Below are 70,149 nucleotides of genomic sequence, written 5' to 3'. Positions count from 1 at the left end.
CTATCTTCCAATGAGCCTGGCATTTGGGAAACTCAGAGCTGCCAACGTAACAGGACTGAGTGGGCCTCACACCTCCTGCTTCTTTGACACCACCTGACAGGAAAGGAAATTAAAGGAAACAATCGGTTTTCTGTTTTTTATCCTGGAACCAGAGCCATTCTGGACAATTCCATCCTGGTTTTTCCACTCTAAAGCAGGCTGATTTTACAGTATAATTCACATCAGAGGTAGCTTTCAAGAAATCCCAGGAGACAGGGGCTTAGGACAAAACGGGGCAAGCCTCTCTCTCATTTCTCCTAGAAACAGGTAGAGACTTGTAGTTTTGCATGTATTTTGAGAGTGGGTGGATTTTTCTAGCAAGAATATTGAAATTGGAGGTAGGCTGGGCGAAAGATGTTGAATGATGGATGCTGAATTGTGGAATTATGATAAAGCTCCAATATCTCTTAAAGTTATAAAGAGTAACTGAGATAACTTCTGTAAAGTGACAACACGGGCAGTGCTTCAAAGCTGTCAGTTCCTGTGAGGGACACTGCAGTTGACTACAAAATGTCCAGTTTCCCATTCTGTATTGTTAAGAGAACCTTGATACATATTTTTGTCCAGACAACAATGTGCCCACTTAAAAAGAAATGACATCTCCAGACTCTCCTACAGATAGAGGCAGCTTTTTGACCCAGTTCTAGGCAACAAAATGAAAGGAGAAATCACTGACTGGAGTTTTCAGAAAGACCATATATATATTTTTTTCTGACAAAAAAAGGAATGACTCAGCCAGCCCATATCTTTTGCCCTTCAACCGTCTTCCTTCCTGGAATTCAGAGAGGGAGTCCACTGCTGGACTAGCCATCTCACCATGATGAGGTAAACATGAGAATGAAAGCTATTTGCTGGAAGCAGAAAGTTGTTGGAGAATATTGAAGCAGAAAGACAGAAGGAGCCTGGACCACTCGTGATGCAATGGAGCTGCTATAACCGCCTGAACTGCCCCTATTAGGGCACACAGGCTAACCTGATTGACTGCTCCTAGTATTAACACTTTGTCAATAAGCTTATCTGAACGATTCATGTTCATTGGGAAACCATTTAAATAATTATTAGTTCATCACACAGTTTTCTTAGAAAAAGTAAAAAAATAAATGTGCAAATATCAATGACTTAAAATCTTTTAAAAGGAGATATGTTTCTATTTAGTCTTCACCAAAATGCACACATTTTTTGCACTGTTTTAATTACTTAACAGATACAATATTGATTCTGTATTTTTTACTTAACTTGATAAACATTACCACTTATCAGAGTTTCTGTTATTTATTTATTTATTTTTTTAGGTGCTTCAAAATGATTCTCATTAGTGAATGTCTCAAATTGACATAAGGCAAAACACTGCCTTTATTTTGTTTTGTATGTAAAGGTCACTAAATATATGTGTAAAGGCAATGTAAAGTAATTTGGAGGGATACTTAATTCCAGCTTGCCTGAGAGTGCCATATAGTTTTCTTGTTAGGAATTTCTTAAAAGTAAGTATAGATTGTGACAAAATAATGTTATGTGCTTCCTGATGAGATATAATAATAAGTATATATCACTTATGTGATGTGCCAAACAGGATACCTTGAATCTAGCTGTGAGGGAACTATCAGATACATCCGACTTGTGGGACATATCACTCTGTCACGTGATAAAAAAAAGAAAGTGGAGGGGGGAGCATAGGCAGAGAAACTGTTCTAGATTAAAGAGATTAAAGAGTAATGACAACTAAATGCAATGTGTGATCCTTGACTGGATTTAAAAATCCCATTTTAAGGGTATTATTGGAAAAATTGAGGAATTTTGAATACATCCTGCATATTAGATAACACTATCTAATGTTTAATAATAATAGTAACATTCTTTAGAGTAAAGATGGTATTGTGGTTATGAAGGAGAATGCCCTTTTTAGGCCTCAATAACTGAAGTATTTAGGAGTGAAGCATGATAATGTCTGCAACTTTCTTTCAATTGAGTAAGAAAAAAATCTTATCAATTAGTGAATCTAGGTAAAGGATATATGGGTGTGTATTCAACTTTCCTGTAGGTTTGAAAGTTTCTAAAACAGAAATTTGGGGGAAATTTATGGAAAATAACTTTGATAAACTTTGAGAAATACAGTAAAATATTATCTGTGAGAGCAATTTCATTTTAGCTGAGCTTTCAACATCTGGTGCTTTTCTTAATGATTAGAATGTATTGCTACTTGAAAAACTTTATTTTCTTAAAGATCTTCAAATATATTTTTGTGTTCTACACTATCGAATATTTGTTCATCTACAAATAAAATTAAGAAAATGAAAGATCCTTCCTCCCAAAAAAGTATGGTAGGTATTTATTTTTATTCCTATAAGCACATCTTTTTACCACTACTTTTTCTACTAAGTCAGGGGTCATCAAACTACTGCTTACAGACCAAAATTGGCCCACTGTCTGTTTTTGTATGGCCTGAGTGAAGAATGGTTCTTATATTTTAAAATGATTGGAAAAAAACAAAAGAATAATAGAATTTCATGACATGTGAACATTATATGAAATTCAAATTTCAGTGTTTATAAATAAAGCTTTACTGGAACACAGCCATGTTCATTCATTTACATATTGTCTGTGGGTGCTCTTGTCCTACAATGGCAGAACACCAATTAAGCAAAATGTTATTCCCTCAAAAAAGAATTTTATTCTTCCCCTCAGATGACCTGTATTACAAAAAATTGTATTCAATTATTATATTTTGAATAATAAGATAATTATATTTTATCAATAAAAATGTGTGGAAATTTGTTTTTTCTCTTGTTATATATACGTACATTCATAATCTTCTCAATTTTGCTTCATGATCCACAGAGTCTAAAATATTTACTGTTGTCCTTTTACAGAGAAAGTTTTCCCACCCTCCTTCTAGGTCATAGTTTTCCTAAGGAACAAAAATATATTCTAAAACTCATTTTCCCATGTTACCTGAAAGAGATGTTCCATCAATCAATTTGCTAATATTTGAAATCCTTGTCAGATGCTAACTGGTTTAATTTTACAGTTATCTCAAGTAAAATTTACAGATTAATTTCATTGGCCCACCAAGGAGTTTATAACTCCAAAAGAAAATTTTTTTACATAAAGTATGACATTTTTACTTATAGAGAATCTCTAGTCCTACATCCATTGTGATATTTTCACTATACATGTGACTATTCACTTATAATACTCCCTCCTATTTGCCACTTCCTAACTTAGCGTAGTTTATGGCAGGAAACCATGCCAGTCCTTATGTCCTTCAATCACATTACTAAAATTTTTGTTAGATCAAATGATTTAATTTGGTCCTATTCAATTTAATTTCTCCATTTTATTGTTTAGAGTCCTAGCATTAGGAAAGCACCATTTCTAAGTTCTGACAACTTTTCTGTCTCTGTCCAAGTCTGTCAACTAACCAAGCAGGTCAATTTAACTACAGAGAATCAGATGACCGTAATGCCTAGGTACACCTCAAGATCAGGAGAAAAAGATCTTTCATAAAATGTTTGCTGCTTCAGAGCAAACAAAGTGTGTGCAGAAAGTGGTTCCCAAACCACGAAGTTTCTGAGGTAACTGGATAAGACTGAGTTGAATGCGTCTCTGTGCTGCTGGGGTAGAAAAGTCTGGGAACTTAAGAATTAAAATCATGATCCTGGCCCTCACTTGGCTCAGAGGCTGAGCTCAAACTTTGATTCCAAAAGAAATTCTGGTTTTTGCTTCCAGTAGGAACAAGCAGGGTTTGGAAGTTATTAATAAACGTATTTCCCCCCTGAAGATGGTGGACAAGCTCCTTTTTGAGGGATAAAGAAGAGGAACGTGGGAAGCAGGAACCTCCACTGAGAGGTAAAGATAAAGAGGGCGGAAGTGAGAATGGGAGGAGCGAAGGGAAGTACTAAGATGGTTAAATACCCAAGCAGAGAAGGGAGTGTTTGAACACTAGAGGGATTCATTGATATGAATTGTTTTCATGTTCCCAGGGGGCTCAGTCTGGGGAATGTAAATCCGACCATGCCCCTTTACCCACTCCCAACAAGAAGCCCCCAGACAGCCTCACCCAAGGCAGGCGCCTCACGGCCCTCCCGCGGGTTGGGTCTTCGCCTGACAACCGGCCGGAAGCGGAAGTCGCGCGCGGGACCGTTGCTAGCGCGCCTGCGTGGACGAGAAGTGGAAGCCCGCTGGGTCTCTGCGGTAACGGCCGTGCGTTGACCAGCTGGCTGCCTGCGAAAGCGCTGGTCATGGCGCCAACGTCCGGGTCCCGCTATCCCGAGGACACCCCGGGATCTCGGAGACGGCGACGCAGCTCGTCCGGGAGCCCGCCGTCCGCGCAGGCCAGGCGCTCCCCTTGGAGCGGCCGTTCCGGCTCCCACTCCCGCGGCCGCGAGGGCCTCAGGCCTCGGTGGGGCGGGACGGGCGTGGACACCCCTCACCGCCTTAGCCGCTCGGGGTCTCGAGAGCGGCTCTCCGGGCTCCGCAACTACTTCTTCTCATCCTCATCTTCGACCTACTGTGGCGGGTACCGCCACCATCACCACCACTACGCGGGCGACCGGCAGTGGGCGGAGGACTGCGAGAAGGATAAAGAGGAGAGCTATCGGCAGAGGCGGCTGAGGGAGCGAGAAAGGATTGGGGAGGTGGGAGCTCCTGAGGTGTGGGGGCTGTCTCCCAAGTTTCCTGAGCCTGATTCTGATGAGCGCAGCCCAGTTGAGGATGAAGAAGTAAAGACTCAGGAGAGCAGCATTTCAGATTCCAGCTTGGAACAAAAAAAGAAAAAGAAGACCATTCGTTCAAAAAACAAGAAAAAAAGAAAGAAAAAGTCCAAAAGAAAACATAGGAAATATTCCGATAATAGTGACAGTGATTCAGACTCTGACACTAACTCTGGCTCCATTGATGATAAAAAGAGAGCCAAGAAAGCCAAGAAGAAAGAAAAGAAAAAGAAACATAGAGCAAAAAAAACCAAGAAAAGGAAGAATAAGAAGACTAAAAAAGATTCCAGTGATTCAAGCTGTAAGGATTCAGAAGGAGAGTTTCCAGACCATATATGGATTAAGCAGTCAAAGATTGCCGATACCACGGCTCTAATAGGTCCAGAAGCACCTGTAATACACACCTCTCAAGATGAGAAACCTTTGAACTATGGCCATGCTCTGCTCCCGGGTGAAGGTGCAGCTATGGCTGAGTATGTAAAAGCTGGAAAGCGTATCCCACGAAGAGGTGAAATTGGGCTGACAAGTGAAGAGATTGCTTCATTTGAATGCTCCGGTTATGTTATGAGTGGTAGCAGGCATCGCAGAATGGAGGCTGTGCGACTGCGCAAAGAGAACCAAATCTACAGTGCTGATGAGAAGAGAGCCCTTGCATCCTTTAACCAGGAGGAGAGACGAAAGAGAGAGAATAAGATTCTAGCGAGTTTCCGAGAGATGGTGTACAGAAAGACAAAAGGGAAAGATAACAACTAAGGACTTTTTGTTCTACAGCAGGACTTTTAACAACAACAATTTTATATGAGCAAAATAGTATTAAAACACTTTATGTTGCTACTGTGCCTATGCTGTAAGTCCCTCAAGAAAAAGCTGCTTTTTAAGTTTTCTTTTGCAAGTTATTTTTCGTTATTTTTAACTTAAAGAAGTAATATGTGCACATGGTTTAAAAAATATTCAAACACTACAGTAAGTCAGTAAAATGAGTCTTTCACCCCAGTCCCTACTCCTTCTCCCCAAAGAAATCTCTTTTTGGTGTCTTCTATGTCTGCCCATAAGTTCTGTGTATATACAGGCATGCATTTTGCAGAATTAGCTCCAATAGGTTTGGAGCTGTTAACCTGAAGGTTTTTTTCCTGTTGCCCTGACTTTTCTCTCTCTTGGGGGGCTTCGTTCCTCATGGAGCCATTCATTTGCCCCAGGGAGGACCAGAACAACCCCAGAACAAAGAATTCAATTGAATATATCCTGGTTGCAGTTAACAGACTGAGTTAAAAAATAGAGATGTACTGGCTTGTGTAACTGAAGAGTCCAGCAGGAGGATGGGATTCCTGCATGGCTTTAATAGGACTTTGGCTTCTTTCTTCTGTATAGTTCATTTTCCTCCTCAGTCTGGTTTCCCTTAACAAAAGGGCTGCCAGATTTCCTGAGTTTGGTTATATATTTCCTGATCCACCTTTGAAGAGAGAAAGAACATTTCTGTCCTGATAGTCCGAACAAGAATCCTGAGATTCACCCTAATTGGATTAGCTTAAGTCACATGCCTATCCTCAAAACAGGTGCTGTTGCCAGGGAAATAGAATGGCCTACTCCTGGAGCTGTAGGTATGGTCAGTTTATGGGCTACACAGGGAAGGAGGGGATACCTGAATGGAAATCAGGGTAATGTTGGGAAGGGAGGATAGGCAACCAACAGATGCCCGCTGCAGTTTTGAATGATTTTTTAAAAACAGAATAGAGAGTACATGTGCTGAAGGCCAAAGTTTTCTTCAAGAAAAGTTTGGTTTTGACTATTAGAAGCCAAATGCCTGAGTGAAGGTGACATAGGGTTTCTCCATAAAAATAGACATAAAAGAGAAAAGATGAAGATCCAGGGTGCTTCAGCCTTCCAAAGAGTAGATAAGGTGCCACCTAAACTAGGAGAAAGAAAAAATGAGAAGGTCTAAATGAGGATGCAGTTGGTAAAGCTCATGAAAAGGAGACCAGATCATGAAGGACCGTGTGGATGGGAGAGTTGGTATTGAGAGACTGGCTAGCACCAGAGCTGGCAAAGACTTTAGAGAGAGCTCCACTCATTGTCTATGATAAAGCCTTTGTTGTCATTCAGTGACATCTGCCTGAACCCTGAGACTTCATTTTGACCCTAACCAAACTACCTATTTTGAATAACCCTCTTTTCAAGGCTCAAGACCCTGGTAAACCTCACAGAACTGAAGGTGAGGTGGTGGGGTTCTAGAATCTGGCAGGGCAGTGTGATGTTGAAGGGTAATTTCATTCGAATGTGTGACTTGATTGACATGGACCATACAAGTTTGAGACTTCCCACAAAGAGGGTTGGAGAACACTGGTGAAAGCCACCTTGTTGCATATGTATATTTCCAATTTTAGAAACAAACCATACCACATTATATGCATGGATCTACACCTTTTTTTTTCACCTAACCATACATCTTGGAGATGTTTTATATCAATGCATATAAATCTACCTCATTTTTTAAACAACTTTGTAGTATTCTATTGAATGGAAGGACCATATTTTATTGGATGTTTAAAATATTTCCTATATTTTGCTTTTACACAACAGTGTAGTGAAAATCTTTGTGGATGTGTGAGTATTGTCTGAAGCATATCCATATAGAAGTAGAATTGTTGGGTCAAAAAGAATCCTTTGGGTCATCTAAAAATGGCTACCTCAAAGTGGAGTTATTGGATCAAAAGGAAAATAAATTTATTAGGTGTTTTCTGTATGGTAGGCATTATGGCAGGTACTGGGGTTAAACCAACAAACAAGTTAGGCTTGATCCCTGCCATCATGGAATTTTACATTCTACTGGGGTAGACAGACCTTAAAGAGTTGACAAATACCTAGAAATTGCAGCATGCTATGAAGAAAATAAGGGGCTAGAGGCAGTAATGGGGGGCAATTTTGAGAGAGTTTTCAGGGAAAGTCTAAGAATAATCACATTTGAGCTCTATGGGTTTTAAAATTTTAATAGATACTGCAACATTGCCTTCCAAATAAGATGTACCAGTTTATACACTCACCTATGTCATTGATGACATTGTACTTCTAAGCCTTTTGATCTTTGCCAATCTGATAGGTGAAAAATGGCATTTCATTTTTTATTTTATTTTTATTTCTTTAAGTAAGAGTAAAGTTAAGCGTCTTTTCATATATGTATAAGTTTTTTGTAATTCCTTGTGTGTATGTGTGAACTACTCACATTATAGCCTTTGTCCATTTTCCTACCTGGTTTTTGGTCTTTTTCTTATTGATCACAAGAACTCTTAAAATAATAAATTGGCTCTTTATCACATATCTTGTAGATACTTTTCCCTCTTACTTGCCTTTTGAATTGCTTTTCTGGGAACACTTGATCATAATGCCGTTTAAGGCCTAAAAAATTCCCTAACACTAGCCATATAATCAAATATCTTTGTTTCTTTGTTTTTCTGACTTGGGAAAAAGATGCAGCTGAGAAACTGTGGCTTCTGAGTAAGCCAAAATAAGATTGGTGGGCTTCCTTTCCAAACTGATAAAATACACATAATGCAACACATAGTAAGTTTAATGCCTACAGCAGAGTTCTTGTGACAGCATTTTGTGCTGTCATTATACTTAACAAGTTATGCTGCGCTTAGAGAGGAACCTGGCCAGTAAATCTGCCTTAAAAGAGATTTTGAGATTTGGAACTTGTTTGCAGATTATTTTGTCTTGGAGGAGCTAATAAAAGGAGAACAATTTTTTTTACACTGATTTTGTCCAGAGTATGTGGTTATGGGTTGTGGAATAGAAGTAAAACAGTACAAAAGTTTTGTCTCATGTTTAGGGTTCAAGAAACCATGAGATAACTGTATTATTAAACTCTGCTCCAGGAGGAAGTTGAACAGATCAAACAGCTTGCTTTAACTGGTGGAGTTACCCTGAGTTGTATTCAGTGCTGAGAAATAGCCCAAGAAAGCAAACTAGTGAGACCACTGACGATTAATTCACAATTGATAAATTTTACGAAACATCTTAACTTTCTCATGGACCATTATTTTATGACTTCATGGAATTATCTAAAATAGTGTTTCACAAAATATGAAAACTCCACCACTGGCATAAAGGGTGCAAATGGGTATTTCATGGCAGTTTTTTTTTTTTTTTGAAGTTCTCTAGCACAACGGAGGGTATTTCTTATCCATAGCTATCAGCAACTCAGGGAGTAAGAAATTATAGGTTTGGAAAATTGCTGTCTTTTTATTCTTCATCTGACAAATTCAGCTGGATTTTTATGAGAATACTTGTAAAATATCACCATCAAGCATGAGGGAAGCTTTTTGTTTGGAAAGTATTTATTTTTGCCCTATAAAGGAAGTATCCATCTATTCCTATCTTATTAAGAGTTTCCCCTTTTAATCAGAAATGCATGTTAAATTTTATTAAATGACTTTTTAGCATTTCTGGAGATCATATGATTTTTCCTTATTAGCCCATTAATATGATGACTTAAAGTTATAGATTTCCTAAGATTAAACTACGGGTTAAGTTTATTGGCTTCATTTGTAGGTCTTTGATTGTTTAGAACAATCACTGGCCACACAATTTTCTATTTCAAAATTCAGAACAATGAATGAGATCTTGCTGTATTGGTGAAAGCAGAGAGAAGAGCAGAAAGCCTCATTACAGAAAGATAAGAACTTATGCTTGTCAACCTTTAAAATAAAACAGCTAGTTATTTCACCAATAAAATCAGTTTATTCAAGAATAGCCAAAGAATTGCAATTCAGGTTGTCCCTGCTATGGCAGGCCATAGGCAAATCCAACAAACAAGGGAGAGGAACGTTATTTTATAGAGAAAAAGAAGGAAATTGGGAGGGGTCGTTTTCAAAGAAATCCATCAGAGAAAAGTGAGAGTTCAGGGTGGTAATGATTTCTCATTGGCTGAGTTGCTGGGGTAGTCAATTTCTGTTTGGGATGTAACGCACATTTCTTCTTGTAATTGATAATTCTTTTCTGTTCACTTGTCTCTATTGGGGTCTGTAATTGACTATCTGTCCTTTAATTGACCTAACCAGTACTGCATGGAAGCTCCTCCTTCTGGCCTTCCAATTCCATTTTAAATGAAGTTACCCTTTATTGATTTTCACATGCTACAGCATGGGAGCATGATTTGCAATACAATAGTGCTTCTACTGATCATATAGAAAAAGCAGCTTTTATTTTGAATATCCTATGAATTGACCTGATGGAAATATACAGACCACCATTTTGTTTATAAAAATAAGGATAGTCCTGGAAAATAAGAATCTGAACTTTGAAATTTGATTTTGTTATTAGCAATATGTAGTCTCTCTTGGTATAAATTGTATTTTGATTTATTCTCACTTTATCTATTCCTACCCCTTGCAGAAGAGAAAAACAGACTACTTTAATTAAAAATGCACACCTTAATTTTTTAAAAACTCTTCTTCGTTAAGCTATATTAAAGATTTTGATTTTCATGGTATATCCAATGCAACGTATATCAGCAATAATCTCAGCCTTGATAATATGAGAGACATTTAAGAAGCCAGCCATAGTAGGGAGTTTGAAAGGGAGAGTAAATGAATTGAGATATATTTACTTCCTTGCCCCCCCACCCCAGAAGATTATCCGTGAGCTAACATCTGTGCCAATCTTCCTCCACTCTGTATGTGGGTTTCAACTGCAACATGGCTGAGTGGTATGGGTCTGCACCTGAGATCCGAACCCGAACCGCGGCCACTGAAGCAGAGCACACCAAACTTAACCACTATGCTACAGGGCAGGCCCCTTACTTCTTTTTTAAATTACGTTTTATGCTTATCTCTTATATAATTTTTGAAAAAATATATGCCCTTTAAAAAAATAGAAAAAATCAGATATACAATTTTTCCCTTCAAGAAAGAACATTAACTTTCAATTAGTAAAATATTTGCATTGTCTGGATTTGTTAGCCTAAGGAAAGATTTTAAGGTAAATATGTTTAACTTTTAAAATATATTTTCAAGCTTCTGACACCCAAGGAGGAAATGATAACCCTTCTTGTGATACTGAAACTTTTTTCTGTTATTATTCAATGCTTGAAACACTGAATAAATTACATATGTCATAAAACAATGGTTAGTATGATATTTAATGGTGTTTCAAAAGTATCAACTGATTAAACAGAAAAGTTCAGATTTTTAAAAGGATTTATTTTATTCAAACACTATAACAACACAGGTTATGATAAGTTGGGTAAGAGATGGAATATTTCTGTTTTCTTCTGTAGAATTTCTCTTGGTAAAGTGATATCTGATGCTCGTCCGTCGTCCCCATCCACCCCGTTCCCCCTCCCCCCCTCACCCCTCCAAACCTACATTCATTGTAAAGTTTGTTGATTATTCTCTCCAGCAGTAACAGACTTAATTTTTACTACCTTAAACCTGTCAGTCCAAATATATGTTCATTTTTCAACTTAATCTTCAAGATACTTTGACATTTATTTATCTATTTATTTATTTATTTATTGAGGACGATTAGCCCTGAGCTAACTACTGCCAATCCTCCTCTTTTTGCTGAGGAAGACTGGCCCTGAGCAAACATCCATGCCCATCTTCCTCCACTTTATACGTGGGATGCCTACCACACAGCATGGCTTTTGCCAAGCGGTGCCATGTCCACACCTGGGATCCGAACTGGCGAACCGCGGGCCACCGAGAAGCAGAACGTGGGAACGTAACCGCTGTGCCACCTGGCCGGCCCTGACATTTGTTTTTGCCATGTTTTGTCAACTGAAATAAAGAGTCTAGGTGATATTAGTGAAGGAGATTCTTCAATAATCAGAGTGAGGAGTTGGAACCTGGGGAAAATAGTTCAATGTATTGCTCTGATGTAACTGCTCGGAGGTGTTTGAGTTGAAGTGCAGCTTATCTCTCTTTCGCAAAACAGTGTACCTGTAGGGAACAGGAAAAGAAAGAACAACTTACAAGTAGATTTCAAAAAAAAAAACAAAAAAACAGGGATGGAGTACATGTGGGCTTTTCTCTAGATCATACACTGAAGATAACATAAACAAGAATTTCTTGGTGATACATGAAACAAGCTCAGACATGCTGACGTTATCTATGTGTGGAGGGAGTCAAGGACGAGGGTCCTGAATTATTCCCTCAGTCTCTAAGAAGTGCCGCTGGGAATGTGAGAGCGAGGCCCGCCTTTGTCTTGACCTGTTGTGGATCTGTCCACTGGCATCTTCAGTCATGAGGTGTGGGGTTGCAAGATCATTTTGACACAGGCTGAAGATGGCCCGCACGGCTGCTTCACAGTACAGCACGGATTTTATTGTAGTGACTTAAAAACCCATGTAGTTTGCTTGCTACATTCACCTATTAGACAAGGGAGAGGGGTCCCACGAATCTGAACACAGTTTGATGACTTTTTAAATTCGGGCGAGACGGTAAAGTATGTGTCTGTGTTGTAATTACGTGCGTGAGGAAAGTGGAAATGCCAACTGTCTGTGATAACACTAAACTGAGCTGGCCTTTTTTTTACATGAATAAAAGAAACTTCGGCTTACAAATGAAAAAACTAAGCTCAAGCAGCACGCCCGTCCCAGCCTCAGGACCCAGAGAACGCTTGGTGCCCCGGCTGAGTCGGGCCGCCTCTGAGAGGCAGAAGCAGGAGACCATGGAGCCGCGGTCCTCCGGCGTTCCTAGAGCGGAGAGCACAGTGCGCTGCGGAGCGAGAGCTCCCCCTCGGCGATCTATGACGGTGCTCGAGAGCGCTGGCTCCTGCTGCGGGTCCTGGGCAGGGTGAGTGGTGACTGTGCTCCGGCTTGGGGAGGAATTGCGGCCAAGGCGCTGGGAGCGGCTCATTCCCTGGGGGCACAGAGAAATCTTCTGCGACAGATGGGCCCTAGGGACTGGGGGCGGGGTCCGGGGTGGGAGGTGTCAATCCTGGGGCCTATGAGAGGGATGAAGCTGTGCACCTAGTAAACTGGGCAGACCTGCTGCTGCATATTTTCCATCCATTTGGCACAGTTTTAAACATGTATTAAAGGTAAGCCTTAGAAGGTAATATTTGAGCAGAAACCTGAAAAGACCCATGTGGCTTTTAGGGGCACGAGACTTTTAGTGGGAGGGAACAGCCAGTGCAAAGCCGGAAAGCCACAGCTTGCTTGACATATTCGAGGACTAGCAGGGAGATCAGAGTCATCGGAGGACAGTGGACAAGGGTGAAGTTTGTAGAGGATGATACTAGAGAAAGTGTGTCTGTGTAGGGAGAGGTGTATAGACGAAGTGGGCATTGTATTGTGTAAAGAATTTGGTCATTACTTAGCGTGAAAAGAGTTTTTGGAGGATGTTGAGCCGAGGAAAATCATGATCTGACATGTTTTAAAGCATCTATAGCTGGAAACTCATGAGGAGAATAGACTGTAGCGGCGGGTAAGAATGGAGTCAGAGAAACTTAAAAGTTCAGAGACTATTTCAGGTAATTTGGGTAGGAGATAAGGATACCTTGGACTAGAATTATGGTGGAAGTGGTGAGTAGTGGTCAGATTAATGATCTGCTTTGAAGGTAGAGCCAACAGGATTTGCTCTTGGATCAGACCTGGGTTGTGAGAGTAAAAGAGAAGACAGTTGAATCCAAGATTTTCGCTTGTGGCTGCAAGAGGTATTGGAGGAAAGATTTAAGGTTCAGCTTTGAGACCTTGTGTAAGTTATTTAACTCTCCATGGTTCAGTTTCCTTCTCCGTACAATGGAGTTAGTAATAGCATCTTCTTGATAGGGTTGTGTGAAGATTAAATGCATTAATACATGTAAAGTACAAAGGACAGTTGTGCTGGTTTATTGTTTTATTATGCTGAGACATGAAGTGTATATGGGCATTAATGGAAAGAAAATTGGAGGGTTGAAGAGTGTTCCAGGCAGAAGGAATAAGAAGTGGAAGGACCCAGGAGCAGGAAAGAGCATTGCAAGTTTGAGGAATGGAAAGTTCATTAGATTATAAGAAAATTTTAAACCATATTAAATGTTTTGGACGTGATCCTAAGGATAATGATGAGCCATTAAATGCAATATAGGCAGCAGAGATGTAATCATCTTTCCTCTTTAGAAAGATCATTGCCTGCAGTGTGGAAAATAGATTGGTGAGTCAGAAAGACCAATGGCAGTAGTCTGGATAGGAGAAGATGGTGGCAGAGGGGAGGAAGAGGAGTGGATAGATTTGAGAGATAGTCAGGCAGAATCAATAGAACTTGATTGATCTAATGCATGAGATATGAAAAGAGGCTGGAAGGGTCAGTTTATTAAATTATTTATTATATATTATGTTTGATATATTTAATCACGTCATAGAAATGAGCCATCACTAATTCAACAACCTACACCATATACCTGTATTAGTCGGAGTACTCCAGAGAGGCAGAAGCAATAGAAGATATATAGACTTGGACACATAGAGATATAGATTTATTATAAAGAATTGACTCATGGTATTACGGAAGCTGGCAAGTCCCAAGATCTGCAAGGTGAGTGGGCAACCTGGTGACCCAGGAGAGCCGATGGTTTAGTTCTATTCCGCGGCCAAAGGCCTGAGAACCAGGAGATCCAATAGTGTAGTTACAATCAGAAGGCCAGCTGGCTTGAGACCCAGGAAGAGCCGATGTTTCCATTCAAATCTGAAGGCAGGAAAAAAGCCGATGTCCCAGTTTGAAGGCTGTCAGGCAGGGAGAATTCTCTCTTACTTGGGGGAGAGTCAGCCTTTTTGTTCTATTCAGACCTTCACCTGATTGGATGAAGTCTACCACATTATAGAGGGCAGCCTGCTCTACTCTGTCTACTGATTTAAATGTTAATCTCATCCAAAAACAAACTCACAGAAACCCCCAGAATAATGTTTGACCAAATATCTGGGTACCCCATGGCCCAGTCAAATTGTCACATAAAATTAACCATCATAATACCAAACTTATTTTCTGGCTAATAGTCATCACTTTCTTGGAGTTTTTCACCTCTATTAGGAATAGTAAGATTTGGCTTTTTAAATTTTAGGTCCCTTTTTGACAGAGAACAATATTTCTCAGCTGAGAGTGTTACTATGTACACATCCAGGAATATATAACAGTAAGCTGTATTTGGAGCCTAGCCAGCCAGGCACAGCCACTAATTGCAGGACTCCCCCCATGCATATTGATTCAAAGGCGTGTGTCAGCATTTGGCTGATGTCATTTCACTGATCTTTAGAGTCACTCAGGAGTAGTCAACGTCAAGAAAGCTAAGTCCCCACATACCAACGGCCTGCTCCAAAAGATGATGATAGAATTCTCTGAGTTCATTTTGGCATGTTGGGTTTGAGAGGCTTCTGTAAGGTATCCAGGTAGCAGATAGCCAAGAGGAAACAGATCTGGCACTCTTGAGATGTCTGGACTGGAAAATAAGGAAATCATTGGCATAAAGATAGTAACTGAAGTTACAAACATACCTGTCCTCTACATTACCCCTTCCTCGCTTCTGTCATATTTCTCTTATTCCATTCAATGTCTTATTCTTTGAAGGAGTAATTTTTGCTCATGCTTGCCATTTTCTCATTTTCCTATGGCAGGCTGACTCTTCTTCCTATCCCACTACCAGAATTGCCTTCACAGAGGTCACAAAGACCTTCTTATTTTTTAATTAAGTGCATATGTCAGGTCTGAGATTAATCCATCTTCCTATAGCATTTCATGCTCTTGAGAAACGCCTCTTTATAATTCCAATTATAAAGCAGTGAATTTCTATTCTTACAATTATTATCTCATTTACCTCAAAATATTTCTGTGAATTAGGTACTGTCTTCATTTTACAAATGAATAAACTAAGGCTCCAAGAGGATAAGTAACTTGTCCCGGGCCACACTGCTTCTAACTGACAGGGCTAGATTGGAACCCAGGCCTGTCGGAGGCCCAGGCTCTTTCGACCACTCCACACTTACAGAAATAGATCTCCTTGGCCTTCTGGATACCACTGTCTTTGTTCTTCTACCTCTCCCCTTGTCTCTTCTCACTTCTCTTCCCACATGTAGGTGTTTCCCAGGGATCCAGCCTCACATAGCCTTTTCCCAGCCATAACTAACTACTACCCTGAATGTGCCAGGCTTTCCAACAGCTCTGTGCCCAGGTTCTCTCTCTGTCTAAAAAACCCTTTCTCTATTTTCTTGCCTGACTAACTTTCACTTGTCTTTAAGACTCAGAGGGACTCACCTCCAGGAAGCCTTTACTGACCTGCTGTTGGAATTAGGTGCCTTACCATTGTGCTCTGCTAGCGTCCTGTGCATACCTTCAGCATGGCCCTTAACACTGAACAGTAATTGATTATTCCCTGAGGATTTCTTGAGAAGCAGAGAGCTGTAGAGGCCAGGGAGCTGTCTTCTGTCTCTGTCTCTCTGCAACTAAGAGAGTCTGGCACATGGTAGACAATCAGTTGATGAGATGAGTTATGAATATCCTTATATTCTTTTAGGTAATTCTGATACTGGCTTTAATGAACTTGTAAGCAGTTTTACTTATTTTGTATTTTCCCCTCCGCAAACATTTTAAGAATTTTCAAATCTACAGAAAAGTTGGAAGAATAGTACAATTAATGCTATACACCCTCATGCAGCAGCAGTTGTGAACTCTCTGCTACATTTGCCTGCTTTCTCTCTCTCTCCCCCACAAACCCACACACACACTTTTTCTACTGAAGCATTTTAAAGTAAGTTTTAGCACCATCTCCTGATAAAAGGATATTCTCTTACATGACCACAAAACTGTTATCCCACCTGAGAAAATTCTCTCTCAGGATCTTCAAACTTTGTCTCTAAAGGGCCAGAGAGTAAATGTTTTCAGCCTTGCAGGTGATATGATCTCTGTGGCAACTACTGAGACCTGCCAGTGTCGTGCAAAAGCAGATGTGAGCAATACCTAGACAAATGGGTGGAGCTGTATTCCAGTAAAGCTTTATGGACAAAAACAGGCTTTGGGCTCTGTTTGGTTTGCCGGGCTGTGGTTTGCCTATACATCATTCATATGATGATTTCTGAATCCTTCAAAAAATATTTCTATCTTTTTTTTTTTTAACTCAGGAGCCAATTTCACACCTTGCATTTCACTATCTCTAGAACAATACCTTCCTCACACCTTCTTTTTATTTTTGTGAAATTGATTGTTTTGAAGATTCCATGCCTGTTTAGATGAGCTGCATTCTGGATTTATCTGAAAGTTTATTCATTATTAGATTCATCTTAAACATTTTTAGTAAAAATGCTACATAGGTGTGAAAGCACAAGGTTGGTTGTCTTACTGTTGGTGTTGTTAGGCTTGATCATTTGATTAAGTTTGTGACTGCCAGATATCTCCATCTTTTCCTTTGGAATTAATAAGCCATCAGTGTGGTGATTCTTTGAGATGATGAGAATGTCCTCTCACCCCACTCCTTTCACCTAGTGCTTTCACTCCTTTGAGGTCCTTGATTGAATTAGTTATTTCGTCAGGGGCTGCAACATGGTAATTTTCCAAATCTGTTATTCCTGCCATCTTAGCTGATAATCTTCTGTAAAGAGAATTTTCTTATTTTGTATGTGTGTTCTTTTTTTAGGAGTGGTTGTTTTGGAGAGAAAAAAATGGATAGTAATTATTGGAAATGTCTAAATCCAATAAAGGGGTATTGCTGTTGTTGTTCTTGTTATCAGTACTACTATCACTACTGTTTCTGTGATTCTTGTTATTACATTTTCAGGAATAGCCCTGAGGAGACAGTCAAAAGAAAGTTCTTCCACACAGAGAGCAGTGTGAAGCTGGGGATGGCAGCAGCCTCGGTGAGTGCTCATTCCCCGGCTCCTCTGAATCTGAAGAAGGAGGGGCTTCGGGTGGTGAAGCAGCATCACCACTCTGCTTGGCAACAGGGATTCCAGCTGCAAGGAAACAGCACAGGCCCTGGACAGGAGCCGCTGTGCAAACAGTTCAGGCAGTTGCGCTATGAAGAGACCACAGGACCTCGAGAAGCCCTGAGCCGACTCCGGGAACTTTGCCACCAGTGGCTACAGCCTGAGACCCACAGCAAGGAGCAGATCCTGGAGCTGCTGGTGCTGGAGCAGTTCCTGACCATCCTGCCCGAGGAGCTCCAGGCCCGAGTGTGGGAGCATCACCCAGAGAGTGGGGAGGACGTGGTCACTGTACTGGAGGATCTGCAGCCAGCGCTTGGAGAAAGAGGACAGCAGGTGGTAAGGGTCAGGTGTGCTCTTTTGCAGGAAAGCGGGAATTGAGACCTCTGGCCAGAGAGGTGGATGTGAGCTCTGCAGCGGGAGGAGAATTTCTACGCTTTGGTTCCGTTTCATTCCAGCCTGGCTGTTCGTTGCTGTAGGTCTTCCCTCAGCCTTACCTGTTTTCTGCTGGGAGGAAGCGGAATCTGCTCCAGACCCCCCAGCCTCTTTCCTAACATTGCAGTGTTTTTCTGAACAGCAGTTTCCTCCTAAACCCACATGTACCTAATTGTCTCTAGCACCCAGACCGGCCAAAGGAACAGAAAATGCTTGTGGAGGAGACAGCCCCTCCGAAAGCAGTGCAGGAGCAGCAGGTCCAGCTTGAGCATGAAGTTACAAAGCCCGAAAAGGAGAAGGGTAAGAAGTAGACTGCCCCTTCTGGCAGGTGGGATGTGGTGGGTTTCGTAGTTTGCTCCTCGGGCCCTGCTCAGCACCGTTGGCATTTTGTTTTTGGTATTTGTTTTGAGTCAGGTTTATTGAGGTATAATTTACATACAGCAAAATTCACTCTTTGTAAGTGTACAGGTCAATGGGTTTTCACAAAGGTGAAATAATTACAATAATTTAATCACCATCACAATCAAGATATGAAAGTCTTCATCCCCCCAAACATTTCCCTTGTACCCCATCCCTGTATTTTTGTTGTTGTTCAATTACAACTGAAGCCTTCTGCTGTGCGGACCTTCACCGTGCTATTCTCCCCATTACTGTAGGGGTGGATAAAAAAAGAAGTGCTAGCTTCTCACCCAAAGCAAAGGATTCCAGCCACATGCCTCATTACTCATTTTTTCTTATTGCTGTCAAATTACTGTAAATGGCTACTGTCTGATTTCTTTTCTTTTCTTTTTTTTTTTTGAGGAAGATTAGCCCTGACTAATTACTGCCAGTCCTCCTCTTTTTGCTGAGGAAGCCTGGCCCTGAGCTCACATCCGTGCCCATCTTCCTCTACTTTATATGTGGGACACCTACCACAGCATGACGTGCCAAGCGGTGCCATGTCCGCACCCAGGACCCGAACCGACGAACCCCGGGCTGCTGAGAAGCAGAACATGCGAACTTAACTGCTGCGCCACTGGGCTGGCCCCTGTCTTATTTCTAAATGTCACCTGGATTATTTTTTTGCTCTACTATATTTTCTTTGACACTGAAATCTCTCTAATTTCTGTCCCTTTCATTTTTATTTTCCTTTTTCTGGTTTGACACAGCCTGCTTCTCTCTTTTTGTTTTAATATCTGTCATCTTGGTGCTTCCACTGAAGTTAAGTTACCTCCTATTCATTCTCCATCATTTAAACACAAATTCATTAATGTTGCTCCCCTCCTTAAAACGCTTCAGTGAGATGAGTAATGTTATTCTTTCAACATGTTTTTTTTGATGTTTGAAAAAGTCCGTAATAAAAAGTAAAAAATAAAGATAAGAAAAAACCACCACCTTCAGTGATTTCCAATAGCCATTAACAAAGGCCTCAAGTGGCTGTTCTGGCATCTGCTGACCTCTCAGCCTCATGTCCACGAGCATAATGAACTTGTTCCAGTTTGCTTGAGATTTTAGCATTGACAGTTCCACATCCTGGGAAACTCCTCATTCCCAGACAAATTGGGATAGTCAGTCACCCTTTGTCCACTTGCTCACACTGTGTCTTCCCATCATGCCAGGCTACATTCCATTTCCCATTTGCTCCTTGCTGTTTCTTCTGAGCCTCTCCTGCCTTGTTTCTTCTGTCTGGAATACTTTTTCCTTTAGTCTCCCTGACTAATTCCTGCTCGTCCTTCAGGACCAAGCTTAGGCATCACTTTCTCTGTCCTTCCCTACGTCCCCCACGTCTAGGCTCATTTCCCCACCTGTGCTCCTAGAGCTCCAAGGTCTCTTCTGTCATAGAACTGACCACCTTGTGTTATAGGTGCTGGTTTACATCTCTTTCTCTCCTGCCAGACTGAAAGGCCAGGGGCTTGGTATGTTTCCTGAGTCTGCTACAGTCCCTGGCCTAGAGCAGCCCCTCAATAAATGTCTATTTGATGAAGGCTGATTTTGATTCTAAAGCCTTCCTTTACCTACTATCTACTTTCCCTGTTCAATTTCTGAGTCTGCTTCAAAGGGTCTCTTCTGGAAGCTTTCTCAGTAAAGTAACTGAAAGAGAAGGGCCTGCCTTTTCTGAATAGCCTTGCAGAAATGAATTTACGCCATGTAATCAATGATGAGTGTATATTTTAAATATGAAAAGTAAATTTAGTGACAGTAGATTCTTGAAATTGTTCTTTACCCTCTGGATCTGTTGAAAATGTTATTTTGTATTCAAAGTTCACTTGTTTTTTGGTTTTAGGACCTTTCCCCTAATTTTAGTTGTATATGTTATTATATCATTGCTGGAAAAGAATCTCTCCTATTCTCTTCCTTTAATTCTCCTCCCCTCCCCCATGTAGGCGACTTCATTCTCTTGCAAAGGGCCTTTACACACAGTACATTGTCTACTTGTTTAATCTTCCCACCCCCTGCATGTGACTGTACTTTCTCTGACGTCTCCTTATCACTCCCTTTACTTTCACTTTCATTTTCGGCTCGCATCTACTCTCACTTTTTCAGTGACCTGCTGCCTTTATCTTACTCACACTGATTAACTCTCATTTATTATTAGTGCTGCTTAGGATCTCTCTCTTCTGTCTTCTCTATCCACCTCCCCTTTTACTCTCTCATTCTGACTTTGCATCCCCATCCCCACTCACGCCCCTGGCCTTAGAAGACTTATCCTATCTGCCCATCCCTCTCACCCTTCTGCCCGTGTGTCTGAGCTTAGGTTTTATTCAGCAAACATTGTTTGGTGTCTCTTATGTACCAGACATATGAGCATTGAGATATAATAGCTCTGTTGAACCACACAGGAAAGCAGTTACTGCTGTCCAAGGAGATCATGAAAGGCCAGGACATCTTCGTGAACTTCATGTTAGCCTCAAGGTCTTGTGGGCCAGTGGTTTTGATTTATTGGTGAGGATACTGAGCCCAGAGGCTTTAAAATTACCTTTCTAAGATTACACAGGTAATCAGTGATAAAATTGGCACCATGTCTACATTTCTTTGTTTCCAGTTTATTTCTTCAATTCCGGTGCTATCCCTTTCTTATTGGCCCCAGGGTCCTCAATTGACCTAGCTTTTTTATTTTCCATGTGACAAACCATTTTCAAGAATATGCAGGTTTTCCCTGCTATCCAAAAGCAGAGCGTTCCTGTGAAACCTTTCGTAAGCTGAATGGTGTAAAGTGAAGAAGCAATTACCATTAATTTATATGGGAAAAATTTTCAAGTGTTCCCAGACTCACAAAATTACCTAGCAAAATAAATTGAGATAAAGTACAGATGCTCACAGACAGTTCAAAGCCATGGCGGCTTGATGCTGAGATGCCGAGTGTAGTTCCTGGGGAAGGAGCATGGTGGCGCCACTCTCGCTGCTTGGGGTGTGTGCTACCTCAGTTAACAGCTTGCTGCAGCACATGCTGAATGCTATTTTCGCTTTCCGCCTTTTTTTGTAAAAGTAAAAATCTTCAGATTTCTTTCGGTTAGTGAAAGCCCATATTAATGTAGGTCTTTCTTAAAAGCCAAGTGGCGTAAAGCGAACTTTTGGATGGCAGGGGAAACCTGTATAGGTTAGGACAGTTTGCTTGCTTGCTAACTTGTGTGTGTGTATTTGTGTGTGTGTGTGTGGACGCACGCGCGTGTGTATATCACATGATAAAATTCAGATATTGAAAATAAGTCACCTCCCACTGCAATCCCCTGTCCTTCCCCAAAGGCAACTACTGTTAACAATATCTTATGTATCATTCTGTATACATTCTATGCAAACACAAGCATCCACAACATTTCCACTTTGCACACATGGCTTGATTTAAATTTTTTCCTCCTAATTGCAGATTCCATTCCCCAAGCACCAAAAAACAAGTAATTGGTGGTATATATTTAATGTTTCAGGTGAGGAGACAAGGATGGAGAATGGGAAGCTGGTTGTAGAGACAGAACCTTGTGGAGGAGTGGAATCATCTAGGAAGATATCTGAACCCCCAGAGGCTCATTATGAGGGCTCTGACTTGGAAAGGCAGCAGGCCAAGCCCAAGAAGAAGACCGCCTCTACACGCTCAGACTGTGGGGAGGGCTTCATCCAGCGCTCAGACCTGACTAAACATGAAGGTACGCACATGGGAGAAAAGCTCTGTGAATCTCAAGTGTGTCAGAATTCTAGTGTTAGTGGACATCAGAAAATCCGTTCTAGAGAGAAAGGTCATCAGTGTCACGAGTGTGGGAAAGCCTTTCAGAGAAGTTCACACCTTGTCAGACATCAGAAAATCCATCTTGGCGAGAAGCCTTATCAGTGCAAGGAGTGTGGAAAAGTCTTTAGCCAGAACGCAGGCCTTTTGGAACATCTCAGAATCCATACTGGAGAGAAACCTTATCTCTGTATCCACTGTGGAAAGAACTTTAGGCGCAGCTCTCACCTTAATCGACACCAGAGAATTCACAGTCAGGAGGAGCCCTGTGAGTGCAAGGAGTGTGGGAAAACCTTTAGTCAGGCCCTTCTCCTCACCCACCATCAGAGAATCCACAGCCACTCCAAAAGCCACCAGTGTAACGAGTGTGGGAAAGCCTTTAGTTTGACCTCAGACCTTATTCGACATCACAGGATTCACACTGGAGAAAAACCTTTCAAGTGTAGTATATGCCAGAAAGCCTTCCGACTAAACTCACACCTCGCTCAGCACGTGAGAATCCACAACGAAGAAAAACCCTATGAGTGTGATGAATGTGGAGAAGCCTTCAGACAGAGGTCAGGTCTTTTTCAACATCAGAGATATCACCACAAAGAAAAACTGGCTTCCTGATGTGTCCTCTCCTTATAGAACATCAGAGACAGCACAGTAACAAGCAAACAGCACTTTAGGAAAAGTCACTCTAGCCACCTCTGGCAGAGAACTCTTGGGGGCCAAGTTGGAGGCCATCTGCCTCCACTTTTCTTTGTTTTCCTTGAAGTCAGCTTTGGACCACAATAATTTGATCCTAGATGGTACTGTGGGATCAAAGTAAAACAGCATCTTTACTGCAGGACTTCTCAGAGCTTTGAACATAGTAAATGCATAATTACGCATCTCCACGTAGTAGAGAGCCTTGTGATTAAGTAAGGGCTTTGAAGTCAGCGGCAAATCAAGTGTCCACAGATTTACAGGCTTCAGCAGAAAAAGAGCAGGTTGAGATTTTTGCATATGCTACAGCAACTCTCTCCTATAAAATAAAACTCATGCTGTTTGGAAATATACCGCACTTAAAGGTGTCTTAAAGTGCAGGTTAAGGGAGACCATTTCCCCCAACTGGTTTTACTAACACCTCCCCCACTTCCACTGGCATTCCCCCCATCTTCCCCTGCCCCCAATCAGTGGAAGCATTTTGGAAAGCAAAGATAATCTAATTTTACCATTTCCCACCCCCATCCTTGCCACAATACTTTCATTGATTCAAGTTAGAAATCAAGGTTTTATTTAGCTTGCGGAAGAAATTTCCTAAGTCATTTGAATGAACCATGCTGAATTAATCCAAGTAGCAACTGTCTTACTTGATAACTCCAGTGCCAGTCTGGTGGCTGCTGCATAGACACTATTCAATAAATGTCTGGGGAAACAAATTGGACTTTTCCCCTTTAATACTGATGATGCAGTTTTAAAATGTTGCTTGTTCTGGAATTCTTTGAAAGTCAAACAATAAAGTCAGCTTGGAGGAGATCATGATCTTTGGGCTGTGAATACTAAAATGTCACCACAATGGTGACAAATATTAAGCTCCCAAACACGTCACCAGGGTGATAAGCATCACTTGCTGATTGGTAGTAGCTGCTTAGGGTGTTGCTGTCTGGAACAGGCTGCTCAGTTTGCCTCTGGAGTGGGAATGTTGGTGAACCCTCATCTTTTAGTAAGAATTTGGCTCAGCTTCTTATAGTTTAAAAACACAAAAAGTAGGAGTGACTTAACAAAAGCTTGTTTTTCTCTCATATAGAAAAGCCTGAGATGAGCAGTCCAGGACTGGGAAGATGGTTCTATGACATCACTAGGCACCCTGGCCTCTGCCTTTCTGCTCGACCATCCTAGTGTGTGCCATCAGTCCTTAAGGTCATCATATGATCCTCAATGGCTGCTGAAGCCCCAGCCATTACATGCAAAATGTGGACAAAAGGCAGAAGGACAAAAAGAGGCTCCTCCCAGTTCAGTCAGCACCCTTTGAGCAGCCCTCCCATAAATCACTTCAGCACATATGTCATAGGCCAAAACTTAGGAAAGGGAGGCTGGAAAGTGTGGCTTATTCTGGGGTGCAGAGCTCCCAGCTGAAAATTAGGCTTCTGTGACTAAGAAATAAAGGGAAGAATGAATGCTGGAATAGGCATTTAGCAGTCTTTGACCCACTTGCTCTTCCTTCCCACTCTGATCTGACTGGCTGCAAGCTGACCAGAAGCCACAGTTAATACCGTTTCCTGGAGGATGACCAAATCTGTAGGAGAAGCTGTACCTTTTTGAGACACTAAAGAATTTTGTGGAAAGTCAGTCATGTTCCATTGCTTAGTGACCCATAAAGCTACGAATCTTATTTTCTGTCTTTATGTGTAAAATTAAACTAATATCAGGGATTTTCAAGTATTTTGAGGGCTGTGTTGAGGTCAGTACCTAAACATTTAGCTCCATGTCATAATTTGTCTGTTTGATTCTGTTCAGTTTGAGAAGGAAAAAGCATAGAATATCTATTATTCTCTTAAAAAGCAATGACAACGAGGGGCTGCCCCCTGGCCTAGTGGTTAAGTTTGGCACGCTCTGCTTTGGTGACCTGGGTTCAGACCCACTACATTCTAGTCCAGACCTCCCATAATCCTGCGTGGACACCCTGCCATGGGACCCTTCTCTGACCAATGAGGATTGGACCAGGAGGGGACCCCGAAGCCAGGCTTGGTCATTTAGATACCTAGGAATTTGACACTGAATCACAGATTCTGGTTGGTTTCTATTAGGCATTTGAACCAGAAAGAAATAGAGAGCTGGAACCATTTTTGTGATCACATAAAAATCAAATGGAGACAAACTCTATTTTAGTCTCGCTGGGCTGGCAGCAAGAAACAAAACAATAAAGCCATCTCCTGAAGCTGGGATCCCACGAAGGCCAGACTGAGAAGTAACCTCAGCCCTCAGCTTCTGCAGTCCATCTACACGCGGGTCTTGCGAGTCCATGGTATACCCTTGTTTCCTTCCAATAAAGGTCTCTTTTAAGTTAATTTGACAGGTTCCTGAACCTTGCCAACAAATAAAAAAAATCCCTGATTAAGACACCCAGATCATTAAAAGTCTTCATGGACGGTAATTTCCAATATGAGTTCACAACATTATCTGTGGTATGTGTCCCCATTGTTAGTCATTTAGGTGATCTAGACTTCTGTCACCATGAACAATATTTCAGTGAACATCCTTGTACAAACAACTTTGCTCACTTGTAGAATTATTTTCCTTCATTTAATTCCTGTAACCAGAATCGATGAGACAAAGGGGTAGGCATGTTTTTCTAAGGCTGTCCATGCATTTGCCAGATGCCCTCCAGAAAGCTTATACTAACCTGTACATCCTGTTAGCAGTCTGTGAAAATGCCCATTTGTCCACACCCATCAACCCTGGGAATTAGTCTTTTGAGTATTTGACAACCTGGTGTATACAAAATGGGTCTGCTTTTTAAAGCGTTTTTTAAAGAATATTTTTACTATCAAAGTTGAACATCTTTTCACGTGTTAATTGGTCGTTTATAATTCCGATTTTGTGAACAGCGATGTTCATCTTCGCTGAATTTTTCTATTAAATTCTCCTTTTACTCAACAGCAGTACCCTTAAAAATTAATAGGAGAGCTGTATATCAAAATTTTAAATGCACATGTCCTTTGACAAGTCAATTCCAACGTGTAGTATTTACCCCAGAAATATAAAAGCATATAAAGGTATTCCACGGTGTTCTCTGTAGCATTACTTACAAAGAAAAAAAAATAGCAATAGGGATAATTAAGTAAATTATGGTATTCCCATACAATGGAATACTATTTAGCCTTTAAAAAAATAAACTGGTATGGAAAGCTATCCAAGCTATCTTAACTGAAAAAGCTAATGTGCAAAATTATATTGTGATCCCATAAGTGTTTTAAGATATATAGATGCATATTTATTCCCTAAACAAATGGTTATTGAGTGCTACTATTTGGCTGGTAGTGTCCCGGGAAGATATACACAAAATATTAACAATGGTTAAACCTGGAGAGTGGGACACTTTTCATTTTATGGTCTCCATGCAATTTGAGTTTTTATTGTGCATATATAATCTATATTTAAATTTTGAAAATTAATTTGTGCTGCTTGCTGTATTGTAATCATTCATCGGTCTCCCCCAGCAGCATGTGAGGACCCGAAAGACAGAGTCTCAGTTTTGCCTTTACCGTCTTGGTGTTTTTTAATTGAAATGACTTCCATAGTTGAAGGGCGTGCTTGGGTCGTCCGGATGGGCCTGGGGTCTGGCGGCTGAGAGTCCTGAGTCGGGACGGGTGGCGGCAGGAGTCGGCCCGGGGCACCAGAGAGACGCGCGGCCGCGTTCCTAGAGAGGCACGGCACGGCCGGACGCCGGGACTCGGCTGCGGGCGGGAGGAGAAGCCCTCGGCCCCCGCCCCCTCCCTCCGCCAGCCCCGGCTGCGGGGAGCGCGGGCGAGTCCCGGTGGCCCCGCGCGGCGCCGCGCCCCGGGCTCTGCGGAGGCTGGCGGGCGCCTCCCGACTTTGGAGAGCCCGGCCTCCGCGCTCGCATGCGAGCCTTTCACGAGGTCGGCCACGTCTTTGTTGTGCACGTTCCTTGAACTTTTGGTCCATTAACCAGCAATTAGACACGCACTTACTGAGTGCCCACTGTATGCCGAGCGCTAGGTGCTGAGTGCAATCTCGGTAAGATACCTTCTGGGCCCGCCACAGTGTCTTGGCTACTGGCATCTCGTGTACATCTCCGTGCGGTCATCCAGAAGTCCACCAGTATCTGTTGAATACCAGGTACGTGCCGGGCTCGCTGAGGTTATGCAAAGATAAACCCCTGTCCTCAGGGAGCAGGGATGGTGGCGATCGGGGGTGTGGTCTGTAACAGAGACGGAGAGGGAGGGCGGTGGCTGAGGCAGGTGTGGCCTCGCTTTTCCGTGGGAACACCCCGCCTCCACCTGAGTGGCTTAGAGGACAGAAGCGTTTTCTCCGTTTGTTCATTGGGTTTGGGTGTGGCGTTTGCTCTTGGCCTTGGGAATTTACCCTGTTAGAAGGGCGATCCTGGCCATAAAGTACAAGGTGGGTGGAAAAGATTTGAGTGGTCAGCATGGCAGTGACATGAGGAATTTGGGACGACCATGGCTTTCTTGGAGGTAGGGACTGTCTTTTATTTCTGGCTTAGCGTTATGCCTGGGAAGTAATGATGTGCTCAGTAAATGTTTATCGAGTGACAAAAAAGCCAGTAAAACAGTAAAGATCAGATTCTGGGGAGTTTGAATTTAGTTCATTAAGCAATTGAAACCCACTTTTTTGCGGGGAGGGGAGATGTGTTGAATATGGTCCAAATTGTGCTTTAGGAAATATCAATCCAGTGATGATAGAGTGTGTGGTGGGGCAGGAATACCAAACAGAATATTATTGCAATAGTGAATGTAAATGGTAATAAGGGAATAAAATGGAAGGAATGGCTGCAAGAGGCATTTTGGAACAAGAATTGACTGGCTTGAGTGATTATATGTAGGGGCTGGTTTTAAGCCTGAATGCATGGAAGACGGTGGTGATGCCAGTAGAGATGGAGAAATCCAGAGTGAGTGCAGCTTTGAGGGGACTCTGATTTCAGTTTGAGATGTGTTGAAACTATGGTGCAGGAGAGGACCAAAACTGAAGGCATCCTGCTGGCATTTTAAGATGTCAGTCTGGAATGTGAAAAGCAAGTCAGAGCCAGAGATTTTAGTGTTCTTGGAATAAAGATATATTGAAATTGTGATTAAAGAGATCACAGAAGGAGAAAGTGAGGAGAGAGAGGGAAAAGAACCTAAAGGATGTCTACTGTTTCAGTTATGTATGGTTACATAAAAATATAAGTTAATTAAAACCCCAAACTTAGTGGCTTAAAACAACCTCAGCTTATTATTTCTCATGATTCTGTGGGTTGATGGGCAATGCTGGGGTTACTCATTTGGTTGCTTTCAGCTGGTGAATCAGCTGGGGACAAGGCCCATGTGGGCTTTCTCTGGGGTACCTTGGTTCTCATCCACGTGACTTTTCTGCATGGCTAGCTTGGGCTTCCTTACAGCATGGCAGTCCTGTGGTAGTGTGCCAAGAGGCACAAGAGCACTTCCTCTTACAGTGTCATTTCTGCCATATTCTATTGGTCAGAGCAAGTCATCGGCCAGCACAGATTCAAGGGAAGGAAAAATAGACTCCACTTCTTGAGGAGAAGAGGGGCAAAATGTCATCACAAAAGGTTTTAGGGGGTGCGAGACTTTGGAAATAGTCTATCTCACCTACGTTTAAGGTGGAATATTCTGTAAGAAATACCCAGAGATAGATGACCTTTGAGATGAGAGTGTATTAATCTGTCCATGAAGGCAGCCATCTGGCTCCTGCATGAGTAAAATTGTCCCTTCTTCCCAGCTAAAGTTTAAGCTGCTCAAGCATTCTTGTTGTTGACCCTTCTTCCCTCATTTCCCTCACCTTACATCTCTTACCTCTGGCTCAACCTCTTTAGGGTTCAAGGTATACTTCTGGCTAATTTCACTGATAATATAGGCAAGCAGACTCAGATTTTGAGCATGACTTACACTGGGGACAAAATTATAAATATGTTACATAAAGCTTGAAGCTCTTGTAATTTTCAAGTTACTGATCAATGCTTAGACCTCAGATGTACATTTTGAAAAGTGTTTCTGAAGCATAGACACTAGCTAAGTGAACCTTTTCGTAGCTTTTAAGCCCAAGATGGATGAAGCTTTCCCGGGCCCTGCTCCTAAAAATGGAGACAGCTTTGTGACAATGAAGGAGGAAGATGCCACATGGGAGCAGATGTCCAGCTCAAGGGAACGTAGCTCCCACACTCAGGAGCTTTGCCGCCTGCGCTTCCGGCAGCTCTGCTACCAGGAGGTAACCGGGCCCCGGGAGGCTCTGGCCCAGCTCCGAGAACTTTGCCATCAGTGGCTGAGGCCGGAAATACGCACCAAGGAGCAGATCCTGGAGCTGCTGGTGTTGGAGCAGTTCATGACCATCCTGCCCGAGGATCTCCAGGCCTCTGTGCAGGCATGTCCTCTGGAGAATGGGGAGGAGGTGGTGACAGCGCTGGAGAATCTAGAGACAGACGCAGGAGACACAGGAGAGCAGGTAGGAAGAGAATGTGTGAGGTGGTGTGGGAGAAGAAATGGACAACATTTGTCTGTTAATTTTTAACTTTTTATTTTGAAATAGTCTATAATTATTTAGTATTGGGAGAATAGTACAGAGAACTGTATACGCTTCACCCAAATTCACTAGTTGTTCACATTTGTTTCATGCTGTGTCCCACTCTTGTGTGAGTGAGCGCTCCCCCTCTTGCTTTCTCTCTATGTGTGCAAACGTATATGCACGTGTGTGCATACCCACACACACACACATTTTTTTCTTGAACTATTTGGGAGTTAGTGTGCATATCATGCCCCTTTACCTCTAAGCACATCAGTGTGTATTTCTGAAGAACAAGGACATTCTCTTGTGTAACCAGAATATAGTTATCAAGTTTGGAGAAATTAAAATTCTTATGATACTATCCTCCAAAAAGTAATTCTGGTTCAAATTTTACCATATTATCCCAGCAGTGTTCTTTATGGCGATTTTCCCCCGATTCAGGATACAATCCAGCATCACATGTTGCATTTAGTTGCTGTGTCTCTTAGTCTCCCTGAATGTGGGACAGTTCAGTATTCCTTTGTCTGTCATGACATTGATATTTTTAAAGAGTACAGGCCAGTTATTATATAGAATGCCCCTCAATTTGGGTTTGTCTTATATTTTCTCATGATAAATCAATGTTGTGCATTTTGGCTGTAATACCACACGTATAATGTTGTGTTCTTCTCAGTGCCTTGTATCAGGAGGCACATGGTCATGGGTTGTCCCATTACTGATGAAGTTAAGGTGGTATCTGTCAGATTTCTCCACTACACAGTTACCGTTTTCTCCCTTGTAGTAATTAATCTGTGGGAGACATTTTCAGACAATGTACATATCCTATTTCTTATTAAATTTCCACCCACTAGTTTCAGCATCCATCTGGGTTTTTTCTTTTGTTTTTCTGGGCAGAGATGCTTTGCTTGCCTTGTCCCTCTTCTTTGCCACTGTGTTCCCAGCATGTAGAACAGAGCCTGGCTCTCAGTAGGCCTGCGGTCCATATTTGCTGAATGAGTGAATGTCTCTGTCTTGCTACTTTGTCTTACCCACTGCTTCTTTAAAGGGTCGAATGGGGCTTGTCCAGTGTTCCCTTGAGGATGTCCCTAACTGCTGTTTAGTCCAGTTCCTACCAGGATGCCTTTTCAAGGTGAATCTTTTGTCCTCAGGCCCCTGTCTACACTCAGGGACGGGACATGCACCTACTGGTGACAGAATATCAAGGAGCTTCTTTGGAGTGTCAGAGCGTCCAGTTCCTGCCTGGGGTAACCACCCTGAAGTGTGAACCTCCAGAGCTCCCCCAAGAGAACCCCCAAGAAGTGAGTGGTGAGTGCCAGAACTGAGTTTAGTGAGGATGCTGGGAGCAGGCCACTGACAAGTGCATGGTCTTCTTAGTAAAAGTTTGTTTATCTGTATCCTCAAGTTTTGTTTTTGTTTAACCCTGTACCTAAGCAAGCTTTTTAAAACATTTGAAATTGTAAAATGTTAGAATTCTAAGATCTTATTGTCCAACACCCTCAATAGTTAATAGTTAAGAAGGACCTTACTATTATAGTTATGCAGAGCTGCTTTACACCGTGCTTGTTAAGCTGTTGGGTTTGGCATCTATGCATTTCATGGAGGTCAGGTAGGAAAAGTGAATCGGGTGCGAAGCTGTCTTGCTAGCTAGCAAGCTTTATTCCCTCTAGATATGAAACAACAGCAACAAAAAGATTCTACAGTGACCCATTGTGCCTGGAGCAAAGAAAAGTGGTGCTATGTTCTGTGTTGTATTTTGGGTTGGAATTATCACTTGTGCTCTTCATTCAGTAATTTTGGCTCCTTGTATTGTTGCCTATCTTGAAAAATAATAATACATTACCTCGTGTGGGGTCTTGCGGTTTACAGAGGGCCTTTGTGTTCATTATCTCATTCATCTTCATTAACCCTGTAAAGTGGGCTGTGTTCTCCCCATTGTATAGATAAGGAATTGGAGGCTTAGCAAAACTGTGACAGGCCCACAGTCACACAACTGGAACTGTAACCCAGTTCTTTTGACATCAAATCCACTTTATAACTGCCTTCTATTTCCCCGGCCAATCTGTAGACCCCTTGAGAACAAAAACCCTAACTTGTACCTCTCTGCTTTGTGCCAAGTACCTTGTTGTACATATAGTTGATGCTCAGTTAATGTTTGATGCTGGTAACTGTTTTGGCACCTGCTGAGTCTTCTCCTCCTTCCTTCAGGTGTCACATATGACTGCTTTCTGGCCTTTAATTCTTTTCCTGCTCATGTCATGTTCTCTGCCTGTCAGCTCTGTCTGTGGCCTCATTGTCAGGCAACTCTCTCCTGGTATTCAGATATTTCAGAGCTATCTCTTCCAGAAAGTCCCATCTTTCCCTCCCCTACCCTCCAAACTCTGGTCAGACAGTTAAAAGAGGGAACTCTGGCTCCTCTGAGAATTTCTGAAGACACAGCTCTTTTCCTCAACCTTAAATACAGAAATTAACAAATGAAACATGTCTGACCACAGAGCCTCATCAGACATGTAAGTTCTCGCTCTGATTTTGTAGTATTCCTGGTGCCCCTTAGCTCAAAGTGGTTTGTGAAATTGCCCTTTCCATTATCCAAGGAATGCTATTTTTTATGTCTTGAATTTTAGGTCGTTGGGCATTAGAGCAATTTTAGGAGAAGATGGTGGCATGAGTGTTTCACTTTGTGATACGATATTTTGGCGTCTGACTGGTGTGATCCCTGCCTTCATTCTCTGTATCTCAAGAGCAGGCCGATGCTCTGCCAGAGGCCAGTAGGCTTGGGCCTCGGCTCTCAGCTTCTACTGAAACTGAAATTCTTTACTTTCCAAACTGAATAGGCCAAAGCTGAGCCTGTGGGAACGTGCCTGCCTTTGTGGTGTGGTCCCTACTGCAGCCCAGATCTCAGGATTGTCCTTCACGGTGAAAACCAGGGAGCATCATGGCCTAAAGGTGGTGTGAACTGGGGGCGTGGAAGAGCCACTTTGCGGTACATGTCATCCCCCTATTCCTAGCATCCTGCAACTGAGGAATTACCTCCCCAAGCTCTAAGACAGGAGGAAGAGAATCCAGAAAGAAAAGTTATAGCAAAGAGGGAGGACTTCTAGAGGTTTGAATCCCAGCTCTGTCACCTGCCAACCATGTGACCTGGAGCAAATTATTTAACAGGTCATTCACTTAGTCAGTCAACAAATATATTTGACTTCTGCATGCTTTGCGCTTACCTCTGATCTCTCTGATTCTGCCTAGGATAAATAGAGATGATAATTTGGACTCTTAGGATTATTGTGAGCATAGAAACTAATCTTTTTAAGTCACAGTGCAGTGCCTGGCACTATGCACTCATGGTCACTGTTTCAATTATTGGTGGTTCCTTTGGGATCAGCCACTTCTAACGAGGCAGATTCTCAAAACGTTCTTCCAGCTCATGGCTAACATCTCTTCTATTTATGTGTGTATGTGTGACTTTATTTTTTTAAAGCAATTTTAGGTTCACAGCAAAATCGAAAGGAAGCTGCACAGATTTCCCATATACCCCCTGCTCCAACATATAGCCTCCCCTTTTATCAACTTTTAAAATTTTTTTAATATTTTATTTCCTCTCTTTCATCTTTTCTGCTTTTCTGTTTCCTCTTTGTCTTGTCTTTCTGTTCCGCATTTCTTTTCTTTCATCTGTGTTCTCTGCTTAGTCTTTCCTTTACCACCAACTTATTCCTTTCCTCTCTTTATTTTCATCTATGATTTTAGTTTTTCTTTGTGCATGTGAAGGTGCATCACTGTAGAGCAACCACTGAATTTTGTGGGAGGGGGAACCTAAGTTTTAGAATTGCAGAATTCCTAAGAGAATGAAAACAGGTGTGATGCTCTATGTTAGACTTAGTTCTTGGATTTTTAACAAGCATTTGAAGATTTAGGGGCTGGGCCCCCACAAAGGGCACTCCTTCAGGCTGTCATGTCTCACTCAGGACTCTGGTCTCTTCCGTTCACAGGGCCTGCTCCCCAGGGACCAGCCCCACTCCAGGAAGAAAATCCCAGAGACAAGGCAGCTGTAGCTGAGATCCATTTAGCCAGGTCCCAGGTGAGCAGGGTGCCCAGGCTTATGGGGGCTTCGTAGCTGCCGTCCTTCTCCCTGGCCACCTATTCCCTGCCCTTCTCTTGGCTCACACTCCTCACCCCTGGGAGCCTTGCAGATGGCACAGTCCCTCTGCCTTCACCTTGTCTCAGAATGTCACAGACCATGTATGGCTCATCCAAGGAGCTCGTGTTGATCACGCACTATTGCCTCATTCCGTGCCATATTTAGGGGGCACGTCCACATCTCAGGGTATGGGAGTGAGGGGCAGAGTGAAGCTCCTGTTTTCAGAAAGTGCCTCCACTCGTTGATGCTTAGTCACTGATGTTTATCTTTGGGGAGGTCTCTAGTTTCTCTCCCCAGCCCGAGAACCAGAAGTCTCCCTCACACTCTTATATTCTCCGTGGAAATTTTGCACATATCCAGTTAACATTTGGTGATGATAACGGAAATTCTGTGTATCCAAGACATCACATCTTCACATCTTCGCAAAATGGACTCCTGTTTTTTCCTCATTGTCCCAGTGGTTCAATCATTTTCTTAGTCATATAGCTTTAAAAAAATTGTCTCCCATTTAAGTCTGCTGCGGCTAAATCTGTTTTCTCAAGACAGTGTCTTCGTGGAGTCCTCTCCACTCTCAGTCCTTTTCTGTGGCTTCTAATTGGTTCTTAATCCTAGCAGACCCCGTGCCTCCTGTTCATGACAAATGTTCTACCTCCCTGAAAAGAAATATATAGAAAATAAAACTTATCTGTACAGATTTTTTAAATCAATATAATTGTCTAAAATGTAATATAATGGAGAAACAAAGAACAATTAATTTATTAAAAGAGTAGTATGTATTTCAAAATGGAAATGTTTGGACATGATTGCACCAGAAGAAATAACAAAATAATTTAAATGTTTGTACTGATGTATAATCAGTAAGTTTGAATTGTGGAAGAATAAGATGATCAGAAATCTGGGAAAATGAAAGAGCAGAGGTGTGGGTGGACAGCAGAATGAAAACTAGTGTGGAGTTAAATAATAAAAGACCGGACAGAGAAAGAGGGAAATGACCTTAACTAACGTAGGGCTAAGATGATGTTGTGGGTTGAATTGTGTGCCCCCCCTCCCCGCCCCCGCGCCCACGAAGATATGTTGAAGTCCTAACCCCAGGTACCTATGAATGTGATCTGATTTGGGAATAAATTCTCTGTAGAAGTAATCAAGTTAAGATGAGGTCTCACTGGATTAGGGTGGGCCCTAAATCCAGTGATCATGTCCTTTTAAGAAGGTTATGTAAAGACAGAGAGACACACAGGAAGAATGCCGTGTGATTTCCAAGGCAGAGGTTGGCGTGATGCATCTCCACTCCTAACGCTAAGGATTGCTGACAACCATCAGAAGCTAGGAGGAGGCAAGGACAGTCCTCCCCTAGGCCTTCAGAGAGCATGGCCCCTGCTGCAGGGTTGGTACCACTGGTCTACCAGTGAATACCAGTGTGGTATTCAATACCCTTCACAACTGGGCCCCTTACCAGTTACCCCTTACCACAGCAAAGACTAAGAGGCCATTTTTTGCTGTTTTAGGTATCAGTAAAGACTGAGGAGGAAGAAACCCAGGCCCTTGTCCCAGAGGAACGGCCACATCTGAGTTTGGCTCAGAGGAACCTCTGTGGGAACTTAGCTCAGGAGAAGATTACAAACCTCAGTCTGATGAGTAAGGACAGGCCTCTGGCTGGTCCCCTGTCTGTGCTCTCCTTTTCCCATCATTAACCCTGAAATTTCCGTCAGCTTCACCCTCCCTTCCCCTTCTTCTGGTGTATGCCTCCACACTGCCTCAGCCCCTGTCATTTTGCATCTCTCCCAGTCACATTATCTTCTTCTCTTGTTAATCACTCAGCTTATTGATTGTTCTCTGATCATCCCGCTGTATTCTGTAATTCCCTCAACAACTCCTTCTCTGCTCCTGTTTTTCTTCCCTGTGAAGGGTCCCATATAATTTGTCATTTTCAGGCATTCTTTTATACCCGGAAGCCCCTCAAACTCCTCTGCCTGATCCCTTGTTTACCTGAGAGGAAGCTCTCCACTCTCTGAGAACACTCCTGTCCATGTGTAATTTTCTTTCAACGTGCTTTGCCCTGTTAGACCCTCCCCCAGCTAACTGACCTTTCTCATTATCTTCCCGTACTGTGCCACATTGTGTTTGATTGCACTCCTGGGACACCTGTTGATTTGTGTCTGTTTGTTTTAATTTGGAACATTCTATTCCCAACCCTGAAGATTGTTTTTCCGAAATTCAGGCAACAGATGACATTTAAATTACTAATTTATTATTTTAGCTGAAGAAGTTGTAACTGAAGATGGATTGTTCAGCGCAAAGCAAGAAACTTCTGAGGAAATGGAACAAGGTGCTGAGGTGTCAGGAATACCCAATAGGTGAGTCTCCATGGTTCTCAGGGGAACAAATCCTGCAGACATAAGAATAAATTGGGGGGGCGGCCCCACAGCAGAGTGGTTAAGTTTGCATGCTCCACTTTGGCGGCCTGGGGTTTCGCCAGTTCGGATCCTGGGCACAGACCTAGCACTGTTCATCAAGCCATGCTGAGGCAGCGTCGGAGCCGGAAGGTCCTACAGCTAGAATATGTACTACAGCTACTTACTGGGGGCTTTGGGAAGAAGAGGAGAAGAAAGAAAGATTGGCAACAGATTTTAGCTCGGGTGCCAATCTTTAAAATAAAAGAAGAAGGGGCTGGCCCCGTGGCCGAGTGGTTAAGTTCGCGCGCTCCACTGCAGGCGGCCCAGTGTTTCATTGGTTCGAATCCTGGGCGGACATGGCACTGCTCATCAAACCACGCTGAGGCAGCGTCCCACATGCCACAACTAGAAGGACCCACAACGAAGAATATACAACTATGTACCAGGGGGCTTTGGGAAGAAAAAGGGAAAAAATAAAGTCTTTAAAAAAAAATAAAAGAAGAAGAAGAAATTGGAATGGAACCAGAGAAACCAGTTGTCAAAAGTCTGCTTCCCAGGAATAATACAGGAATAGTGCCACTCTTACTTCTGTGATCATAGGAGGCCCCATGCCAAGAAGGTGACCTGTCAATATACAGTCATTATGCAAAACCTTCAGTTGGTGCACTGTTGCCTCCCAGAATCCTGTTCTGACTCAGTCTATGCTGCCTGCTCACTCCACCCCAGTCTCCCTTATGATTTGGTGGAGCTATAGACAGAGAAGCCAGAAAAGGCAGAAGAAGATAGAGAAGGCAGAGAAGTTAGACAAGAGCATGAAGCCTGCAGGTAAGGCTGCCATGATGGTTAAGAAAGCAATGTCAGAGCTGGAAGAGGACTTAGGGAGGACAAGTAGGAAATTTTTAATCTCCATAAAAATAGTCATGACCAAGAATCAAAAGGAAAGTAGCTGATAAACAAGGAGAAATAAAAGACAATAGTAGATGATTAATAAATGTTGGTTGTGGGAGTGAATGAATGTGTAGCATAGACACTCCTAAAGCAGAAAGGGAGGGACCACATCACAAGCAGAGGGTTGGCTTCTGGTGAGGCCATGAACTCCTGAGAGACTTGAGAAAAGAGCAGAAAGGAAACAGTGTAGGATGATTAGGCTGGAGAGCAGGGCGGGGATGGGGATTCTCCTTATTGACACCGGTTCATCTTAGGGAAACAGGGAGCTAAATCTCAGTTAAAACAGAAATGCTTTGAAGCTTAAGAAGAGCAGTGAAATTTTTCCTAAAGCTCATGAGGTCTGAGCCCAGCTCCACTAAAGGAAGAGAAACAGTGTTCTGTGCCTTAGCTTACTTAGAGTTATAACTGCAGAGTGGGAACCTGCCGTTGTGCCTGTTGGGTACATTTAGCCTCAGGTAACTGAAACCAGGACTCACTGTGCCTTTACTCCTCTGCCCAGCCACACACACGTACACACAGACACACACACACACTCATTTCCTTACCTCTTCTTGCCATTACTCTGTTTACTTCTCTCATCATATTGGGCTTAATGCATATCCATTATTGATATGTGTTTGTGTAAAATATGCACTTTGGTTTTATGTGCATGTGTTTTAAATTATTTAAATAGCATTATCAATCATACTGTTCTGGTTCTTGTTTTATCACTTAGTATTAACATTTTAAGACCTGACTGTATTTCCGTGTGTACGTTGATTCCTTTACTTATCACTGCTGCATAGTCTTCTGTAGTGTGCATCTATCATGGTTTGCCTATCAGCTCCCCCAGAGATGGTCACCTAGATGGCCTCCAACTCCCCACCAGTAAAAACAGTGCTACAGTGAACATCCTCAAACATGCTTCCTGTGAGAATTTCTTTGGGATAAATACCGAGGAACAGAATTGCTGAGCCATAGGATGTGTTTTTACTAAATTTAATTTGGTACTGCTAAATTGACTTCTAGAAAGAATGCACCATCTACACTCCCAGATCAGTAGATGAGGGTTCATTTATCTCTACATCTCCTACAACATTTGGCATTATTCGTTTTTCGTATTCAAGGGTCCAGGCTCTTAGTAACTCTTGTTTCACCATCCTGAGTGTGTTGGTTTATCGACCTATGACCACAAGATGGCTCCTGCAGCTCCAAGTACTGTGCTGTTTAAAGCAGAAAGCAGGTAGAAGGCACCTCTACCCTTATCTGTTCCTCTTATCAAGAAAGCAGATGCCTTCCCAGAAGTCCCAACAGTCTTCCCCTTATTTCTCACTGGCTGAAACTGAGTCACATGACCATCTCTGGCTACAAGAGAGGCTAGAGCATAGAGTTTCTAGAAAAGGGGAATGGAATTATCATCACTGGCTTAGACCAACTCATGGCCTGGATCTGGACACATCACTGCCACAAACAAATCGGGTTTCTGACTACTTAAAAGGAAGAAGGCAAGCAATGTTGGCAGAAAAGTAACGGCCTGCCACTGTCATGGAGCAGATTATTAGGAATTTGAAACTTTCTCAGGATGTCACAGGCTAAAATGAACTAGACAGAATTAAGGACCAAGAATTGGGTTTGGGGAATCAAATGATGAACTGATAAGAGAAGAAAGGCCAAGAGATAGTTGTGTTGATTATGTTTTCCAGGCATACCTTTAGAAGTTTCCAACTTTCGTTTCATTTCATATTATTCTTCCTTTTTTCCACTCATTCAGCAAGCATTTCATCACTCCTATAGAGAGTCATATATTACACAGACACCCTACCCTCAATAAGTCACGTGGGGGTATAGCAGTTCATTACTACCATGCAATGTAATGAAGTGCCCTGTAGCTGTGACAGAGTGTGCAGGAGAGGCACCCAATTGAAGTTTGGAATATTAGAGAAGGCATCCTGGAAGAGATGACATCTGAAACAAGACTTAGTGAGTAAGCAGCAATTTGCTAGATAAAGAGGAGATAGAAAGGAGAGAGGCAGAGAAATAGAATATGCAAATGCCTAGAGAGGATTAGAGAATTAGGAGAGAGGAGGCACAGGAGCCAGGGAAGGAGACTGTTTCAAAGAGCGAGTTTCTGCTTGAAAAGTTCTCGGTCCTCTTTGAAGTAGTAACAAAGGTGATATTTGGAGATACCAAGAACTGGGCTGAAGATTTGGGAAGAGTGATGATGATTTGAAATACTTGGTATGGGGAACTGGGAAAAAAGGGACGAGAGGAAATGAGAAGGATTTCTGGGCAGTATTGAGTAACTAGCTGAATTTGGAACCTTTCATTTTTAGCAGAGTCAGTCTACCTCTGGCACTGCTCACTCCTGAGTGAGGAACAGAGAAGAGCAATAATGGGTTTGATCCAGTGCTGAAGTTTTGCTGGTCCAATGCTACAGAAGGACACTGCGGTGGGGTGATGGACTGTCTGGCAAGAGAGGGGCTAAGGTGATGGATCATGGAGTCTAGACTGAATAGGAAGGGAGGCGGAAACAGGAGGGAATGGAGGAGTCAGAGTGAGACGGAACAACAGGCATCACCGGACAACGGCGTGAGGAGGCTGGAGAGAAAAGACACTGGGGAGAGGGAGTGAGCTCTTGGAGTTTAGATTTCAGCAGTGGAAAGATTCAGATATTGATGGGATTCAGGGAGGGTCCCTGAAGTGGAGGATGTCAGGGAAGATGGATGTGTTGAATGGGTCCTACGGGTGGACATGGAAGACACCCACGTTGATAAATGCTTTAAGTAAATAAATATACGTAGTGTAAATTATATGAAAACATACTCTTCACTGCTTTTTCCCCGTGTCATCTAAAACTAGACTATTTGCCAATAGGACATTAGTAAATGGAATGCAAATTTCTACAATTAAAAAAGAAGTTTGAGTAAAATAATACTTTTCATTTTAGTAACTTTAGCTTCTTCCTTGTAAACCCCATAAAAATCAGATCAAAAGCAGTAAGTTTGTTTCTCCCCAGAGCAGTGTGTCCACTAGATAAGAATGTAGAACTAGAAGATGCTAAATCCTTTCATGTTCAGGAATTCTGTGAGAGGTGATTGGGGCCAGTAAATCCTAACCCCCTTCCGTGTCCAAGTTCAGAACCAATTGAGAGAGACACAGGAGTAAGATGGATGGTTCTGGGAACCTCAGCATTATTCTTGACAGAAGCTGGGCTGATAAAGCAGCTCAGAGGCAGAGCTAAACAGGCAGAGTGGCAGAGGAGGAGTGTAGCAGAGCTCCCACTGTGTGGGCCTGCCCAATACGACCTGGGGCAAACAGGAGCGTGGAACGCCTGCCACTTGCCCCTAAAGAGGACAGCCCAGTTCCTTCTCCAAGATTCAGCAATTAGTTAAAGCATGAGTGAGTGAGAGGTAGAGGGAGGTCAGAAACGTTAGGTCTGGCCACTCCTCCTCATGGAGTAAGAAGTAAGTAATCCCCACAAAAGAATACTTAGGTTTCAGTGGATTTTTCACATAGTAGCAAATAAGACTGAGGATTTTTATAGCATATGTTCTTTTTCCTTTCCCAGAGATTGCACATCCCAAGTCCCTTGTAGTACTCCCGTCCCTACTGAAAGGACGGTTGCACATTTGAATACCCTGAAGGACCGTCACCCGGGTGACTTGTGGGCCCGGATGCACATCTCATCCTTGGAATATGCTGCAGGAGACATTACCCGAAAAGGGAGAAAAAAAGACAAAGCTCGAGTGAGTGAACTGCTCCAAGGCCTGGCATTTTCTGGTGACTCAGATGTGGAAGAAGACAATGAGCCTGAGACCCAGCCTGCTCCAAAAAAGCTAAAGGTATTCAGTGTCCCAGAGAAGAATTGGACCAAAAGAGACATTAAACCCAACTTTCCAAACTGGTCAGCACTGGATTCTGGACTTTTGAATCTCAAGAGTGAAAAGTTGAACCCAGTAGAGCTCTTTGAATTATTTTTTGATGATGAGACATTCAACTTGATTGTCAATGAAACCAATAATTATGCTTCTCAGAAAAATGTCAACTTGAAAGTCACAGTTCAGGAAATGAGGTGTGTGTTTGGTGTCCTGCTTTTGAGTGGGTTTGTGAGGCGTCCCAGAAGGGGCATGTACTGGGAAATCTCTGATGCCGATCAGAACCTGGTTAGAGATGCAATTAGAAGGGACAGATTTGAATTGATTTTCTCATGCCTGCATTTTGCAGATAATAGCCACTTAGACCAAAAAGATAAGTTTACAAAGTTGAGGCCTCTCATAAAGCAAATGAATAAAAACTTCCTCCTGTATGCTCCTCTAGAAGAATACTATTATTTTGATAAGACAATGTGTGAATGCTTTGATAGTGACCAATTCTTGAATGGGAAACCTATTAGAATTGGCTATAAAATTTGGTGTGGTACAACCACACAGGGTTATGTGGTTTGGTTTGAACCCTATCAAGAAGAATCAACTATGATGGCAGATAGGGATCTTGATCTTGGTTTAGGTGGAAATCTAGTGATGAATTTTGCTGATGTTCTTTTAGAGAGAGGTCAGTACCCCTATCATCTGTGTTTTGACAGCTTCTTTACAAGTGTCAAATTGGTGTCAGCCTTGAAGAAGAAAGGGGTAAGGGCAACAGGAACAATTCGTGAGAACAGGACTGAAAAATGTCCCCTTATGAATACAGAACATATGAAAAAAATGAAGAAGGGGTATTTTGATTTCCGAGTGGAAGAAAATGATGAGATAATTCTGTGTCGTTGGCATGGTGATGGCATTATCAGTCTGTGCTCGAACGCTGTTGGCATAGAGCCAGTCAATGAGATAAGTTGTCTTGCAGATGATGATGAGGAGAGCCCTCAGATAAGTCAGCCATCCATAGTGAAATTGTATGATGAATGCAGGGAAGGTGTAGCTAAAATGGATCAAATCATTTCCAAGTATAAGGTGAGAATAAGAAGCAAGAAATGGTACTCAATTTTGGTGAGCTATATGATTGATGTAGCCATGAACAATGCGTGGCAGCTACACAGAGCCTGCAACCCAGGTGCCTCTCTAGACCTCTTCGATTTTTGGAGATACGTTGCACATTTCTACTTGGAACACAATGCTAATCTGTCAGATTAAGGCAGGTAAAACGGACACAATGCAGACAATAACAAGACAGAAAAATCACGGCTACACTTCAGTTTGTACTCTCCCAAAGCAAAGCTGATGTATGTAATGAAATTAAGTACTTTTAAAAATCAGACATTTATATAGAGTTTCACAGACTATTATAACAAGTAATGTTAAAAATTATCTGTAAAAGTGTTGAACTCTGGTGCTACTTTATACTATGGCTAATTTTGGTGTTAGACATGTGGGAAATCATTTATTTGTTGAATTGATTATTTTGTTCATTTAAAGAATGAAATTCTGCTTCTTTCTTTTTTTTTTTTTTTTTGGTAATTATCTCTGGAGCATGCCATTTTAAAAATGCAGGCAATGTCATAGTAACCATAGAATGGCGCTGAATCCCTGGGTGAAAACTGAGACAGAACCCATGACGTAAGGCTGATCTAAACATAACATAGGTAATAAGATGCTGAAGACCTCAGCATTGGTGTAAATCTGGATCAGACTATGTGTAGATGAGGAGGGTCAGGCGGGGATGTTGGAGGAGGAGAGTGCCATGAAGGAAAAGCTGGGGGCGAAGCAGTGCCTCTGAATATTGAAAGGTGTGTCCTACTCTGACCGTGGAAGTCGGCAGCAGAAGCCAGAAGAGTAAAGAAAACTGAGGAAATATAAAACAAATCCGAGTAACAATAGAATGACCATGAGAAGAAAGGAGGGGATAGCAGTAGAGTTAAGTTGACAGAAAGCCCGTGTTGAAATCAACTAAGGAGATAAATGAGTAAGGCCAGGACTAAAGTCACCAGGATAGATAACCCAAGGGAAAATATTTGAAAGAAGTGAATGATGTGAACTGTGACTGCTTAGTGCTGAAGGCTAGTACTGGTGAATTAGTCTGGAGGGTAAAGAGAAGATGGACCTGACCTCATTTCTGTGGGTCACAGCCGCAACAACTCTTTGCATTCCTTTCACATCTAACATTTACAGTCCCATTCCTGGCTGGAAGCCAGGTGGTCAGGCTTGAATTCTTTCAACAGGAGTGTCTGTTATGTGAGTGCTGAGGTGGAAGTGTAAGCCCTGTGTAATGGAGTCACAAATTCACTTACTCCACAATCAGATGCTCAAAGAAAATATGTTCATATGTTCACTGCTTCCTTCAATTGATCTGATATTCCTTGTGAAATCCATGACTAAGAGGAGTTGGTCTCTGCTTTCAAGTGATAGTGTCTGGTATCTATAAATATCTACCTACAAGAGTATTAATAGAATGCAGGTTTTGATTAAATGATTTAAGTGAGTGGTACAGATAGTAATTGCAAATGTGGACAAGAAATATTTACAGAATAACCTCTTATTTCACCTTCGTTTTTATCCTGATATTTAGAGCCCTCCAGCCATCCCCACTAGGCATTTATCAAAGGTTGCACTTAATATCTGCCCCCCTCTAAATCCACCCTGCTCTTCTCTGGGGTTCCATATTAAATGAGTAACATCAGTACCCACCCAGGTACCATGGATGTCGTCTGTGATTCCATCCTTCCACCACCCACCTCTAATCTCTCTTGACTCTCTGTGTCTCTCCACTCCTCTGCCATTGCTGTCACTTAGATCACAGTTCTGAGATGTTGCCTGGCTGCCCGCCACAGCGTCCCTCCACGCTCTCCCTCCCCAAGCCCCTCTCCAAATCACGTCCACAGTGAGAGTTCTAAGGAGCAACTTGGCATCAGCCACGCACAAGGTAGAGACAGTATGTTATGAAGCATGATAAATAGTGGACTATATGTGGGTCCTGGCACCAGAAAGTCTTTGAATTCCAACTATGTAACCTTGGGCAGATTACCTCTCTGAGCCTGGCCCACACTCTCACCATAGCCCTCAGCACCATACCACTCCACAGGTGAGAAGAAACAGTGAGCCCAAGGGAAAGGGTGAGTGACTCCCTAAGTCTAGAGCAGGACTGGCCGAGGCTGTACAACCAGTATCTGCTCAGGAAGTGATGGAGAAATAAGCTAGAAGGAACCTGGTTCCCTGAAGACTTTATGGAATGGAGCTCTGGAAATTGCCTACCTTCAAAATTTACATGTGAGGACAATAAGCTTCTATCTTAAGTCATTGCTACTAGGGGAGAGGGAGGGCCTTTGGTACTCCCAGCTGAACCCAATTCTAAGTGATATATCATTGATCCATATCAGGTCTCCTCCTCCCAGGCTAGGAGATGAAGTTGGATACAGGAGAATAAGTTTTGGACTCCTATCTCTCTCTCTCACACACACAGACACGTTTTATCATAACTTTTATAGCACAAGACACTGTTCGAAGAGTTTTGCAAATGTTATGTTATTCATATTCCCATTCTATAGATGAAGAGACAGGCACAGAGATATTAAGTAGCATTCCAAATTCATATAGCTAGTAAGTAGTACAGCCCATGGGGCTAATACTGAGTACCAATTTGTTTTATGGTTTTTTTCTGGTTTTTATTCTTTTTGTACTTCTCTCTATAAAACCCCAAAAAGTCACGTTGCGGGAGAAATCAACGTCTGTGTAATTGTGAAGAACTATCACTTAGGAAAGCATTCCAAAATTTCCTGCAGGTCTATACCAGAGATATGATGTTTTTGTCTCCCCTCCCCCACCATTGTACTGAACACCTGTGGTACTTCTGTCCACACCACGTCTATGGTGCTTCTCAAATACGACTACTCCTTACATGGTAGTTATTTGTGTTCAGATCATGTCCTTTACTAAACAGCTAGCTTCTGAAGAATCTCTTTTGTAACCAAAACAGGACTTGAAATTAATCTATTAGCTATACCATTCAGGATACTGAGAATACATTGCAACTTGATGGGAAAAATTAGCCACCAAAAAAATGGTTTTATCTTTAAAGTGCACTTTGGAACAGTGGAGTATGATAGTAACCTCAATGGGAAAAAAATACAGAATAATTTGGGTGAGGGATGAAGACAAGTGGTGACTTCACAACTTTATTGGGTAAATTTACAGATTAGAAGAGGCCCAGGCACCCTTAGTCATCTGGCTGGCTCGGAGAAACTGTTCAACTGAATCACCATAGAGTTTTCAAGGCAAGACAGAAATGATCCTTACCAGGTTTTCCTGCATTCCCCACACTGAGTGATCTATTTAGGGACTCTGGATACAAAATTAACATCAGTCTGCTTTGCCTTTGTGCCTGAATACTCTAAGACCCAAGCTCAGACTGCACCTTCCCCTCATTTTATACTATGATGTTCTCTCTTCGCTGTGGTTTTGCTCCTGTGCCATTCAGGACAAATCCCAAGTGGATATGGAACTTGTAGCTCACATGCAGTTTCTAATGTGAAGTGAGAATTCGGAAGGAGACAGTGCCAAATCCAACTGTCTGATAAAAGTTTCTCTCCAGGATATATTTACCAAAGTATTTAGCTCTCTGATTATGCTTGTATATAACTGGAATTTGTCTTCCAAGGTAGGGCCTGTGTCTGTGTCAATGCAGGGTCAAGGTGTGTTTTATTTATCACGTGATACTCAGCTCCCGTCTGACACACGGACTCTCAATAAAATTTGCTGTTAGAAGTAAAATATGGGTTCTGACGGAAGATACAATTGATCTTCACTGTGGTAGATGAACTCCTGGTGTAAGAATTAAGCTCTTCATTTCTTCTTTCATTGATTCAACCAAACTCCTTCAGGCTCTGCCCGAAGGCATTACACTACCAATTAATATTTTTTTTTGGCTTTTTTTTTTTTTTGATGGGTTTTCTCATGCTCCAGAAATGTTGAGCTCTGATTGAAGGCGCTGCCACACTCCTCACACTGATAGGGCCTCTCGCCCACGTGGACCCCCTAGTGCTGGATGTGGGTGGGGCGCCGGTTGAAAGTTTTGCGACACTTAAAAGGCCTCTCGTCCGTGAGGACCCACGAGGTCAGAGCTCCTGATGAAGGGCCAGCGCAGACTTCACGCGCACGATCTGCTCCCGGGGCCGTCGCACAGCTGAAGCGCAAGGTCGGCCCTGAGGAAGACAGAGGCGCCCGGGCCTTGACGGGTCACAGACGGCAGCACGGCTGCGCATGCTTATGGCCGCTCCCCATGTGCCTGCGCCTGGCTGTGCGAAGGCTGGGCAGCCGCGGAAAACGCTGTGCGAGCTCCCACCGCGCGCTTCCGGGGGCTCAGTCAGGTACGAGCGCTGCGGCATCGCCTTCCTCCAATCGGCACACGCATACGGCTTTTCCCAGGGGTGGATCCGCCGTGGATTCGTGGATTCAGAGCCCCGAGGAGTGGATGAAGCCCCTCCTACACTCACCTTAACGTGAACCTTTTTCCCACGTGGCTCTGCTCCACTGCTTTGCTAAACGACCCGCGCATTCACTGCTACTGTCACATGTGGGACCCTGCGAAACTTTAATTCGAGGTCTGCGTAGAATGTTTTAGGTTTTACTTCAAGTATTCCCTCCTCTAAAGCCAACTTCTTTTGCTTGCATTTAGTCTCCATATTTTCAATCTTGGATTCTTTATCTGAAATGCAAAAGAAATGTGTCAATCCTGCACGCCACTCAAACAGGCAAAAACTCTGAAAAGTGACTTCTGATGATGAAAACATGAGAAAAGAGAACAAGAGGCCAAATAGAAGAATAAATTCTTTGTCTCCTGAAGGAATGGGTAGATGTTAGTTCTGCCCACATATCTTCATTTATTCGTTCAACTAATAAATATTTTGTAGCCATAGAGTGGAGTGAGAAGATGGATAAGGCAGAGTTTTGATGGAAGCAGAAACTAATAAAAATGGGCACAAAGATTGCCTATATGTCTCTAGCTGGCAGTGCTTTCTATCCTGCATCTCAGAAGAAATTCTATTCCTCACATGTCTTTGGAACTGCACGTGGTTTTGGAGGTTCACACTTGACCTGGGTCTTTGTGAGCTGTAGCTGGATGACTGAGGATGCCCACAATGTTCTCAGAGGAGATTCTTCCTTCAAGATGGTGTCCCTTTTATGGGGTTGGGCTGGAATCTGAATCAGTGGGTTTCTTTAGAAATTATTATGGGAATTAGGGTTAAATCCTTTGAGAAGAGACTTAGGAGACACAGGGCTGAGAAGAAGGCATAAGTGCTTCTCAAACATTCAAGAGCTACAGGGGGGATGTTAGAAAATGGTAAAGAAAAACTCCAATGATTGATTATTTCAGCTTAGCCCAGTGGGGAAGAAATTTCTCAAAGGGCTTCCCCACCCACCACTAACCTGTTACTGCCCTTCATTCTGACTTTCTACCTCCCAGCCTTCCACTTGCCCACATGCTCTTGATCCGTTAGTCTTTCTTTCCCAAAAGGTCACAGCCTCTTCTTCACTGTGTGGGTGATGTTCTCTCACCAGGGCCTGGAGCTCCTCTAGCAGGATGGTTGGGAAGTGCTCCAGTATCTGCTCCTTGCTGTGTAGTGTTCTGGCTGTAGCTTCCAATGGCAGATTTCCCAAGATGGATCAAAGTCACTCAGGCCCAAGGGAATCCTAGTAGCAGAGGTGTTGTGCTGTCTGCAAATTTCCTGGTGTGAAGGACTCTTTCCAGGCAGGCTGGATTCCTGATTCCATGTAAAGCTGTTTTCCCCACCTTGACTTGTGTAGCCCTTTTCTATTCAAGAGGGAACTGGCATGGCCACAACTGGGAACTTCTCTTGGTTCTCCAGATGGTCTGAGCTTCAATAATTTAGTAGCACGTGCACTCTGCCTGGAGTCTGGGATTCAAGAAGACTCCCATTCACCATCTTGTCTTCAGAGATAGTCCTATCTTTTAAAAAATGAAATAAATACATACATCCATATATAATAAATATGTATATATATATATATATATATGCACACACACACACATGACAAGGGATTAATATCCAGAATATAAAGAACTCCTGCCCACCAATAAGGAAAGGTTAAAAAGTCCAAAAGAAAAGAAAAGAAAAAGTCCAAAAGAAAAAGGATATGAATAAGGAATTCACAAAGGAGGAAAAGCAAATGGCCAATAAAATTAAGAGATGCATAATTTTAATTTCATTAGTATTAGGGGTTAAAAATAAAAAAAAGATCCCATTACATACCTAACAGATTAGCAACTATTTAAAAGTTTGATAATATAAACATTGGCAAGGATGTGTGATATGGGAATGTAAATTGGCACAGCCAATTTGGAGGCTCTTTAGCATCTGTTAAAATTTTCAATGCACATATGACATGTTAATTCTATCATCCCTACTATCATTGAGAACTGGGATTCTTGACACAGGAGAAAACTGGTTGGCAGCCTCTAAGATGTCCTCCAATGATCCCACTTCCCGGTATTCAAGGCCATGTATAATCCTCTCCCTTTAATTAACTTGCTTCTAAGCAACAGAATACAGCAATGTCGAGGGGATGTCACTTCTGTGAACAGGTTACAAAAAACTGTGACTTCTGCTTGCTAGCAGATGCTCTCCCTTGGGAATTTTGGTGAAGCAAGCTGTCATGTTCAAGAGGCCTACATGACAAGGAACTGAGGGCGCCCTCTTGCTAACAGCCAGCAAATAATTGAGGCCCTCAGTCCAAGAACCTTCAAGGAATTGAATTCTGTCAACAACCATGTGAACTTGGATCCTTCACTAGTCAAGCCTTCAGATGAGACACCTGCCCTATCAACACTCGATTTCAGTCTTGAGAGACTCTGAAGCAGAGGACCCAGCTGATCCACGCCTGGATTCCTGACACATGGAAACTATGAGGTAATGTGTGTTGTTTTAAACCACTAAGTTTTTAGGCAATTTGCTACACAGTGATAACTAATACAAGAGTAGAAAAAAATGTAAGAGAGAAGTAAATACAGTCATGCACTGCACAACGATGTTTCAGTCAATGACAGACTGCAGATATGGTGGTCTCATAAGATTAGTACCATATAGCCTAGGTGTTTATTAGGCTATATCATCTAGGTTTGTGTAAGTGCACTCTGTGATGTTCACACAATCATGAAATCACCTAACACATTTCTCAGAACGTACCCCTGCTGTTAAGTGACACATGACTGTAGCCTATCGTCCTGAATTTGAATTGGAAGTATTGATATATATATATATATATGCCCTAGGTTTTTCTACTGAAAAGGCTTAGCAACAATGACCAGCTAAAAAATGAGCCTCCCCCAATACCTCATTTGTGGTTATGTGCATTTCTCCAAAAAGAAATCAAGACTCCTGGGAGATATGGCTGAATCCAGATCTGAGACAGGAAATATATGACATGAGCCCGAAACATCTTGTCACACCATAAAGCAAGGAAGCCCCTGACTATGAAGGTCTCATGTCAGAAGGACTTGGGAGCTAACTTGAAGAGCTTCCCACTTGAAGATGGAAAATCCGAGCATCAGTAAAGATAATGACAGCAGTGGATTCAAACACTTCAAGTGTGTTTACATCCATGAGTTCATAATTATTAGTATTTTTAAAAACTGAATTAGTTACCTTTAGAGAATGCTAGAGAACCAACTAAGTATTTTGAAAACTGGTAAATAAAAGGAAACAATCAAGCATTTACCCCGCCTTTTCCATGTGAACTATACCACTCAGTAACAAAATAGGTGATAAGAAGTTTCTTTTAATAAATGTATTCTTCTAGTGAATAAAGAAGGAATGATGCAATTAGAATATCACAATTTTGCCATCCATTATGAATTAATGGATAAAGACACTATTCATCCATGGCTGCTAACATCACAAAAAGAAACCAGACATTCCTTCCTGATTGAAGAAAATGACACCATGATGAAGTGGTCTTGCCCAAAAGGCTGAACTTGTATATGGTCAAGCCTCTAGATTGAATTACCAATTCCCAGGAAATACAGAGACAGAGAAAGATTTTAAACCACACTACAGGGAGGCATTCATCAAAACGCAGACTGAGCAACTACAGGATAAACAATCCCCGCCCCCCGCCAGCCATAACAAATACAATGCAATGGGGAGAAAGAGAAATGAAAGCGATATCTAATTAAGAGATTAAGAGACAAGACCTATCAGTCAAGCACAGTTGTAGGCAGCATGGGGATCCTGATTCAAACAAACGTAAAAAAATGAAGACTGGAGGGGCATTAGCTGGCGTGCCCTTTTAAAAACCATGTGTCCTTGAGGCTCCTGTCTGGGCTGTGCGCCAGCACTCACGATAATAACAGACCTGGGCTTGGCCAACCCCACTGCTTTCTCATGGGAGAGTTAGCACCAAGACCCTGGCGGTCTGAAGGAATATAGAGGCCCTCCAGAGGGGCTCTGGTCCTTGGAATGCAGGTCATATACGGACGATCCCCCTTGGCAAGCATGCAGCCTTTGTTCCTCCGCCTACTTAAGCAAGCTTCTCTAGGGGGCGATAGCGGGTACATGTTGCTGTCCAGCCAGCCGCCACTGGACCTTCCCTGTAACTCCCAATAAACCCATATGTGTTGTTCCCTGTCTCCAGGTCTTTTCTTTGGTCTCTTGGCAACCTATCCCACACTGCTCACCCAGATGGGGGTGTGGCGGAACAATGACATAAGAATTGGTTTGTAAACACTTCCTGGATATGCAATGATACAAAGAATAACTACTGAATTTTTAGGCGATAAAGGTATTATCGCTATGTTTTTAAGAGTTTTTGTTAGAGATACATACTGGAATATTGACAGGTAAAATAATACATCTGGGATTTGCTTCAAAATAGCTAGGGAAGGGAGGAAGTGGATGTGGATATACATGAAACAAGACTGGTCATGAGTTGCTAACTGTTGAAAGTGGATGTACCGCATGGAAGGATTCATTATACTATTCTTTCAACTTTTATCAATGTTTTAAATTCTCTGTAGTAAAGAACTTTTTACAAATGTACATATGCTATGTTCCTGCACTTATTGTGCTCAAGGAGGCAAGTTCAAGACCTGTCACTGCAGTGTTGTTTCTAAAATGTAGTGAAAAACAGACACAACCTCAATGTCTTTCAATAGAACTGTTAAACCGTGCTCTCAGTTCTGACTAGGGTGGCAGTTAAAAGGCATCCAGCCCAGCCTGACAGCATTGATTTAATACTCCGCAGCTTCTTATCTGAAATGGGGTCAAGAGCACAGAGGGTGCCTTTAGTGCTACAAGCTGTGTGGACCTTGGGCGAGTGAACAGTGCCAGGCACCTGGTGAGGGCTATACAAGCATCTATTAGTAGTGGTCGTAGTATGGTATTTATTCCTGAAATGCAAGCATTTATCCCGTCTTGGTTCACAGCGCAGCCCCCCGCTGCCCTCATCCCAGGACTCACCCAGGGCGGGACTGAGCTCTGTCTCAGACTTTTATCACTTGGTGGCGCCTGGGACCTGGGCAAACCTGGCGTCACGGCCCCACTCCCCCGCCCGCTACGCAGATACTTCCGCTTCCTCTGTAGGCTGCTCTGAAGTTGTTTCACTTCGTTGGCCTCCTCCCTTTGGGTCCATCCAGAGCAAAGAGGCAAATTGGAGACTCTCTTCCTTCCCCCTCCCAAAAAATCCTGGGACCTCCCGTTCGATACAGGCCTGGCTTTTCCCTTCCAATTCCTAGCCCCACCCTACCCCCACTTGTTACAAATGGATTTCACTTAAGGGAGAGCACCAAGAGAGCTAGAGAAGAAGAGCTCTAGTTATCAAAATATTGCTTTGGAGATCTCTACTTATCCACCTGGACTTTTTCTCTTTCCACAAGAGCACAGAGAGGTGAAGTAACTTGTCTCAGTCACACAGCTAGATAGTAACAAACAGCAGCGGTGCTCTGCTACCAAGTAGCAAACTTGACTGTCTCCAGTTCGCCCACGCCTCCACTTTGCCAGCCCTTCCTTCCCATCAGGCGCTGGCTGCCTGCAGTCCCTGTACCTCGCCACCCTCACTCCCCAGGCTCTCACCCAACCATTAACATCACCTGACTCTGCAGGAATCTATCCATTTCTTCTTGCGTTCTAACAGGTTATCTGCTGGACACCCTCCCCAGTGCTTTCGGGACACAGCTAGTCACTCAAAATAATTACTCTGACATCTATTTGTGTGGCATCACCTATGATTTCTAGGTGAGGAAGAAAAGAAGAATTTTCCAGGTGGGAAAACAAAGTTTCCAGGCACTTAGTAGGAAAGAGCACTAGAAGGGGACTCAGTTGGTCTGGATCACAGACCTTTGCTCCCTCACAGGCACTCGAGGTTGAGCAGTCACTTCATTCTTCATTCCACCGCACTCAGTTTACTCAGCTATAAATGTGAATGGCAAATACACATACCTTTCTCTTCTGGGGTGATTGTGAGGATAATTTGACAAACCCAACGGGACAGCTATTTTTATTCCATATCTTAGGGCCTTTGCATCGGCTTATCCCTCTTCCTGAACGTCCTCCCAGACAGCACTCTGCTGACTCCCCACCCTCCTCCAAATCTTAGTTCAAACGCCTCCTTCTTAATGAAGCCTCCCGAGCACTCGATGAAACCTCACTCCTTTATCCTGCTCCACCTTCTTCTGTTTCCAAAGCACTTTATCACTTTTTAACATACTACACAATTTACTTATGCTCATTGTTTATTGTTTTTCTCTTCTGCTACAATGTAAACTCTGCAAGGGCAGGGACCTGTGTCTGCTTGTTCTGTTCTGATGTGTCCCACGCCTGCTGGCCAAAGCGGGGCTCAGTGGATGCTTGCTGATTAACTGAGTGCCCCTACCCACTGCCTGAACCTCCCTCTCCTCCAGGTCTCTTGCTGCTCCTCTGATCACAGGCACTGAAAATGCTTCCTGTCACTGTCAGTGAGGCTGAATGCAGGGAAGCTGTGGCATCAGCTATTATAACACTTTGGACCAGATCGGTGGAACAGAATCTGAAAAAACGAAACATTCCCGACTTCTCCCTTCAATTTTCTCCTCACTGAAGCCTTGCCCTGTCCGGCCCTCTCTTCTTCCTCTCTCTCTCACCCCCCTCCCCAACAGGTGATCTGCTGTTCTTTGTTCTTCTCCTTTACCCCTTTGGCCTCTATTTTGTGGCTGATTTCTCTGTGAGCTTTTCTTTGCCTTTCTGAGCAGTGAGAGAGGAAGTGGCTGTCTGAGCACTGGGGTTGGAGTCCCAGAGGCACCAAGCCCAAGTCGAGTGTTGAAGGTAGATGTGGTATGTAGAAGCACCCTAGGTAAGGACACCTCAGCCGAGACCTCGTCCTTGTGTCCCGAAATGCTCAGAGACCAAGAAAGGTAAGGACTGGCAGGTCCACAGTGCGCTCGTATACATGCAACAGCTCCTGGCCCGTGTTCCCTGGGAGCTCCTGTGCAGAGGAGGCAGGAGGAAGAGCAGAAGCTCTGCAGCAGCAGCTTTTTTCCTGAAGCAAACTTTTGTAGGTACTGTTTAGGCTGCCTAGGTAAAGACTGCTGAATTTGCCTGTGCCAGAGCAGAGGACACTACCTTGTCTCCCAAACCCACCTCACCCCACCTGCCCACTGCACTTCAGGGTATCTCACTCCTCCTAAGGTGGGGCAGGCAGTGGGTCCAGGTGGGGAGCACAGGTTTAGGGACTTCACACTGATGCAGAGGTTGCAGGAGGAAGGCGGATGGGAAGGAAACTGATTTGCCTGGCACCTCTAGCAATTCTGAAGGACCGTATCAACATGCAGGGCTGTCTGAGGCCTGATACTCAGAGTGGCTCCATGAACCAGTAGCATCAGCATCACCAGGAACTTACTAAACTTGCAGATTCCTGGGCTCCATTCTGACCTTCACGCTAGAATCTGTACTTTAAGAAGATCCCAGGTGATTTGTAGATACTCTAAAATCTGATAAGCATTAGTCTAGATAATCTGAATTTAGCTAATTGCTCTATTCACAAATGAAATAGTCAACGAATTTTAGAGGTTTTTTTTTTGTTATGGTCTCTAAGCTATAAGGAAAACCAAATATATACACATATATATACATACACACATATACTTTTAACATTTTTTATAAACTTTGAAGACAAAGGTTTAGCACAGTATACTTTTAAGCTGAACTTTTATTTCCTCCCTTTTGAAATTCTTATTCAGATTTTGACTGTGGAGAAAAGTATAATGAGACTATCAGTAGAGGCATTTAATAGCCTACTTAGTTCTAACATACTTATAATTCCACCTATATTCAGTAGATGGTATTATTTCTTATGTAAATCATAGTGCACGTTTATTGAGAGCTATGTTTTAAGTGCTTTAAAAGTTTGTATTAATATAATCTCATGTATCCTATGAGAAGGATACTGTTATCGTCCCCTGTTTTACAGATGAGGACACCATAGCTTAAGGGCATTCAAATAAATTGCCCAAAGTCGCACAGTATAGAGAGGCAGCATTTGAACCTGGACAGTCTTGTGTCAGAGCTTGTGTTCAACTCTGACAGCATGTGCCCTGAGCATGCTGGTCTCCCCAATTAAGCAGCTGCCTGAGGTCAGAGGCTGCTTTTCTCTACAGGGCCTCAATAACACTGCTTGCAGTGGCATTCAATGTTGCTGATAACCTCCAAAGGGCAGTGGCAGGGGAATAATGCTGACAGAAAAGACTATGAATAAAAAGGTACATCGTGAGGATATTAAAATATCCTCATTCATTATTTATAAAAAAAATGGGAACCTTAAATATGGTAATAACCTGCACTTAGATATCAAATGGGACATAGATTTCAAAATCATCAAGGTTACGGGTTTCACTCCATGGATAATGCTGCTTGGTTAATGAGTATACCACCCCTCCTGATGAAAGCACCAAAGAGACCATACATCACATTCCTAGGGGAGACCACGGCAATGTTTCCTGTGGAAATGATTCTTACTCCCCAAAACCTTAAATGTGTTTAAAATGTAACTTTTACAGGGGGAAAAAAAAGACTCGCCTCTGAATATCACTTGAACTTACCCAATCTTTAAAAAGTATACACAGATACTAGTCTTTTACAGTTGTTCAATATTCAGTATTACTCAATAACAGCCCCTCCGTACCAATTTTTTTCCAGGTAAGATTTGGTCCCTTTAAGGGAAATCATTAGAAATGAACCACAGGATAGGCAAGAAGGAGGCTGCCCAGCAAGTGTGCACACCCACAGTCATCCACCCAGGAGACACCAGCACCTGGTCTGCAGACAAGCTACTCATTCCAAAGCAAGATATATTTGATAACAAATAAGCCACTTGAAAATATTACTTTCCAAGATGGCCCCATTTAAGGGCCTGGGAGTCCATGGAATTAGTCTAGTTTGGCAACAGTATGGATTCTGAAATGCCTAATGAGGTTGCAATGGTGACTGAAGGCTTTCCCACACTCATCACATTCATATGGTCTCTCTCCAGTGTGGCTTCTCTGATGTTTTATAAGGAGCGTTCGCCTACTGAAGCTTTTAGTGCACTGACTACACTGATAAGGTTTCTCACCAGTGTGGATTCGGAGATGCTGGAAAAGCCCCGCATTCTGACTGAAGGCTTTCCCACACTCGTTACACCGATAGCGCTTCTCTCCAGTGTGAATCCTCTGATGCTGAACAAGGTATGAGCTCAGGCGGAAGGCTTTCCCACACTCTTCGCATTCATATGGTTTTTCCCCTGTGTGGATTCTTCTGTGTCTAATGAGGCCATTGCTGGCACTGAAGGCTTTCCCACACTCCTTACATTGATAGGGTTTCTCTCCTGTGTGACTCCGCTGATGTTCAATCAGGCCTGACCTCTGGCTGAAGGTCTTCCCACATTCTTCACATTCGTATGGCTTCTCCCCAGTGTGGATTCTCTGGTGCTGAATGAGGACTGAACTCTGAGTAAAGCTTTTCCCACATTCATTGCACCTGTGACGTCTCTCTCCAGTGGGGTGTCCCCTCTGCTTTTCTACCCTGCTGTCACGTTTACAAGTTTCTTTATACTTAGAATCCAGAGGAACATCTCTCTGGAGTCTGCTATTCCCAAAATGTTCCATTTCTTTTAAGACTTCCTGCTTTGAGGCCAATGCCTGGTTTTCAGGTACAGCTTCACCATCTGGAATAATAAATGGGCCAGACATCATCATCTCTTTTCTTTACGACAGAGTACAACCATGGGCTGGGGAACATGAAGATCCATAGCAAACACACATGTTCTAGGAATGCAAAATTGGCAGTGTAAGGTAAAGAGGGGCTAAACAGGGATACGGAGGCCAGCAGACGAAGGGATCGTCAGCACTGCTGAAATGGCTGGAGGGGGTCACTCAGAGAAGGCGAGGCTCCCCAACACGATGTATGAAAGTAGGTACTATAGAGTGCTTACTACAAAGCAGGCACTGTTCTAAGTGTTTTACATTTATTAACTTATTAAATCCTCAAATGACTCCATGACTGAGGTACTATGATTATCTCCATATTATATAATCATAAACTGAAGGCACAAAGAGGTTATCTGACCTGCCCAATGTCACAGAGCTACTAAGTAGCAGTGTTTAAATTCCATCCCAGCTAATTTGGCTCCAGATCCACAGTCTTAACTATTACCCTATACAGAGCCACCAGAGATCCCCTGAATGGACCCGTCAAAGTCCTTACCTTGTTCTCCAAATTGGTGGGGACCAAAAGATTCACATTTGAGCTGTGTCACCATGGACTGAAGCCGGATGGCTGCTGATTCCTGCTTGGACTTCAGATTCACCATATCCCCTGAGATCACTTCAGAATGTCCACGTTGGTAATCTGGGGCCTGAAGGTAGGTATATTTGGATTCACAAGAGAAGCACTACAGGAGCTCAAGCTAATACTCAATGAAAGAGACCATATGAAATATTTTGTAGAGAAATGGCAGAGGGGAAGGCCCAGAGTTTTAATTCCACACCCAAGAGCAGAAGGGGGAGAACAAGAGTGACCCAAGGGATGTGGTGGTTTAAAATATGTTCACAAGTTCTTTGAGACTCCTTCCTTTAAAAGGTGGAACCTAATTCTCCTCCCCTTGAGTGTGAGCTGTGCTTAATAGCTCATTTCTACTGAATAGAATGTGTGGCAGAAGTGATGGTATGTAACTTCTGAGCCTAAGTCATAAAGAGTATTGTGGCTTCATCCTTATTCTCTCTCTTTCTCTGTCTCCTTCTTAGGGAAGCCAGCTGACATGTTGTGAGGACACTCAATGAGCCCTAAGCAGAAACCCATACGGCTAACAACTAAGAGCTCCTGCCAACAGCCAGTGAGGAACTGAGGGCCCCTGACCAACAACCATGGGAGGGAGCCATTTTGGAAGTGGAGCCACCAGCCCCAGTCAGATCTTCAGATGACTGTAGTCCTGGCTGATGTCTTTACTGCAACCTCATGAGAGATCCTCCTAAGTAGCCCCCCAGATCATGACTCACACAAACTGTGAGATAATGTTTGTCTTTTTAAGCCATTAAGGCTTGGGGGTAATTTGTTACACAGCAATGGAAAACTAGTACATGTGGCTACAGCCAACCAACCTGGGTTACCAACTTCACCCTTCATTTAGTATTCAGTGTCTAGGAGCCCATCTTCCTCCTCTCACCTGGTTCTCTGGTTCACTAAGCTCTCGCTCCAAATCTTCAACCACAGCCACTGCCTCCTCCCCATTCTCGGGATGGTGTTCTCGCACCCAGGACTGGAGCTCCTCAGGCAGGATGGTCAGAAACTGCTCCAGCACTAGTAGCTCCAGGATTTGCTCCTTGGTATGGGTGTCTGGCCTCAGCCACTGATGACAGAGCTGCCGGAGCCGGCTCAGTGCTTCTCGGGGACCAGGAGTCTCTTGGTAACAGAAGTGCCTAAAAAGTTGGCGGGAGGCTTCCTGGCCAGAAAAGCTATTCTCTTCAAGGTAGGTTTCTTGGTCCCACATAGGGTCTTCCTCCACCTTCACAATCTTAAGGCCATCCTGTTCTTCTGTTGAAGTCATTCTGGGATTAATTTAGAAGGCTCACTCCAGCTTGGGGCAAAGGGTAACTGATTTTAGATTCCCTGACTTAATCTTCTTTAGAAGGATACACCTGATGATAAAACAGTATGTATTAATGGAAAGAAAAAAGTAGTGGGGAAAAAAACCAAATATAGGAATGATGAATATTATGCTATCATTTATCTTAACAATAAGCATATATAGGATTTTACTTATACTATGTATAGAAACTGGAAAAATGGGTATGGCAGAATACATTAATGGCCCAAATTCTTTACCCTTCCCTGTTGCCATGTACTCTGCAATGCCCTCCCACTGTGATTCTGGGCTCAATCATGTGACTTGATTTGGCCAATGTGATACTAGCAAGGGTGATACAAGCAGAAACTTGAAAAGTACTTGTGATTGAGCTTGCTTGCCCTTGCCCTCTAAACTGCTAGCAGGAGAATATGCTGACTTTCAGATGATCAGAGACATGCAGGACAGAGGCAAATCACCCCAGTGGGGCAGATGGACCATCCTAGGTCAGCTAACAGCCAGCTGATCCCCAGACATGTGAGTGAGCCTAGCCAAGATCTGCAGAGCTGCTTGCTGGACAAACAGGTGACTGCAGATATACAAGTTAGCCCTGCCCAGATCAGCTTAACCCTATAGATTCAGTGCCAAATAAATGTTTACTGCTGCATACCACCAAAATGTTGTGGTTGTTATACCACATTATTATGGCAATGAAAAACTGATATAGAAGGGTGGCCTCTGGGGAGGGAATTAGGGAACTGCAGAAGAAGAGACAAAGGGAAATTTACTTTTCATGGAATACCTGCTGTACTTTTTCTGATTTTTGTACCATTTGAAATAATAGTGCTTATTCCAAGAAAATAAATAAACAAATGAATAAATAAATAGTAGTGATTTAAAAGCCTCATAGTTTTAGGTGAAGAACATGACATACAAAACTAGCTATAAGAGCAAATGATGAGAGCTATAATAGAGGCTTCAACTAAGTATTCTGGGAGCAAAGAGTAGGAAAAAAGTAAGTCTGACTGGGTATGGAGCAGTGGAAGAATGTGGCTTAGCAGCAAGTACATTTGAATCAGGCCTAAAATAATGAACAGGAATTTGTCAGCCAGAGAAAGGGCAGTGGGCGGGGATTCAACATCAGACGCCAAGCAAACAACACAACCAAAAATATTTAAGGTTACACTGTATAGTGTCTCTAAAGACCGGCAGGGCTGAACTGGTGGCTGAACTCTAGAGTGTCGGGTGGGGATGGAAAATGGGTGTAAACACATGAGGCTGGAAAGATGCATTGCACTGGAATAGAAAACAGCCTTGAACTCTAGGCTAAGATGTTTAGACTATATTATATGGAAAACCAAGGGGTATCAAGGTTTTTATTTCATTGTCATCATGTTAGATCTGTATTTTAAAGGAATACTGAGTAAAATTCAGGAAGGAAATGGCAGGAAGATGTTGTAGGGTGGTGGCAGATTAAGTTGAGATGCTTTATGGTGGTTACACTGATATAATGCTTACTTTAGTGATGGAATTTAAGTTTTATATATGACTTTAGCCCTATGTTAATAGGATTATTAAGGTCTGAGAGAATTCAGAAGTTTTTCGGTTATACTTTATTGATGGAAAATGTATTTATTCCATTCATTCAAATACTGTGTGCCCACCAGATGCCTGGCACAGTGTAGGCACTGAGGTCAAAGCAGTGAGAGGAAACAGACATGGTCTTTGCCTTTATGGTATTTACAGTGGGAGAGACAGACTTTAGTACAATATTTACATAAAATTATGTCACAGCATTGAGAATATGAAGAATTACAAAGATTGTGGGACTTATTCTTTGTCAATGTCCAGGGCCAAATGTATTTTTTTTACACCTTACTGCAGCATCTGGGTATCAGGTTTGTTGAGTCTTCAGTCCAGGACAACCATAAGTTTGAGAATTTCTAACTATGAAGTTGCATTAGATTCCATTATTATTAAAAATGTGGTTTCCCACATTTTTAGGTTAGGTTTACAGGCAAAAATTGTTCTACTGATATGGGTTCTGCACCTTAATGCTATTGAGAAACCATGGAGATCATTTTTTTTTAACTTGAGCACCACAGGCAATCCCTCACATACCCAAACAGGTGGGGCAGCCTCTCTATCTCTGTGTTGTTCTCCCCACAGTTGGTGGACTTAGGACTTACCTCCTGATCTTGTGCCACCGTGAACTCTGTCTTTATCCCTAATGCCTAGCATGGTGCTGGCCCACTGTCAGTGCTCCATAGATGTTTTCTGGATAAATAAACAAACTCTTCCTTTCTACCTCCCTTTTCATTTCATCAAGCCATGGCAAGGACAGGGAAGGGAAAATGCCCTCTTTCTCTTCTCCCTCATGCCACCCCTGCTCCCAGGATCTGTATGTGTTACCCGGTGTTCCCAGATAGTCCCCCATGTGTTACTGTCTCCTCTCTCAACCATGCCCCAACCTGCTACAGATCCCAGATACCTCTTCTAACAAAATGCGCAGGAGACTTACAAATCTGGACTTGCCACAAAATTGTGGATGAATCTTTCTTCAATGTTTTGTTTACCTAATTTATTCAATTATGTGCCCTGATTTATTCAATTGTTTGCAATTTGATGTCACCTTATGTCCTAGCAGGGAGCAAGTACTTGATACACATCTGATGAACTGAAGGGAATGAGTTCTCTAAAATCACCTTTAGAAACACTGCATGATAGCAAATAATGGTTAAATCATGTGGCCTCTCTAAAGTGGGACTGACCATAGCACCCCTATTATAGGGCTGTTGTGATGATTATATAAGGTAATGCATATAAAAAGATTAGCACAGTATCTGGCCCATAGCAATTGCTAAATAAATATTAATTACCAGGTATTATTAGCAAAGCAGTATTAGTAAGTTGAATACCCTCTTTTTACAGAAGAAATAGCCCTAACAAAATAAAACAATGAATTTATAGACCAATATTCAGCAGACAGTTGAAAATCCTGGAAGAAATATTCAAGAAAGGCCAGGGCAGACAATGGCCAGTGGTGACCTTCCAGATATGTGCTAAAGCTCACCTCTAGATCCCAAAGGGGCATCCACCTGAACATCCCAACCGGCTCAAAAGCAATACATCGAAGATTGGACTCAGATTTCCAGGGCAACACGGTACAGCCAGTTCATGCTTAATTACCAATTGCCTCCAAACATTAGGCATTGTGAGATGATACATAAAAAGAGATAAAGAGAAAGACATGGCCAGCCACAAATACAAGATAAAAATCTCAGTGGACCAGAAATTGAAACACAGACTAGCTAAGGGAGTTAAGGCTGTGGGCTAATGGTCTAGAAGCAGTCAGGTTCAGGCTAGAATTCAATTCTTGGGAGATTAAAGAAACTCAAGGTGGTGTGTCTCAGACTGTAGGGAACCAGGCTCACTTTCTAATGCCAGAGGCATCAGTGGACATTCACACTCATAAAAAGGGGGCAGAAAAAAAGATTGTAGGCTGCTGACTTGGGCTATGACTTTATCAGAAGCTACTGGCCCAGGAGCCAAGGGACAAGACCAACCTCATCTGCAGAAACTTAGCCCAGAAGCTGCTGGCCCCATACTAGGTCTGCCCACCCTAATAACTCCCTAGGGTAGCAACACTCAAGCACTGGTTATAAGACCCAGAAAGGGTCTTGGATATAATGCTGAAGGAAGAAGAGAGAGAAATCTACAACAGAAAGCCTTGCATACAAAATAACTCTACAAACTAAATTCCAAAACACACAAAGAACTCTAACCCTAAGAAAACCAATCAGCAATCAGAATAGAAATTCACTTGAGATGAAATTTATTTTATAGTCCAAGGAATTTTTAAAATAAGTGATTCTGAGAAATACAGGAGATAATGAAACTAAAACAGGTGAAAACGCAACATCAAGCAGCTATAAAAAGAATTAGAAATTTTAGAATAAAAAAAAATTTTTGACATTTAAAATGCATTAGAGGATAAACAACAGACACAGCTCAAGAATAACAGTGATTTTTTTTTTCTTAATTTTATTTTTTCCTTTTTCTCCCCAAAGCCCCCCGGTACATAGTTGCATATTCTTCGTTGTGGGTCCTTCTAGTTGTGGCATGTGGGATGCTGCCTCAGCGTGGTTTGATCAGCAGTGCCATGTCCGCGCCCAGGATTTGAACCAACGAAACACTGGGCTGCCTGCAGCGGAGCGCGTGAACTTAACCACTCGGCCACGGGGCCAGCCCCAAGAATAACAGTGATTTTTAAGACAATATTGAAGATTTCACTCTGAATGCAGCAAGAAATGAAAAATATGAAAGAGCAGTTAAGATAGAGCCTATATTAAGAGAATACAACATTAACATAATACGAGATTCAGAGGATGAGAATGTAATGAATGGCTGATAAATAATAGTTGATGAGAAAAAAAGTTAAGAATATTCCAGAAATGAAGGCATGGCTTCTCAGATCCAGAGTGCACATGTAGATATAATAAGGTGAAGCTGCAGCCTGCTGAGGATAAAGGGACAATCTTAAAAGCTACCAGAGGAGAGACACATTACCTACAAAGGAAACACAGCATATTGCTCATTAACAAAAATGGGGTTCAGAATGCAATCAGAGTGGTGGAAATGACCGTCAACAGAATTGACCCCCAGCCAAATATAATTAAATAAGGAGAGCAAAATAAAGTCATTTACCACCTACTTCCTAAAAAAGTAAAGGATGTAGTCCAGGAAACAAAGGTGAACTCAGCGAGGAGGTGTGAAATAGAAGAAACAACATATGCCCAAGAACTGACAAAATATGAAAATAAATTTAAATGATTATGGCCAAAAAACCCCCTATAAATTAACATATTCACTCATGTGTAAAATGATGTATATAAAAGGTTATTTACTATATGACTGTGACAGTAAAAGGTTGGAAACAACCTAAATGTCCACTAAAATGGGACTGGTTAAATAAATTACAGTCATGTGCCACATAATGACGTTTTGATTAATGACGGACCACATACATGACGGTGATCCCATAAGATTAGTACTATATAGCGTAGGTGTGTAGTAGGCTACACCATGTAGGTTTGTGTAAGTGACTCTATGATGTTCACACAATGACGAAATTGCCTGATGACACATTTCTCAGAACATACCCCCGTCGTTAAGCAACGCATGACTGCACAGTAATCCATATATTGTACTACTATGCAACTTAAAAAAATGAGGAAGCTCATTATGCACAGACATGAAAGGTGTGTCAAGATATATTTAAGTGAAAAAGGCAAAGTGAAGAACCAGAGTGAATAACATACAATTAGTTGTATAAAAAAAGGAAAAAAAGAATATATATCTTTTCTATTTGGATACCTGAGAAACACTATTAGCCTCTAGGGGTGGGAAATGAGTGGCTGGGGGCAGGGATGATATGGAATGTTTCAACGGGTAACCTTTATTACATTTTTTATGTGAGAATATTTTACTATACAAAAGGGAGGGATATGAGACTAAAAATTCTAACATATAATAACAAGATGTAGTGGATGTTCAGTAAATGTTAGTGTATTAAAGCCCTTGTTGTAAGGAGAATAGAAATACTTAACAATGAGAGACTTCGTTAAAAAAATTCTAAAGTAAATACATATCGTATAATTTAAGGGTGAATTGGCAATGATATGGACCAAATGGAACTCTCATGCATTAATACTGATAGAACTCTCTTAAAGCTTGAGAAGGAAAAAAGTTCCCTCACTCCTAGGCAAAGACTGATTGTTCTGTGCTATGGTACCAAGTAGCCCAGAACGGGCTGTTCAATCACACAACAGGTCACATCAGAGAACATGTTTTTGCAAGTCAGTCAATTAGTGACAAGCCATAGCTTTTGAAAATGAACCAATCCTAATGACTCATTTCAATAAACGCAGCTCTAAGTGCCAACTAATCAACAACAGTTTGTCCCATAAAACCACCCTTCCACAGATGGTGCCAGCCCACTTAACCCCACAAAGATCCAGCAATCACTGAACTCCATGCTTCTCAAAACCCCTATACAAGACCAGCAATCCCTTCCATTCAGGACTGTGCCGAGGCAGCATACCTCTGTAGCTGTCTTTTCATTTCAGATATTTAGCAATGGTCTCCTCAGTCTTTGACAAGCTGAACATACATGTACCCCATGACCCAGTAATTCCACTCCTGAATATATACCCTAAAGAAACAAGGGCTTATGTCTGCTAAAGGCCAGAAATAGAGGAATGTTCAGAGCAACTTTATTCATAATAGCTCCAGACTAGAAACAACCCAAACATCCATCAACTGCAGAATAAACTAACTAGTGGTATTGTGGTGGGCAGAAGTCTAAGACTGCCCCATGACCTCCATGCTCTAGTGCTGCTCTTATGATTGTTGGCTTACATGCCAAAAGGTGTAATGAAGATGTAATTACGGTCACTAGTTAGTTGACCTTATGATAGGGAGATATCTGAGTGGGCCTAACCCACTAACATAACCCCTTTAAAAGCAGAGAGTTTTCTCTGGTTGGCAGCGGAAGAGGAAGTGGGGGATTTGAAGCATGAGAAGGATCTGATGCACAACTGCTGGCTTGCCAATAATGGAGGGAGCCACATGTAAAGGAACGCAGGCAGCCTCTGGAAATTGAGACCAGGCCCTCGATGGCAGCCAGCAAGGAAAGGAGGACCTCAGTCCTACCAGGGACTTCAGTCCTACAATCACAAGAAAGTGAATTCTGCCAATGGTTTAAGACACTTTATTTTTTAAATATAGTGGATAAATTTGGTGCCGTTTATATTAACCATTCCAAGTTTTCCTATTTGATTTCTTCTGAAGTCATAGTTCCTGGCTGTGTTACAGATAGATGTTGTTGCCATTTATTTACTCATTTTTCTCAATAAATGTTCACTGAGCACATACAATATACCAGGCACTTTGCTAGGCACTAGAGATACAATGGTGAAAAAGACAGAACCAGTCCCTGTTTTGCTGGAGCTTACATTCTAATGGGTAAGACAAACCAAAAATAATAACAATGATAACAAAAGTAAGGAGGCAAATAAAATAATTACTAGGTGTGATAAATACTATAGGAAAATAAACTAGGCACTGAGTTATCAAATAAATGGAGGCCCTATTAAGATAGGGTGGTGAGAAGTGAGATAACATTTAAGCTGAGCCCTTAAGAGCAAAAAGGAGTGAGCCACGCAAAGAGTAGAGGTGGAGGACAGGAAGAGCACTTGAGACCGTTCAAAGGCCCTGAGGCAGGGCATGGTGTGGTCAAAGAAATGAAAGGAAGCTGGAGTGGCTACAGCCAAGTGAGAGCAGAGTGGCAAAAAATTAAGTTCTAAGACAAGCCAAATCATGTAGGGCATGAGTTTGGATTTTATTCTAAGTGCAATGGAAAGCCACTAAAGGCTTTTAAGAAGGGAAGTGAGAAGACTGGATTTATGTTTGAAGCAGCTCTGTTACCGGATAGTGAACAAGCTGAGGGAATGAAGTTGGAAGCAAGAGTGGAAGCAGAAAAGGCAAGAGTTGAAAGAAGAGTGGGGGTGGAGGCTATTGCACTAGATCCGGCAAGACTTCCGCTTAGATATGTCACTGTACTCTTCAAATTAATTTAACTTTGAAAAATACATACAACTGAAAGCCTAACCTTTGTTTGGAAAACAAAGTCTTTGGACAGATGTTTATGGAGTTGTGCTAAGAGCTGGGGATACACAGGAGGTTACAGCTCATGGGGATAGAATCACAAAAGGATGAAATAAAAGTTATAATCTTGGAGGTGTGTGCAAGGCATACTTCTGGAGGAAGTAGGAGAGCTCAGCCTAAATTCATATTCACTTTCTCTGCACTACCTGTAACCCACAAAGGAAGTCACTTCACAAATATTTACTAAGTGCCTATTATGTGTCAGGCAGCACACACATGATAAAAGAGTGACACAATTGCAGAATTCAATCACAGGTCCTCATCTTCCTTAACTGAACTAAAAACATGGTGGAAAGAGCATAAAAGAACATTTTTTCTTATTAGCTTCAGCATGTTAGCAACAGCAAGAGAGAGAGAATGAAAATCATAAAACACCCGTGTTGTAAAGTAAATCCCAAAGGACAACCAACAACAATGACAAGAAAATAGAGGAACAACTTAAATACCATGAGGGGACAAACAAATTCAGAAATGGGAACACTCTACAGGAGGACTGGCAAGTCTCCCCTTCAACAAGGCAGTGGGATGGGGGGAAGGGAGGAGCAGAGCAGGGCAGTTTTAAATGAAAAGAGACTTAACCATATGCAACGAATGGTCTTTAATTGAATCCTAGGTGGTACAAACCAATTGCAAAAAACATTTGTAGGACAACTAAGGGAAATTTGATATGAACTAGGTGTTAGGCGATATTAGGGAATGCTCCTACATTTAGTTGGGTGTGTTAATGATATTGTGGTTATGATCCGCGTATGTAAAATGCCCTTAACTTTTAGAGATGCACATATGGAACTATTTATGGGGGACAAGTCATGATGCTTGTAATGTGTTTTCAAATATTTAAAGAAAAAAACAGATGCTACAAATACCGCTTAATGTTAGCACTTTTTGAATGAAGGTGATGGGTATACAGGGAGTGGGGCTCTGACAGAGAGAGAGACCCGCAGTCGCACGCCCCTCCTCCACCTCTAGTCCTCCCGGGCTGTCACAAAGCCCCACCTCCTCCACGGGTCTCTCCCACGACCTCGGCAAGGGCAGGGGCGGGACCTCCTCCTACTCCACGAGCTTCACGCCCGTGAACAGGTCTAGGCGACTGCGAGAGCGTGTCGGGGGCCACGCTAGCACAACCATCCCCTCCCGCCGACTCCAAAACAGGGACCTTAAATCTTCCGGGACTCGAGGGGTCGGGACGAGCGGCGCGAGACTCACCTTCGAGGCCTGGGAAGCGCAGGCTCTGAGGCGGAGCAGCGGTGCCCGGCAACCGACGAACCACAAAGGCCGGAAGTGCGTCAGCCGCTCTGAGTCCAGCCGCAGAAGCCGGGCAGCTCTTTTCCTTCCAGGAGCTAGCTTGTACTCTCTAGGAGCTCCGGAGGCCGCTGCGTCTTGGTGACTACCTCCTGACAGAGCTCGGAGCCAGATATCCAGCCCGACGGGGTGCGAGGCGGTTCCCCAGCGAGGGATTTCTGTGCGGAGTGACTCTGGCATCTGGGAGTCAGACGGTCATAGAAACGCAAAACGTTAGGGCCAGAACGGACTTCACGGCTCCTCCAGTTCTAATACTTATCGTTCATTCCTTCCTGAGTCTGTCCCCTTCCGCTGGTCTCACTGACAGAGCGGAGATGTGGTTGTGGGAGTGAGAATACAAAGGGTTTGTTGTGGTGGGTGATGGTTTTTACTCTCAACCTGTCTTCTGGAACCTCCAGAGTCTAGAAGGAGACACGGGCATGTAAACAAGTAACTATATAAAACTGATTTGCATGTGAAATGGAATAAAATAACTGTAAGTCGAAGAGGATAGTCCCTGGAACGGTATAATGCTGTGCATTTCGAAAATAAGTGTGTGTATTAGGCCAAATTAGTGACACAGAAGAAAGAGGAAACTAATGGAGCAGAACAGGAAGCAAAACGAGCTTGCAGGTGTACAAGGGGAAAGGAGCAAGAGAAAGGAATTTCCAGGATATGGAATAAAAGATTAAAAGCAGGAATGGGGTGAGATATTTTGGTCACCCAGAGAACTAGGCAGATCACCATGGCTGGAGAATGGAATACGTGACAGGGGCACCAGCACTTGCTGTTCCTGGATCCCTAACCAAGGAGTTTGGGCAATGTGATCAAATTTACACCTAGAAATGTTATCGTGGCAGCAGTGTGGAGGATAGACTGGAAGGAGTTGAGATTACAGGCGGGGAGACCAGTTAGGAGACTACTGCAAGAGTCCAGGGAAGAGATAGAGAGGGCCTGAATCAAGGTGGTAGCCATGGAAATGCAGAGAAGGGGACAGCATACTTAAGTTGAATTGATTTTTTAAATTAATTAATTCATTCATTTAACAAATTCTTGTCGAATGCATTCTTTGTGCCAAGGGTTTCCTCTAGGGACTGGATATAATAATAATGAACACAAAGTCCCCACCCTCATGAAGCTTATAGAACAAAGATAAATACCGAAAGTGGGAGATCTAGTGTATACAATTTGGATGAAATGGAGATTGAGAATGGAACATCGCATCACACTACAAATTTTAAAGCTTGACAAACATCACAAACATAAAAATCATAAAATAAGTGCTTTAATTAATTAACTGCCTGATGCACCTCTATAATAAATTTTTCCTAAATTGTTGGCTTTATATTCTTGAACTGTCTCCTCATGTTAATTTTGTAATTTAACTTTTTCTAGAAAGAATAAGAAGGTAATATAGTCCTTCCTCCAGCATGCCTGATCAAAACATTTTATTTTTTTCTTCCTTTTTATGTTTTTTTAAATTGAGTTCATAATAGTCTACATCAATGTGACATTTCACTTGTACATTATTTCTTGACTGTCACCACATAAGTGCTCCCCTTCACCCCCTGTCTGATCAAAACATTTTAAATTGTTGATATTTGGGTAAACCTCTACCAAGTTTCTTTCAATTATGAGCTACAATATTTTAGGATGTTTTAAATTTTTTGTATGGAGACTAACCTGAGAATCTCTTATATTGATGAATATATTATAATTGCTACTTTGGAGTCATTGTCTAGTCATTCAACATTTAGGTCACCTCTGGATCTGTTTCTATGTAATGCTTGGGAAGGTGGGTTACGTGTCTCATTTCTTGCATGTTTTGCATGTCTAATAATTTTTTATTATATGTGGACATTATAGATGATGAATTTTAAGGCCTTTGGAGTATGATTTCTTCCTTCAATGAATTTTGTTCTAGCAGGTAGTTAATTTACTGATAGTTTTCCTTGATTCTTAGGTGGTTTGGTTTTTAGCTTTATTAGGGTGGATATAGAGAAGTCCATACTCAGGATATGGTTCTTACTCCTAAGGCATGACCTTTTGGTGTTACAGTTCAATTCTCAGCATATAATCAAAGTCTTTCCACTTTGACTGGGCTAGAACTCCAATAAATCGCAGTTCTGAGTAACGTGTATAGTCTTCCTACTTCCTCTGCCATGACTGAAAGCAGAAGTCCAACGCTTTGTCCTGGAAGGGACTTTTAATTTCCTATGTTCTAGAGTTCGTTTGACCCCAACCACATTAGCCTTTTAAGACCTTATTGCATTAAGGTCTCCTCCACCTTCCTGCAAATTGGAGTGTGCTAGTTTCATTACTATTCTTAGATTGTAACATATAAACCTATGGTAAGCCATAAAACAAGCCTCAGTAAATGTTAAATGTTTGAAATCATACAGAGTATGTTCTCCAATCACACTGGAATGAAATTAGAAATCAATAATAAAGGGAAATTGGAAATTCACAAATACATGGAAATTAGTGTGCTCTTAAGTATCCAATGAGTTAAAGAAGAAAATTCAAGGGAAATTAGAAAATACTTTGAGATGAATGAACACAAAATCACAACATACCAAAATGTATGGAATGGAATTAAAGCAGTGCTTCTGGGGAATTTATTTCTGTAAGTATTAAAAGGAAATATCTCAAATCAATAGCGTAGCCTTTCACCTTAAGAAACTAGATAAAGAACAAACTAAACTCAAAGCAAGTAGAATGAAGGAAAATAGTGTCTGTACCTAAGATGATTTGCATTTGTCTCTGACTAGTCCATATTTTAAACTCAATTCATGATTTAAGACTTTTTGCTCTGTCTTGGTTTTGTGAATCTGGACTGTAAATTTGTGCAAAGTTGCTTGTGGTTATAATTCTCAGGCACTGTTCTCTTCTGTTGTGTTCAGTACCAAGGCAACTTCCCTTACTAGTTCCTACCTCTAGTATGCTAGAGGTAGATATGGAGTAGCATTATTTTTGGTTCATCACTGCCGCAGCCTTTGTCGGTACTGGCTTTCTCAAAGGAGGGTCTCTTATCTGATGCTCACCTTAGGCAGGCCTGGGATTTTGTCTTCTATTTCCAAGACTATCACAATTGAAGATCAAATTTTGTTTGGCAAAATTGAAGGGTAAAAATCAGTTTCAATGTTTGAACTACCTCTCTGAATTTCCACTTCCACTTAGATTGTAACTTAA

At 42.3% G+C, this 70,149-nt stretch overlaps 5 protein-coding genes across 15 annotated transcripts; 3 read left to right on the top strand and 2 right to left on the bottom strand.

Moving 5' to 3' along the window:
- The first annotated feature begins 4,143 nt into the window (after positions 1-4,143).
- Positions 4,144-7,981, top strand: NKAPL (NFKB activating protein like). The gene has a single exon (XM_014828663.3). The coding sequence runs from the start codon at positions 4,278-4,280 to the stop codon at positions 5,499-5,501; it is 1,224 nt and encodes a 407-aa protein (XP_014684149.1). The 5' UTR covers positions 4,144-4,277; the 3' UTR covers positions 5,502-7,981.
- Positions 7,982-12,450: 4,469 nt separating this feature from the next.
- ZSCAN26 (zinc finger and SCAN domain containing 26) lies at positions 12,451-23,759 on the top strand. 7 transcript variants are annotated; one of them, XM_014828653.3, is made up of 5 exons: positions 12,464-12,538; positions 17,484-17,562; positions 17,650-17,967; positions 18,246-18,363; positions 21,966-23,759. In XM_014828653.3, the coding sequence occupies exons 1-5, from the start codon at positions 12,492-12,494 to the stop codon at positions 22,868-22,870; spliced, it is 1,467 nt and encodes a 488-aa protein (XP_014684139.3). In that variant the 5' UTR covers positions 12,464-12,491; the 3' UTR covers positions 22,871-23,759. The 7 variants fall into 7 exon arrangements, with proteins under 7 accessions (XP_014684138.3, XP_014684137.3, XP_014684139.3 ...); XM_070515421.1 differs by lacking the exon at positions 17,650-17,967 and adding an exon at positions 17,995-18,103 and having other exon boundaries at positions 12,482-12,538; XM_044776179.2 differs by lacking the exon at positions 12,464-12,538 and adding an exon at positions 12,662-12,785.
- Positions 14,949-27,028, bottom strand: LOC139045871 (uncharacterized). The gene is made up of 2 exons (XM_070515442.1): positions 26,491-27,028; positions 14,949-15,155 (listed from the first exon to the last, which is right to left on the bottom strand). The coding sequence occupies exons 1-2, from the start codon at positions 27,026-27,028 to the stop codon at positions 15,061-15,063; spliced, it is 633 nt and encodes a 210-aa protein (XP_070371543.1). The 3' UTR covers positions 14,949-15,060.
- Positions 26,721-43,352, top strand: PGBD1 (piggyBac transposable element derived 1). Of its 4 annotated transcripts, none has more exons than XM_070515417.1 (8): positions 26,736-27,085; positions 29,016-29,425; positions 30,634-30,783; positions 32,317-32,428; positions 33,466-33,554; positions 35,120-35,249; positions 35,872-35,968; positions 40,503-42,361. In XM_070515417.1, exons 2-8 carry the CDS (start codon positions 29,030-29,032, stop codon positions 42,061-42,063), a joined length of 2,535 nt encoding a protein of 844 aa, XP_070371518.1. In that variant the 5' UTR covers positions 26,736-27,085; positions 29,016-29,029; the 3' UTR covers positions 42,064-42,361. The 4 variants fall into 4 exon arrangements, with proteins under 4 accessions (XP_014684128.1, XP_070371518.1, XP_044632105.1 ...); XM_070515418.1 differs by lacking the exon at positions 26,736-27,085 and adding an exon at positions 27,306-27,441; XM_014828642.3 differs by lacking the exon at positions 32,317-32,428 and having other exon boundaries at positions 26,721-27,085; positions 30,634-30,790; positions 40,503-43,352.
- Positions 43,353-54,935: 11,583 nt separating this feature from the next.
- Positions 54,936-67,134, bottom strand: ZSCAN31 (zinc finger and SCAN domain containing 31). 2 transcript variants are annotated; one of them, XM_014828657.3, is made up of 4 exons: positions 66,883-67,134; positions 57,550-58,021; positions 56,592-56,742; positions 54,936-56,052 (listed from the first exon to the last, which is right to left on the bottom strand). In XM_014828657.3, exons 2-4 carry the CDS (start codon positions 57,928-57,930, stop codon positions 55,277-55,279), a joined length of 1,308 nt encoding a protein of 435 aa, XP_014684143.1. In that variant the 5' UTR covers positions 57,931-58,021; positions 66,883-67,134; the 3' UTR covers positions 54,936-55,276. The 2 variants fall into 2 exon arrangements, with proteins under 2 accessions (XP_014684143.1, XP_044632120.1); XM_044776185.2 differs by lacking the exon at positions 66,883-67,134 and adding an exon at positions 61,022-61,146.
- Between the last annotated feature and the right edge of the window lie 3,015 nt (positions 67,135-70,149).

This window comes from Equus asinus, chromosome 8, assembly GCF_041296235.1.
Source record: "Equus asinus isolate D_3611 breed Donkey chromosome 8, EquAss-T2T_v2, whole genome shotgun sequence".
In the NCBI taxonomy this organism is placed as follows: domain Eukaryota; kingdom Metazoa; phylum Chordata; class Mammalia; order Perissodactyla; family Equidae; genus Equus; species Equus asinus.
This window is presented reverse-complemented; position numbering and strand designations above follow the sequence as displayed.

Coding starts and splice junctions, on each gene's coding strand:
- NKAPL (XM_014828663.3), top strand. CDS start 4,278: ATGGCGCCAACGTCCGGGTCCCGCTATCCCGAGGACACCCCGGGATCT.
- ZSCAN26 (XM_014828651.3), top strand. CDS start 12,492: ATGACGGTGCTCGAGAGCGCTGGCTCCTGCTGCGGGTCCTGGGCAGG. Junction 12,539..17,483: donor TGCTGCGGGTCCTGGGCAGG/GTGAGTGGTGAC, acceptor TTACATTTTCAG/GAATAGCCCTGAGGAGACAG. Junction 17,968..18,245: donor GAGAAAGAGGACAGCAGGTG/GTAAGGGTCAGG, acceptor AATTGTCTCTAG/CACCCAGACCGGCCAAAGGA.
- LOC139045871 (XM_070515442.1), bottom strand. CDS start 27,028: ATGCCAGTAGCCAAGACACTGTGGCGGGCCCAGAAGGTATCTTACCGA. Junction 15,156..26,490: donor AATTAAAAAACACCAAGACG/GTAAAGGCAAAA, acceptor CTTATTTTCCAG/TCCAGACATCTCAAGAGTGC.
- PGBD1 (XM_070515417.1), top strand. CDS start 29,030: ATGGATGAAGCTTTCCCGGGCCCTGCTCCTAAAAATGGAGACAGCTTT. Junction 30,784..32,316: donor CCCAAGAGAACCCCCAAGAA/GTGAGTGGTGAG, acceptor CAAACTGAATAG/GCCAAAGCTGAGCCTGTGGG. Junction 33,555..35,119: donor TCCATTTAGCCAGGTCCCAG/GTGAGCAGGGTG, acceptor TTGCTGTTTTAG/GTATCAGTAAAGACTGAGGA.
- ZSCAN31 (XM_014828657.3), bottom strand. CDS start 57,930: ATGACTTCAACAGAAGAACAGGATGGCCTTAAGATTGTGAAGGTGGAG. Junction 56,743..57,549: donor TTAGTGAACCAGAGAACCAG/GTGAGAGGAGGA, acceptor ACCTACCTTCAG/GCCCCAGATTACCAACGTGG. Junction 56,053..56,591: donor CCACCAATTTGGAGAACAAG/GTAAGGACTTTG, acceptor TTATTATTCCAG/ATGGTGAAGCTGTACCTGAA.